The following is a 72,089-nucleotide window of genomic DNA, read 5'->3' as shown; positions in this document are numbered from 1 at the left end:
CCATGATAGGAACCCAAGGGTTTAGGAAGCTTAGAACCCAAGTTAACTATGTTACCATGTTTCTTATGATAGTATAATCACATGATACACCCTTACGCTTAACCATGTATGCTTGTGATTTATACCTTTTTATGATATGATATGTGGATAGAGATATGCATGTTTTATGATATGATATGTGTTTAGAAATATGCATGCTTTGATGATATGTTATGTGCTTAGAATATGCATGCTTGATGATATGCTATATGCTTAGAATATGCATGCTTTTTATGATATGCTATGTGGAAGGAAATATGCATATTTTGATGATATGCTATGTGCTTAAAATATATATGCTTTTATGATATGCATGTTAATATGATGTATGCCTAAGTGATGCATACTTTTATATGATGTATGCCTAAGTGATGCATACTTTTATGACATGATGTATGCTTAAGTGATGCATACTTTTATATGATGTATGCCTAAGTGATGCATACCTTTATGACATGATGTATGCCTAAGTGATGCATACTTTTATATGATGTATGCCTAAGTTATGCATGCTTGTATGATGTATGATATGTATAAGTATGACATGTATTTTACTTTGAATGGCTTGTACCAAAAGGGTGGGCTCCTTATGCGCCCCTAGGTTGAATTACGGGCCTAGTAAAGGATGGGCTCCTTACGTGCCCCTAGGTCGAGCTACGGGCCTAGTTTCCTAGTAGGATCAAGACTAGCTACCTTGGATCTACTTAGGATACGCGCATTATGTATGTATGTGGTACTAAGCCGGGATCCCCAATATGTTGATATTATGTTCAAGTATATATGTAAGAAGAAATGGTTTTAAAGATCATGAGACATACACATGTTTTTCGGATACATGTTTTCAAAATCATATTGCATATACTTTATGATCATGTTGTGATAATGCTATGATTTATGATATGCCATGATTAGATATGACTATGATATGTTCCATGCTATGCTTTAAGGGATGAGATGCCATGATTAGATATGATTATGTTATATTTCATGCTATGCTTTAAGAGATGATATGCCATGACTAATTATGATTTTGTTATGTTGCATGATATGATTAAAGAGTATGATATGTTATGCCATGACTAGTTGAGATCATGTTATGTTGATATATTCTTTGATTATGTAATGATTTTTGGTTTTAGTGAGTAGGAAAGGAACTTACTGAGCCATGAGTGCTCACAGCTTACTTTCCTTGTACCACAGATAAAGGAAAAAGTGGATGAGCTAAAGGAGCAGCAGGAGAGGCAAAGAGATGTGTGTGGCGGTGGCTAGGCAACCAAATAAGAACAGCTTTAAGAATTTTTAGGAATTACACTTTGGTTTCATAAATTGTAGTACTACATGGTTGACTTGATGTTATGTTTTTATTTATCTTGTTTTCATGTTATGGAAACCATATTAGTGTAGTTCGGATATGCAAACAAAAGAAAAGTTTTTATTAATCTAAGAAAAATTATTTTAAGTCTTCCGTTGTAATATGTACGTAGAGTATCGTAGCCCCGTCCCTTAGGGTTAGCAGGGAGGGCGGGCGTTTTACAGTAAATGTCTCCCAAGGGAAGCTACAGCATATGACAGTTTCATATTCCCGCATCTCTTCGCGATCTTTCACGAAGACTGGTATAGTGGCTGGACCGGATGGCATCAGATGGATTGACGGATGTGCCCTTGGTGAGGGACCACGAGCTCGACCTCGGAGGGCAGGACAGGCGTCGGATCTAGAGGCTGCTGATCCTCAGGCGGATATTGAGGCACCTGCTTCTCAAGATCCTGCTGTCGCTACCCAGATTCAGATGCCTGTCGCTACCCAGATTCAAATGCTTGAGGAGACTATGGACACTCGTCTTGAGGAGCTGTCCATAGCTGTTGCTGAGATGCGCCCTGAGATTTCCACTCTGCGGACGAGTGTTGAGTCTTTGACCGAGCTGGTGCGCTCGTGGATATCAGGTCATTTTCCTCAGCTCCCTCCTCCGGCAGAGGATGTGCAGAGGATGTGCCCCCTGGTCCTGCTACTTCTTCCAGGAGTCTTGTTGCTCCTACTGATGTTGCTGCTCCTTCTGCTCCTTCTGAGGGCGACATGATTAAGTTTTATGTTCCATTATGACATCTAGTGTCGCTTTTTTGTAAGGATGTTTGGTTGTGTGTCTTTTAGTTTGCAATGTGTGTCTACGACACCATTTTGTATTTTGTGTCCATGGTATGACTTGTCGGTTAAACATATGTGTTTTGGCACAACTATTTTTGTCTATGGTATGCATAATTCCTCTTTGATGTTTTGGTTTAAAGGAGGTGTCTCTTTCTAGTATATTGTTTTTTCTTTTTGCACCCATTTAGGGGGAGTACCACTCGGATTTATCGTAGTTTCTTAGTGCCCGTATTAAGGGGGAGCTTTGTTTTTTTTTATTTTTGACAAAGGGGGAGATATGTTGACGTTTATGCTTAATTTAATTACAATTGAAGTTCATGTAATTACAATTGAAGTTCATGCTTACTGCTTATGCTAAATTCAGATAAATTTCAGCGCAGTTGTAATCATTATTTATCATTGTATTATTATGGTATATTGGAAATTAGCCTAAACTTAAATAGATTGTCAAATATCAAAAAGGGGGAGATTGTTGGTGCAATCATGCCCTGGAAGTTTCAATATGTTGACAATTGTTTAAGTTTAGGTTAATACGGTGAATCTAACATCATTGTGAGTTTGCAGGAGAAGTTTCTTTCAGGTCGGAATACCGGATGCAAGAGAAGTCCAAGAAGGTCGAGGACCGGATTCTTGGCAAAGGAGCCCTTGCAGGTCAGAAAATCGGATGCAAGGCAAGAGAAGTCCAAGAAGGTCGAGGACCGGATTCTTGGCGAGAGAAGTTCCTGCAAGTCAAAAGGTTGGATGTGTGTTAAGCTCACTTAGCAAAAATCGATTTAGATATGGTTGTGAGGCAGAATGCTTTTGAATCGATCAGCCAATCGATTGGAAGGAAGCCAATCGATCCGGAAGTTTCTGCGCGAAGCACAGTGCTTCTGGATCGATCAGTCGATCGATTAGGGTAATCCAATCAATCGAGCGATCGATCCAGGAAGCTTCTGTGCTTCGCACAGAATGCTTCTGGATCGATCAGGGGATCGATTGGGGAACCAATCGATCGAGCGATCGATCCAGGAAGCTTCTATGCGAAGCACAGAAGCCTCCTGAATCGATCATCCGATCGATTGAAGTTACTCAATCGATCGGCCGATCGATTCACAGATGCACTGCGATTTTGGATTTCACGAGCGTGTGGTTGAATCGATTCAAGCACTACACTAATCGATTCAAGTTCAAGTGAAGTAATCTACGCCGTTGATCTTGACGCTATGACTTCCAACAGATACTTATGAATCGATTCAGATTTAATCCCAATCGATTCACGGTGACGGTTATGTGAGAAACGGCTAGTTTTCACATCATTTAAAAAAGCTGAAGAAAAGAAACGGATCATCTTTAACGAAAAATATAGTTGTATTGCTCTTGCATCATCAATCTTGGAAGTGCTGAACATCTCTCAAGAGTTTGAAGAAAAAGCTCTCCATCTCCTACGTTCTCCAGTTGCACGCCGCAAGGAAGAAGCATTTTCAAGTGTGTAATCCTTCCTTTCTTGTTCTTTGTGTTGGGTGTGATCTTTTCTCTTATAAAGGGAGAGTTGTAAGAGCTGTAAGAGTTGTAAGCTTTCTCCACCTTCGGTGTTATTCCGAGAATGAGAGGTTTGATAGTGAAAAGGTGACGGTGGTGTGGATCCTTGGACTAGTCACCTCCTTGAGGAGGTGGATACCAAGTAAATACAAGTGTTAGCATTGCCTTCAAGTATCTGCTGCGAAAAATCAAGTTGATCAAGAAAACGAATTTAGCCATTCACCCCCCCCCCTCTAGCTCAACCGATGCTAACAATCTCTTTAGATAAAGATACTTCATGCCTAAAAGCTAGAAAACCTTTCTTGGAGTCTTGCATGCTAAAACAAGTTAGGATCGTATCGATATATGAAGCTTGGGATAAGCACAACATTTTTTTCTTGCGATCCCTTATTACCTTGATCCCAAGAATATGTGCGCATTCTCCCAAGTCCTTCATATCGAATTACTTGGACAACCATACCCTTACTTCCGATAACACTTTGATATTGTTTCCAACTAACAAAATGTCATCTATGTATAGTACAAGAAATACCACCACGTTTCCATCACACTTCTTCTTTTACACAAGACTCATCCGGACACTGAATAAATCCATACGACTGGATTACTTCATTAAGCCAGATGTTCCAAGACCTTGAAGCTTGCTTTTGTCCATAAATAGATCGATTGAGCTTACATACTAGATGTTCTTTGCCCTTTGCAGTAAACCCCTCTGGTTGCTACATATGGATGTTTTCTTCAAGACTTTCATTAAGGAAAGTTGTCTTGACATCCATTTGTCAAACTCATAATCCATATGAGTAACAATAGATAAGAGTATCCGGATAGACTTAAGCATAGCTACTGGCGAAAAGGTTTCTTCATAATCAATTCCCTCTTTCTGAGTATACCCCTTCGCAATAAGCCTTACTTTGAAGGTTTCCACCTTTTCGTCTATCCCTCTTTTCCTTTTGTAGATCCATTTACATCTAATAGCTTTTACACTATTTGAAGGTTCTACTAGCTCCCAGATTTTGTTAGAATACATAGATTCTTTTTCTGAATTCATTGCTCTTTGTCAAGATGCTGTATCGTTATCTTGAGTGCTTCGTCATATGTACGGGGATCAAGTTCATGTTTACCTGGGATCAAGTCTGACAACTCTCCCAAAAACATGAATCTTTTAGGTTGCCTAACAACCCTCCCACTATGACGAGACACTGTCTGTAGTTGTGTATCATTTGTGACACGTGTTGCAGTTTCTTATGGTATCTCATCTTGTACTGTTGGTACTAGATTAGACGTGTCCTTTATTATTTCCTTAAGAACAAATTTACTTATGGGCTTGTGGTTCATTACATAGTCCTCTTCTAAAAATTAGGCATTGGTGCTAACAATGACCTTCTGATTTTTAGGACTATAAACCTCCTTTCGTTTCTCTAGGATAACCCACAAACAAGTGAACTCCTGTTCAGTGTCTCCCTTCAGCATATATGTTGGACTACCCCTAATCTGAATATGCTTCAGACTAGGTTTATGCCCATTCTACAATTCTATGTGAGTAGAGGGTTCTGACTTAGAAGGTACTATGTTCACTTCCATTTCTAGAGTATATCCTCAAAAAAAATTTGGTAATTATGAATAACTCATCATTGATCTAACTATTTCCATAAGAGTCATATTCCTTCGTTCTATCACACCATTCTGTTAGGGTGTACCAGGTGCAGTCAGTTGCGATTGAATTCTGACTTCTGATAAATGACTCCTGAACTCTCCTAAGAGGTACTTGCCACTATGATATCATCGTAGTGTCTTGATACTTTTACCATGATGTTTCTCTACATCAACCTTGTACTCTTTGAACTTATCAAAGCACTTAGATTTGCGGCACATCAAGTAAATGTACCCGTATCTTGAATAGTCGTCTCTAAAATAGACAAAATATTCGAAACTACCTCTTACCTGGATAGTCATAGGTCCACACAAATCAGAATAATTCCAACACATCTTTTGGCTCTATACCCCCTTAGTCTTAAAAGGCTTCTTGGTCATTTTTCCTTCCAAGTAAGACTCGTAAGTTAGAAAGTTTTCCACCACCAATGAACCAAAAAGTTCATTGGCTATTATCCTTTGAATCCTACTCAAGTTAATATAACCTAGCCTTATATGCCAAAGATATGATTGGTTTATTTCTGAAGGTTGCTTTCTCTTATTAGAGTTAGAAGATGTGTTATTAATTTTCATTTGTTGCATCATGGGAGTTATTGGATTTAGAATATATAAATTGTCAACCAACATACCAGAACAGATAACTTCCCTATTTTTCTTGATAACAACTTTGTTATCAAAAAAGACCGAATATCAAGTTCTTTAAATAGTTTAGAAACTGAAATCAAATTCTTTCTAAAACATGGTACATAAAGACAATTTCTCAAAATCCATGTTTTATTCCTTTCATAGGATAAACATCTCCCACTGTAACAGCTGCTACTATTGTAGCAGTGCCCATGTAGACGGTGATTTTCCCTTCATCTAGTTGTTGGGTATCCTGGAACCCCTGCAATGAATTTGTAGAAATGATCAGTGGTTCTCGTATCTACACACCAGGTACTGGTAGATAACACCACTAAATATGTTTCAACAACTAATGAATAAAATACACCTTTATTGTTCTCAGTTCTGAGAGGGCAGTCCACCTTAGTGTCCAAGTTTTTGTTTCCAATCATTAGGACTACTAAGTCTACTCTATAGTATAACAATTAGGGGATTTAAAAAACATTTGAAATCCTAAGAATCACAGAAATATTTGATCAAGACTAATACCTTAAAATCCTCGTGAATTTTATATGCCACGTTAGTGTGGACGTATACAAATTCAAACATTAAGAGGAGATATTATCTTGTCAACCTATCTTTATGACAAATAAAATTAATAGTTGGTCTGTATTCGATCAAATATTTAATCAAAACTTTAGAATTTAAAATAATAATGATTCCACAAAATAATATTATTTAAATTCACCAACACCTCAAACACCGTGAATTTTGTATGCCACGTTAGTGTGGACGTATACAAATTCAGACATTTGTAAGAGGAGGGTCTTACCCATTAATTATCTTGTCAACCTTAAATTAACTCAAACACCATAAATTTTATATGCCACATTAGTGTGGACGTATACAAATTTAATTATTTGTAAGAGGAGGTTTTACCCATTTTATTTTATCAACCTAACTTTATGACAAATAAAATTACCTCAAACACCATGAATTTTGTATGCCACGTTAGTATGGACGTATACAAATTCAATTATTTGTAAGAGGGGGTTTTATCTAGCTTTATGACAAATTAATAGTTGGTTTTCCTTTGGTCACACAAATAATAGCAGTGACTCCGTTGGGGAGGATACTATTAAATGTGCCTAAGTGTATACCATTACTTGATACTTAGCCCATTAAATAGGATTGTGTCCCTTCAGTTAGAGAAGATCACACGCCCCTAAATAATTTTCTATAATCATCCATAAAGGAAGTTTGATCTAGTGATCCGCAAACAAACTCATCCATTGTAGAGGGAGGCACTCAGAGCCAACACGTAAATTTGTTGCATAACTTACAAACCAATAATGGAGACAGTGGAATTTATTTACTAATCCCTCTCCCACTTAGTTTTTTAATATGAGGATTTTATCAAGCACACACACATCACAGTAAATAAAAGCAATAAATATGGAAAAATAATTTTCCAACTATTATGGCTTTTTCCATCACTGTCTTCTGTATGCCGCCAACCCTAGATGCTTCCATCTTTAGCCACCGCAATCGGGTCTCATCGTCGCATCTATCTTGCTTCTTTTTCCGCTGCGCGTCTAGTCCTCAAATAGCACCACGCCTCGCAAGGATTTGATCCGCGACAAAATAGAATTTTAAATATATCGATGCTATATTCCTCAAAGGAATGTACATAAAGTCAAGATCGAACAAAAGTATAAAATCCTAAAACTAATATAGCTCCTGCTATATTTAATAAGTACAATCATGCACACACATAAAATGTCTCGACATGTCCGAGGGTCCAATCACACACAATCACAATAAGCCATAATAGTTGGAGCCTACAACCACAGAGTTAATCTATTTACACATCCTACTATTATCCTACCTAAAATATGTATGACATGTGCATAATTAAACTAAAACCAAACACACAAAGGTTAAAACCTAACTCTGATACCAATTATTGGTTGCTACTCGGAATACCGTCCTAGTTCCCCTGTACAAAAATTTGTACAAGCATAGAACTATCCTAGCTACCCATGTGTTCTACTAAAGTTAAATTTGGATTACAAACCATGTTTAACATTATTAATCCAAATTTTTCCTTTAGAAGTTAAACTTGAATTGGGAATGAAACTTAACATTCTTACTTCAAGTTCAACCGATGTGATCTTCCTAAGTTAAACCATATTACAGAAGTTGATCAAATATCTATTTCAAGGATCAGCTTCCAGGTCAAACGTGGCGAGGCACTTGGCCTTCTTGGGTATGGGATCATCCACCATTTCCTAGACAAAGCATTTCAAAGAAATCGGATATTTAAACTTCTAACAGTAAACAAGGTTTAACAATAAAGACCTCAATAGAAACACATTATCGAAACATGAAATCAAAACAAAAATCGATAACAAAAAAGATAATTAAAATCGATAACCTCTTGTGTTTGGTTATTCAAGATCTATACAAAAGATGAACTAGTTATGATGCAGAAACTAATAACTAGTTACACCCCTTGTAACTTATAGACCTCTTGATCTTCTATTGTAATCCTCTTCTTATCTCGGACGTCGTGTGGGTGACGATCTACCAAGACAAGAATCCACCCAAGCCTTCTTCTTCCTTTCAAGTTTCGGCCACCAACTTTCTCCAAGAGATGATGAAGTTCGGCCACCAACTTTCCTCCAAGGGATGCTAGACAAGAGAACCTCCTTCTCTTCTTCTTCTCCTTCAAGCAACCGGCCATCAATGGATCTCCACACCAATATGTCACCGGCCACCAAGAGGGAAAACAAGGAAAAGAGAGAAAGAGTAAGGGTCGGCCACCACCAAGGAAGAGAGGAGAGGAATAGAAGATGTATTGTTGTGAGGTGAGGCACCTCTAACCTCTCTTTTATATTCCTTGGTCTTGGCAAATAAGGAAAGTTTTAAACATAATTAAAACTTCCATATATTCCTTGCCAATTACTAAAAAGGAAAGTTTTAAAATAAAAAATTAAAACTTCCTTTTCTTCTTGTCATGGTCGACCACATGCTTATTCTCCAAGCAAGGAAATATTTTAAACAAAAATTAAAATTTCACTTTTAAAAATTACTTTTGTGGATAGTTCTAAAAGGAATGTTTTATAAATTAAAATCTCTCTCTTTTAAATCCTTTTATGGATATCTATAAAAGATAAGATTTAAAATAAAACATGATTTCAAGAAAGGAAAGTTTTATCAAAAAATTAAAATCTTTCTTTCACATTATAGATAACTACAAATAAGGAAAGATTTCAAATCTCTCTTTTATTCCTTTGTATAAAGCTATAAAAGGAAAGATTTTAAAATTTTAAAACTCTCTTTTAAAACCAAAATAAAAGGAACGTTTTCAACAAAATAAAAACTTCCTTTTATTTCCTTTTATGACTGATCTAAAAAAGGAAAGTTTTATATTAAAATCATCCTTTTAATGAATCTCTATAAAAGGAAAGATTTTACAAAATAAAACTTCCTTTTGAATTCAATGTGGTTGGCCACCCTTGCTTGGGTTCCAAGCTAGACCCGGCCACAACTTGAACCCATCTAACCTTGGTTTAGCCGACCCTAGCTTGGGCTCCAAGCTTGGCTTGGCCGGCCACCTTAAGGTGGGTAAGAAGTTGGGTTTGGGTGGATATAAGACTTTATAAATAATAGGCTATAATAGGGACCGAGATTAGGAATTGGTTTTGGTCTCCCGATGAGCTTGAGCTTCCCGTGTTCGCCCTGAACACCCAACTCAAGTTCATCAAAATATCTCATTCCACTAAAGAGTTATTATTGCACTACTGCACCAATCCCATATTACTATATGGGCTTCTTCTTATCATGAGTGTGTTAGTCTCCCTGTGTTTAAGATATTGAATGTCCACTAATTAAATGAGTTACTGACAACTCACTTAATTAATATCTAGCTTCCAAGAGTAGTACCACTCAACCTTATCGTCATGTCGAACTAAGTCCACCTGCAGGGTTTACATGACAATCCTTATGAGCTCCTCAAGGGGACATCATCAACCTAGATTACTAGGACACAGTTTCATTCTATAATCAACAACACACCATATAAATAATAACATTTCCCAACTTATTGGGCCTATTGATTTAACGAGCTAAATCGCAACCTTTGATAAATTAAAGAAATAAATACTAAGTATATGTGCTTGTTATTATATTATAATTAAGAGTACACACTTCCATAATAACAGAGGTATTGTTCTTTTATATAGTCAATATAAAAAGATACTACCTCAATTGGTCCTGCTCAATACACTCATAGTGTACTAGTGTAATTTATTAGTCAAGATAAATTAATACCTAATTACACTACCCAATGGTTTGTCCCATTCCATCTTGGTTGTGAGCAACTGTTTATAATTTATAAGGATCTGATAACATGATCTTCTGTGTGTCTCCTCACACCATATATCTACAATATAAATTAAATGGACAAATACACTTAGCATAAATGTAGGCATTTGACCAATGTGATTCTTATATGTTTATACAAAAAGCTAGACTTTTATTATACACTCTAACAGACACAAGGTTTATCTTCATTCTTTATGAAACCAAACATTTTGATTACATTATCAAATCGAAGATTCCTGCTTCAAGAAGCTTGCTTTAATCCATAAATGGACTTTTGTAACTTATATACCTTTCCAGTATCCTTTAGATTTACATAACCTTTAGGTTGTGTAATGTACACATCTTTGAGTAGATTTCCATTCAGAAATATAGCTTTAACATCCATCTGCTAGATCTCATAATCATGGTAAGCATCAATAGTAAGCATGATCCTAATAGACTTAAGTATCATAACTTGTAAAAATGTTTCATCATAGTCTACACCATGAATCTTCTTGAATCCTTTAGCCACCAATCTACCTTTATAGGTATGCATAAGACCATCCATGTTAGTCTTCACTTTGAAGACCCACTTACACCCAATAGGTTTGATCCCTTTAGGTGGATCAACTAAAGTCTATACTTGGTTAGTCTACATAGATTTCATTTCAGATTTCATGGCCTCTAGACATTTCTTAGAATTTAGGTCTTGTACAGCTTCCTGATAATATGTAGGCTCATTGAGACCAACAAGAACTACATCAACATGATAAGACAAGAGAAAAGAATATCTATCAGGTTGACGACAGGTCCTATCAAATCTATGTAGATCTTGTTCTACTTGAACATGTTGTTATTCAACAACTTCTTGCAGTGTAATAAAATCATGATCCACAACATCTTATGGTACCTATTCAATTTCCATCAAGGTTTCGGTACTAGTTTGTGTATCTTAAATTTTTTCAAGATCGACTTTACTCCCACTAGTTTTTTTAAAAAATAAATTTCCTTTCTAGAAAGACACTATTTTGGGCAACAAATAATTTGCCTTGTGTGGGATTATAAAATTAATATCTCTTTGTTTCCTTGGAATATCCTATAAAATAGCATTTGCCCAATTTGGGTCCTAGTTTATCTGACATTTATTATCGAATGTAAGCATCACATCCCTAAATTTTCATGAACGTTATCTTGGGACTCTTCCTAGTCCATATCGTATATGGTGACTTTATGACTGGCTTAGACAGAACACTGTTAAGTATGAAAGTAGTTGTCTCTAGAGCATATACCTAGAAATAAGTAGGAAGATCTGTATAACTCATCATTGATCGTACCATATATAATAAATTATGATTTCTTCTTTTTTTATTACACCATTCCACTGTGGTGTTCTAGGTGGAGTGAGTTGAGATATGATCCCAAACTCAACGAGATGGTCACGAAACTCTTGGCAAAGGTATTCTCCACCTTGTTCTGATCGAACCATGTTAATACACTTTCCAAGTTGGTTTTGTACTTCATTCTTGAATTCTTTAAACTTTTCAAAGGATTTAGACTTGTGTTTCATGAGATACACATAGTCATATCTACTAAAATCATTAGTAAAAATAATGAAGTACTAATAGCCTCCTCTAGTTGCTATATTGAAAGGGTTGCATACATCAATATGTATGAGTCATAATAAATCCTTAGCTCTTTTGTTGTGTCCACTAAAAGGAGTTTGTTATCATCTTGCCTAGTAGACAAGATTCACATACCTCATATGCTTCAAAATCAAATGAGTCTAAAAGTCCATCCTTATGGAGTTGTGATATGCAATTCTCATTTATATGACCCAAGCAATAATGGCAAAGATATGTTTAATTTAAATCATTAGATTTGAACTATTTGGTATTTATGTTATAGATTAGGTTTTTAAATCTAGAGCATAGAGTTCATTCATAAGATGTGCACTGCAATAGAATATTTCATTAAAAAAATAGAATAACATTTGTCCTTTATTACAAATAAAAAACCTTTCTTGTCTAAATAAGAAATAGAGATAATGTTATTAGTTAAAGCATGCATATAACAACATTCTTCAAATTCTAAAATAAGCCCACTGGGCAAAGATAAGGAATATGTTCCTACAGCTATAGCAGCAACCATTGCGCTATTGCCTACTTATAAGTCCACTTCACCCTTCATCAATAATCTAATATTTCTCAATCCCTATACATTCATACAAATGTGAGATGCACAGTCGGTATCTAATACCCATGAAGAAAAATAGATAGATTGACTTCTATATCATATATACCTGAGGTAGAAGTCTCACTTCTCTTTCTTTTGGCTTCCTCTAGGTATAATTTGTAGTTCCTCTTCTAGTGTCTGATCTCACAACAATAGAAGCAGGCTCCTTCCTTAGCCACCCCACCTTTGGGTTTCAATGCATGAGACTTAGTTTTACCTTTGGCTTGGGTCTTACTCTTACCATTGAGTTGTCATTTACCTTAGCCTTTTGCACCATCAAAATGGTACTAGGCTTTGCCTTCTTAAGGTTGAGTTCAGTAGTTCTCAACATGTTTAACATCTCAGGTAATGACTTGTTAATTTTATTAATGTATACTTCATGATAAATTGACTATAACTCTTAGGTAACGACTGCAGAACAAGGTTAGTAGCCAATTCTTATTGGATCAAGACGCGCTAGAGGGGGGTGAATAGCGCTCGTGGCTTTCACTTTTCGTATTCAGAAAACTTAACGAGTAGGTGTGGCGGAAATTAAAACAGACACAGAAAGACCTAAGTATTTTTACTTAGTTCGGAGCCTTGGGCGACTCCTACTCCAAGGCCCACGCTCGTTGAGCGTTGACTTTGGGCAACAACTATAATCGCATAAAATTACAAGTATGAAATACAAATAAAGAACCTCCTGGTCGTCGGGGTGTTGCTACAACTGTTCTGGATCATCTCTTTAGCAGCATACGGAAGAAGGATCGCTTCGAATGTCTTGATACAAGCTGCTAGTCGAGACTGCCTTATAAAGGTTGTTGAGGGTGCCTTAAAGCCCCTTGAGGGCACCTCCAATCTCCGGGTCAGCCACGCATGGATAAGGCCTGACTTCTTCACCGCTTCTCCTCTTGAAGGCTCCTCCATACTCCTTGAGGGTGCCTTCAATGCTGTTTGAGGCGCCTCAAGCCTCCATGAGGGTGCCTCCAGCTCCGCTGCACAAACTTCTCAGCCTTGTACCCGAGGCACCTCCAAGCTCCATGGAGGGCGCCTTGGATATTGTTCATCTGAGGCAAACCTTGTTCTTTTGTCCCTACAAGATAAGTTAGTGTTAGGATCTTCGGATGGCTAGAGAGGGGGGTGTGAATAGCCTCCTCTAAAAGCTTAAGGAATTTCTTCCTATAAATCGTTAGCGCAGCGGAAATATGCAAACGAAAATATAATACAAGAAAAAGAAAGACAAGCACCACTAACACCAGTATGTACGAGGTTTGGGGATAACTTGCCCCTACTCCTCGGCGTGTCCGTAAGGTGGACGATTCCTTGATCTTTCGGTATATCACACCCCGGATAGATTCCGGCTAAAGATTTCCTCCTTCTCGGTGGAGTAACCTCTCCACAAAGTCTCCGGAGATATGTAAATGAAGCACAAGACTTACAATGATCAGTGGCTAGAAAGAATGAAGAATATGCTCACAGCCACACGAAGACGACAGTAAAAGCAGAGCACAAGAAGGAAAAACAGCTTCTCAGCCAAGAGCTCAAAAAACATTAGCACTTGCTTGATTGACCGACCGTTTTATCTCTTCATCCTTCTTCTTATGCCTCTGCTTTTCCACTGTGTTCAGCCTGTACCGAATCTTTGTCAACCTGCACCGAATCTCTGCTGCAAGCTAAGGCGTCGCCAATCACTCTTCCTTCTCATCTGGTTCTCTGAACTCACACCAATAGAACCCATGTTCTTCACAGGTGTCTCTGAGCTCAAACCAATAAGCAGGAGTCAAGCTGACTGCCAACTGATCGCAACCAGTAAATGTTGATGCTCCAATTACACCATTTGCAGCGAAACACAGTAGAAAGAACACTTCGTCTTATTCTCCTGATGGAGTTTAATTTGAATTTAAGCATTGGCATGATACCTGCAACCTTCAAATGAAAAAGTTCACAGTAGATGGTTAAATCAGACGAATCAGAAGTTGCAGAGAAACAGCAGAAACTACAGACATTATTGTGGATCGGTCAGCAGATCGATCCATAACCTTTTTGACCGATCAGGCTACAGCCTGATCGGTCCAGGAGGGCTCTGATCGGTCTGTGGACTGATCAGGCTATAGGTGGATCGGTCCACAGACCGATCTCCCTATCCTTTCTCCCGAACTCCGTTGCCTCCTGATCGATCTACAGACCGATCAGTAATTCTCGGTGAGTTCACAGAGAGTTACTGATCGGTCTGGTGACCGATCAGATAACCATAATATCACTGGATCGGTCAACAGACCGATCCAATGCCTATGTAGGTTTAGAGCTTCCCAGCCCTAAACCCTAAAGCCTTCCTGGTCTAGAGAACGAGCTACCGAGCCCTCTCTGACCTAGTCCGGAGAACGAGCTACCGAGCCATCTCCGACTTCGTCCGGTCCAGAGAACGAGCTACCAAGCCCTCTCTGACCTAGTCCGGAGAACGAGCTACCACTCCGACTTCGTCCGGTCCAGAGAACGAGCTACCGAGCCCTCTCTGACCTAGTCCTGAGAACGAGCTACCGAGCCCTCTCTGACCTAGTCCGGAGAATGAGCTACCGAGCTCTCTCTGACTTCGTGTGGTCCAGAGAACGAGCTACCGAGCCCTCTCTGACCTAGTCCGGAGAACGAGCTTCCGAGCCCTCTCCGACTTCGTGTGTCAAGTTTCCATACTTGGACTTTTCCCTCCCACCTGATCAACCTTGATCAGAAATCAATCTGAGTTTAATTAATATCTGATACAAACTTAAATCAGTGTCAACATCAAAACAACAGTCAGGTCGGACTGTATCAACAATCTCTCCCTTTTTGTTGTTTGATAACACGATTTAAGTTTAAATCAGAAATGCTCATATTTCCATAATTTTAGGGGAATCAAGATCCTCCCCCTAAGATGGATACAACACTATGTAAGGAAGTCAATAATCCTCAAGGTTATCCTCTCCCCTAAAATCAAAACTTCATTCAACTCTAAACTTAGTTATCTTCTCCCCCTTTGTCAAACACCGAAAAGGGCTCCCCCTTTACCCATACTGTCTCTTTCTTAATCCACATAGAATTCTCTCTAAGTGTATTATCAGACAGTAAATAAGAGACAATCAAGTATGGCATATGAAAAGCATATAAATAGTCAATAAGAACTGAAACATAAAGAGAAGCAAGTAATAGAAACACGAGTAGCATAAATATATGAAAACAGCTAATATCCAGGTTAGACACATGTATCTATCAAATAGTATCCGAAACATAGACAATCAAAATGACCAACATAAAACAAGGTGTATCAATCAACATCCTCAATATGAGGAGCATCATCATCATCAGCTGGAGGAATGAGTCCCTGAGGCGGCATGTCGCTGCTCGAGGGTGGATAGCATGAGAAATACTGCGGAGGTGGGTAGCTGGCCATCCATCCCAGAAGCACCTGCTGCGTCGCCAAATGTTGACTGCGTAGATCATCGTAACGCTGGTCAATCCGAACGCGCAGCTCATGGAGCTCAGCAGCCAACAACTCATCGTGTTGATTGATGCAGCTCTCCAGCTCAGCGATCTGCCAACGCAGATCAGGATCTGCCTCTCCATACTCAGCAGCAGCAGCAGGAGGAGCAGCATCAACCTGTCGTGGAGGTGCCCGTGGTAACTCACCCAGTGCTCTCCCGTCCTTCCAACGAACCTCCCCATACTGTCCTATGATGCCAGACTTGGAAAATGCATGTTTTCCAAGTCTGTAGTCCTGCCTCACCATCTTGACTATCCTTCCCTTGGAGACATCAATCTGTAGGGTCTCGAGCCAATCCGTAATTATATGCCCATAAGGCATATAAACGGTGAAGCTGTTAGGCTCACTATAGGAGATGATAGACGAATAAATGCTCGACATGATGTCAAAATCAAGACGCCAACACAATCCATAAAGCATCAAGCAGTGATATGGTCGGATCTCTGACAAGGGTTTAGATGTGATTGGCAGAAGGCAATTTGTGACAATCTTAAAGAGAATGTAATCTGGGGCAGATAGTCTCAGAGCTGCAAAGGTAGGAAAATCAACATCTAACTCATCTTGTCCACCCGGTCTAGGATGTCCGAAGAAATACTCATAAATGGAGTCAGATGAGACATCAAAGGGAGAAGGTAAGAGGTCTGGTAAATCAGGATATATGAAAAAGACATTTCCTGAACACCTCCGGCAAACTAGATAATCAAAGAAGGTCGAGAAATTGAAATCAATAGTCTGCTTAGCAACTCTAGTTTTATAATTAACATCATTAGTTTGATGAAGATTATTATAAAACTCAGATACTAAGTCATAATTGATGTCCCATTTTAAATAGACTAGAGAATCAAGTTTGTAATAGGCAAGTATTTCCGACACAGATGGACAAAATTCATCCATGAATTTTTGATCCACAGACCTACAAGGAAGCAGTTTGAAGGTTCTTTGTTGAAAGGCTTGTTCAAAGTGATAGTTTGGAAATCTTCCAGATGTAACGCCCGCCCTCCCTGATACCCTAAGGGACGGGGCTACGATACTCTACGTATAAATTTTTCTTTTAAAAACAGCGGAAGACTTAAAATAATTTTCATAGTTTTAATAAAACTTTTCTTTTAAATTTCTTTTGAACTATACTATCACATGGCATCAAAATCATAACATCAAATCCAGTGGAACCATAATGTCAAGCCACACATGTTTAGGTATCACAAGTCATAAAATACCAATGCATAGTTCTTTAAAGAAACTTTAAGCAGGTTCTTATTTATTTGGTTGCCTAGCCACTGCCACACACATCTTCGTTGCCCCTCCTGCTGCTCCTCTAACTCATCCAGCTTTTTCCTTTATCTGTGGTACAAGGAAAGTAAGCTATGAGCACTCATGGCTCAGTAAGTTCCTTTCCTACTCACTAAAACCAACAATCAGCACATAATCAAGAATGCATCAACAAGTCATAATCTCAACTAATCATGGCATAACATAGCATTCTATTCAAGCATATCATGCATCATAATATAATCACAACTAGACATAGCATATCAAGCATCACCATGGCCGAAACATATACATAGTGCATTGCATAAAACATAGCTAGACATGGCATAACAAACAAGTATTATGGTATATCAAAGCATGGCCGAAACATGTATATCAAAGCATCATACTATGGCCGAAACATGTACATCAAGGCATCATCATATCTATGGCCGAAATCTATATATCAAGCATCAACAAATCCATGGCCGAAACATGTCTTTAAGGTATAGCATGAACATAACATAATCATACCTTATCATGGCATATCATAATCAAGAGCATAACATGAAACATAGCATAATCATAAGGTGTATGCAATATGATTTTGGAAAACATGTATCCGAAAAACATGTGTATGTCTCATGATCTTTAAAACCATTTTCTTTTATATATATACTTGAAAGTAATCTCAACATAAGGGGGATCCCGGCTATGTACCACTTACATATTGCGCGCAACATTGTAGGTCCAAGGTAGCAAGTCTTGAACCCTACGAGGCAAACATACTAGGCCCTTAGTCCTAGGGGCACTTAGAAGCCCATCCCTAACGAGGTCCTTAGTCCCCGGGGCGCTTATGGAGCCCACCCTTGGTACAAGCCACTCACATATAAAGTAAAGTACATGTCATACATATCATGTATCATAAAAGCATGCATCACTTAGGCATACATCATATCATAAAAGTATGCATCACTTAGGCATACATCATGTCATATAAGTATGCATCACTTAGGCATACATCATATCATAAAGGTATGCATCACTTAGGCATACATCATGTCATAAAGGTATGCATCACTTAGGCATACATCATATCATAAAGGTATGCATCACTTAGGCATGCATCATGTCATAACAATATGCATCACTTAGGCATAGATCATAAAAACATGCATATCTTAAGCATAAAGCATATCATCAAGCATGCATGATTTAACCACATAGCATATCATGAAAGCATGCATATTTTAAGCACTAAACATAGCATCAAAGCATGCATAATTTAACCACATATCATAACATAAGCATGCATATTTTAAGCACAAAGCATATCATATCATAAAAGCATGCATATCATATCATAAGTCATAAATCACAAGCATACATATTAAGCATAAAGGTGTATCTTGTGATTATCCTATCATAGGAAACATGGTATCATATTTATCTTGGTTTTAAGCTTCCTAAACCCTTGTGGCCGAAATCCTTTAGAGCTCAATTTAGGTTAAACACAACATTCAAGCATGTGGCACCTAAATTATCATCATAACATTTTCATAGGAAGCATTATAAACATGATTAACTTAGTTTCTAAGTTCCTCAAGTCCCTAATTTCATATGGATGAAACCTTAAGGTGTGAAACAAGGTTCCATATGACATAAAAGCATGGACAACTTTAAATCATATTTATAACATTTTTACCAAGGAACAAGGTAAACACATTTGACACATTTGAATTAGTTCCTAAGTTCTTTAAGCCCTTAACATATGTCATGGCCGAAATTTAACAAGTTCTCATTAGGGCTACAAACAAGCATACAAGCATGTGAACTTGGTCTAACATTATGTATAAATTCATACAAGGCATCATCCAATAGTTATGGCCGAAACATACCCTAGCATCATTTTAGGACATAAAGCAACATATAGCAATTGAACCTTGGCTTTCTACTTATCATATTTCATGTAGAGTGACATGAGAATATTTAATTTAAGTCCTAGGGTTTCTAGGGCATCTAAACCTTCATGGCCGAGGCTCACAATGGTCCATTTAGATCATGGAAAAATTATACAAGTATGTGACAAAATCAATACATTATCCTATTTCCATAAGAAGTACTTTTAACACATTTGGTTTCATTTCTAAGGCCTCTAGGTCTTTTAAACCGTACTTGGCCGAAACTCACAGAATATAAACTTGCTTCAAATAGCCTAAAAGAATGAGAATTTATACAAGTTTCATAGCATGTATAAAGACAAGCATAATGAGTATACATATGAATTGTGTCTTAGGCTTTCTAGGTTTCTTTTTCTCTTTTTCTTTTATTTTTTTCTCATGGCCGAAACCTACCATTCTTTAGCTAGGTTTTTAAGTGGCCTAAAGCATGAAAAACCTAAGTTTCATGGCAAAAGTTACTAAGAAACATATATACAAATTGGTTCATGAATAAGCTAGGACCCCCTTGTGGTCATACATGTTATATGTCATGCCACTAATTTTTCTACACCCTAATTAAGCATGAGGGCATTGAACAACTTTCATATCTAAACAGCACAGAGGTCTTGAGCATATTAAAATTTTGTTTAAGCTTTTCTAAGCTATCCATCTCATCATGGCCGAAAAACCCTAAGAAGGAGTTCATGAAATTCTAGCAATATTCAAGCATACAAATCCTTTAAGATCTTTGTATTCTATCACATGAGCATGGTTATTTAAATTTAAAGGTCTTCCTAACCCTAAACCCTTTCTTGACCGAATCATATGAGTGGGTTTTCTTTTAGTTTCAAAATATCTTCTAAGGAAGAAAAACTAATACATGATCCTTAATATTTCATAGGGAGACCCTTGTACTAGTTGGGTAAAACAATAAATTTCCCTAGCCTCTTAAGAATATTTTTGGCCGAAATTCTAGGGTTCAGTACTCCTCTGATCAAGAATCATATAGGTATAAAAACATGAAGAAGAACCCCTCTACATAGCATAGAAAATCTATCATGTAGTGAAGACTAGTTTAAACATCATTAGATTTTTGAAAGCTCTTCTTGGCCGAATTTTCTCAAACTTGTTTCTAGGTTTTAAAATCCTCATAAAATCCGAAAAGCACATAAAAGCCTTGTACCACAGGTGAGGGGAAGCTTACATCCTTTTTCGCTTGTGGATCTAAGGTATGGTGAAGAAGAAGTAGCCTCTTCTTCTAGTTCCTTTCCCTTGATTCCTTTGCTAAGTCCTCCTTGTATCTTAGGCTTTCTTAGGGAAAAAATTTGTCTTTGGGGCTGAAGATGGAGGAGAGGGGACTGTGGTGTTCTCGGTGAGGGAGAGGATGAATGAGAGAAAATGAGAGAAAAATAATTTTCTCTTTTCTTGCTCTCTTTTATGTTAAGGGGGAAGAGGTAGCAAACTTAGTTTTTGCTTTCCTTCTCCCTTAGCCTTTTTTTTCAATTTTATTTTTATTTTTATTTATTTATTTATCCTCATCATTCATGGTGAAATAAGGGGGAATGAATCCCCTTAATTAACCTCTTTTATTTTCGGCAAAAATCAAAGAGGAAGAGGGAGAGGAAGGGAGGAAGGCAAGTTGTCTTTCTCTTGCTCTTTACTTGTTTCCTTTTGGCTAGCTTTTACTCTTACCTTTATTATGAGTTTCCCTCCTTTGCTATCAACATATTATTCCTATCCCAACTGGTTATTACCCATTAATTCTATGAAATATAATATAAGAGGTTCAAGGTTCAATCCTTGACCTCTCCTTATTTTTATTTCTTTTTATTTCCTTTTTGGTTCAACTCACTTCCTATTATTTTTCTAAGGCAAAATCCCACATTCATATATTTATCTTACAAGCTTAGTGGGTATTACACCAGAAACGGATGGTTGAGGTCGGGAGGGAGCCTTAGATTTATATTTCTTAGTTGACGACTTAGAAGTTCCCTCACAAACTTGTTTCTTCCTAAAGGTTAAAAATGTGATACGGACGGGGCAAACAGGTGAGCACGGAAGCCATCAACAACCGAGAACCAAGTCAAATTACAAAGATACGGTGAGAAATGAAAATGAAGTGCCAAAATGAGTAGAGCTCGGGGAGAATGGAGTTACCTTGGTGCCATTTATGTATCTTTCGGAGAACGGAGAGAAGAGTTGATGTGTAGGGGAGGTGTCGGCTGGGGCTTCGGCGTGCAATGGGAAGGGAAGGGATCGGGAAGAGTTAAGATAGATGGGTGATCGATCCAGGTGTTGATATGATCGGACGGCTGTCCGATCAGGAGAGATCCTGACCGATCAGGGAACCTCCTGATCGATCAGGGAATACCCTGATCGGTCGGTGGATCGATCAGGGAACCTCCTGATCAGTCCCTGGACCGATCAGGAAGCCTCCTTGCGTACCAGAATGACCTGATCGGTCCCTGGACCGATCAGTAAACAAATAGAGAGTTCTGGATCGGTCGACAGACCGATCCAGACTCTCCTGATCGGGCTGTAGACCGATCAGTGTCTGACAAATTGAAAATTCTCCAGGAATTTCAGTAACTGAAATTCCTAGAAATTTTCTATCGAAAAATTCTGAAGATTCAGAACTCAAGAAGTTCAGAAACTTCCAAATTCAGAACCTAGAACCTGAAGAATCTACAAACATAAATATTTCTGAAAGATGAGCTCTTACGGTCTGAAATTGTTCAGAACCGGAAAGTTCCAAACATTTAAAAACTCAGACCAACTCCAAACGCATAGAGTTCAGACGTTTTGAACCTTAAGGATTCAAAACCAGAAAAACTTCTGAAACTATGATCTATAGTGAACCAAGGTTTCATGCTACCTGGTTCAAAACACATCCTTGCTATGATCAGTTTCGAGTTTGTCATATCCAAATTGCTATCATTACCTCAACAACTTGTCCTATTTTCAATCAAAATCATGAAAGGTATCGATCAAAAATATCAATCAACACATCAACCAAAGTTAGATAATTTCTAGGTAAAGGTCCAACCAAGTTTCCTTGGTTGGAATATATGAGTAAGATCTAGGAACCAAATACACATGAATTATGTAATGGTCTTCCCCATACTCAATTTATGTCTCTTCAACCTAATTATTCAAGGGATGCATGATACATTTTGAATAATTTGGCTGATCCTAGCATCTCACCCCATTTCTAGCAAACAAAAATAATTTGTTAAACCTTATAGTTTGTGTGAGATGTCCCCAAGTTGTCCAAATTAATTTCCCAATTTTTCTTGTCGTTTTAATTGTTCTTATTGATCATGATGAAGTCCTAATGGCCTATTGAGCCAAACACATTCCCAATTCTCTCCTTAAATGACTAAATTCATTTTCCGGAAGGGGTTTGGTGAAAATATCGGCTTGGTTTGATTTTGACTCAACATATGTGAGCGCAATGTCTCCCCTAGCTACGTTATCTCTAATGAAGTGATGATGCACTTCAATGTGTTTGGTCCTTGAATGATGGACTGGATTTTTCGTTAGGTTTATTGTGCTGATGTTGTCACACAACACTTGCACTCCCTTATACGAAAGCCCATAATCTTCTAGGGTATGGATCATCCACAACAATTGTGATACACTCTCTCCCATGGCAATGTATTCAGCCTCGGTCTAGGAGAGAGCAACGCAATGTTGCTTCCGACTTGACCAACTAACCAATGATGAACCTAAAAATTGGCAACCCCCACTAGTGCTTTTCTGATCCAATTTGCACCCAGCATAATTGGAGTCGGTATAACCTATCAAATCAAAAGACTCAGTACGAGGGTACCAGAGACCTACTCTAATTGTTCCCTTAAGGTATCTCAGGATTCTCTTAACTGCAATTAAATGAGATTCCTTGGCACAGATTTGATATCTAGCGCACATGCCCACAGCAAAAAGTATGTCCGGTCGACTAGCTGTGAGATATAGAAGACTACCGATCATGCTTCTATATTGCGTTAGATCAACTGGTTTTCCATTCTCATCATTGTCAAGGCGAGTGTTTGTCGCCACTGGAGTGGATACTTCCTTAGAGTCACTCATTTTGAATTTCTTGAGCATCTCTTGAGTGTATTTTGTCTGATGGACATAAATGCCATCTCGAGTTTGTTTGATTTCAAGTCCAAGCAAGAATGTCAATTCTCCCACCAGACTCATCTCAAACTCACTTTCCATGTGAGTGATAAATTCATTCAAATAGCCCTTGTTATTTGAGCCATAAATTATGTCATCAACATACACCTGGGCTACAAATATGTTTTCACCATCTCTACGCAGAAATAGTGTTGGATTTATTTGACCTCTTACAAAACCCTTTTCTAGTAAGTAAGTTGACAACCTTTCGTACCAAGCTCGAGGTGCTTGTTTAAGCCCATAAAGAGCTTTCTTGAGCTTGTACACGTGGTTTGGAGCTTCGGTATTCACAAACCCCGGTGGTTGTTCAACAAAGACCTCTTCTTTAATGAAACCGTTTAAGAAGGCCGATTTAACGTCCATTTGATAGAGCTTGAAGCCTCTATGTGCAGCAAAAACTAGCATTAAACGAATGGACTTTAATCGGGCCACGGGAGCATAAGTCTCATCATAATCGAGGCCTTCGACTTGACTATAGCCCTTGGCTACAAGTCTTGCCTTGTTTCTTACGACTTCTCCCTTTTGGTTTAACTTATTTTTGAAGACCCATTTGGTTCCAATAATGGTGGTCTTCTTAGGTCTAGGAACTAAGTCCCACACTTGGCTCCTTTCAAATTGACCTAACTCATTTGCATAGCTATGATCCAGTCAGGATCGTGCAATGCCTCACCAACTAATTTTGGTTCGATTTCTGAGATCAAGGCGACCTCATTAGACTCATTTCTAAAGAATGATCTAGTCCTAACCTCTTGTTGGATGTCTCCAACAATCTGGTCTTGGGGATGACTAGACGCTATCCTAGATTGCCTTGGTGTTGGCGGTGTCTCATGAGTGGTCTCACTAGGCACAGGCAAGGACTCAATATCAGACAAGAGATCAGCCTGAGCCCTTTGTTGCCTTTGCTCATCATTATCGGAGTCAACTTTGACTCTTTCTATGTTTTGATCATTCGAATTTAGACTTCTAAGTTCAAATTGAATTTCTCCTACATCCCTCGATTGATCATTTGATTTATGGATTTCTTCAAATGCTACATCCGAGGACTCTTCAATCAATTTAGTCCTATTGTTGTAGACTCGGTAGGCTTGCTGATGAGGGAGTACCCGACAAGTATCCCTTTATCAGCCTTAGCCGTGAACTTTCCAAGATGATCTTTGGTGTTCAAGATAAACACCTTACAACCAAACACCCTAAGATGTTTAATTGTAGGGGGTTTCCCAAACCAAAGTTCATGGGGAGTCTTTCCTAAAAACCTATGTATCAAGACTCGGTTTTGCACATAGCAAGCTGTATTTACAGCTTCAGCCCATAAGTAGCTCGGTAGTGAGTACTCATTGAGCATGCTTCGTGCAGCCTCTTGCAAGACTCGGTTCTTTCTCTCCATAACCCCATTTTGTTGTGGGGTCCTTGGAGTAGAGAACTCATGCCTATATCCTTTTTCTTGACAAAATTCTAAAAATCTATGGTTTTGAAATTCTCCACCATGATCACTTCTAATTGTTTTAATTGTTGTTGATTTTTCATTTTCAGTTCTTCTACAAAAAGAAATAAAAATATCTATGGTTTGATCCTTATTTTTCAAAAAGAAAGTCCATGTATATCTAGTAAAATCATCAATGATCACTAAGCAGTATCTACTTCCATTCAATGAAATGACATTACTGCAATCAAATAAATCCATATGCAATAAATCTAAAGCAGTAGATGTACTTACATCGCTTTTACCTTTATGAGACGCTTTGTTTGCTTACCCTTTTGACATGCATCACATAATTTTGTCTTTTGGTACTTGATGCTTGGTAGGCCTTGCACTAATCCTTTGTTGGCTAGCTTTCGAATATTCTTCATGTTCACATGGGCCAACCTCCTATGCCAAAGCCATGATTCTTCTTCTTTTGACATGAAACACTTAGCAGAGGCATTAGTAGCACTTTTAAAAGATACTTGATAAATGTTATCTACCCTTGTGCCTACTAGTACCGTGTCAAGTGTGTCAATATGTTTGACCAGACATTGACTTGAATGAAACTCAATTGTGTAACCCATATCACACAATTGGCTGACACTTAGGAGATTAAAGGTCATCCCCTTGACTAGAAGGGCATTCTTGATTTGGAGACATTCGGATATATGAATGTCTCCAACTCCTATAACCTTAAGACTACCATTATTACCAAACGACACATTACCTCTATTTTTGTTTTGAAGGGTAGTAAAGAGTGACTTGTCCCCGGTCATGTGCTTGGAGCATCCGCTATCAACAAACCAAGTTGATAGATGCTCCCCCTTGACCAATGCCTACAAGACACGAAAGATAGACGTTTTAGGTACCCAAATCTTGGGACCTAATGCATCTACGATGAAAGACCTAGGAACTCATGCCTTGGTCACAACCTTCCTAGTCTCATGAACCCTAGAAGTATGTGATCTATGAAATTGAGTTCTAGACACTAGCGAAATGAAACTAGACTCCTTAGGTTGATATCCTAACCCAGCCTTGTTGTAGACCGCCCTTTGGGCATTTAGAATCATATCTAAGGTCTTAGAGCTAGTTGAGATTTTTTCAAGCATTTTCTTGAGTTTCTCAACTTCACCCTTTAAGGCTTTGTTTTCATCCTCAAGGGCCTCTTGATATAGGTCATCAACCTCATCTTCCCTAAAAGCCCTCAAGTGCTCTACTTCATCTTTTAATGATTTAATTTGAGTTTTTGATTTCTTAAGTAAAGTAGATAAATGTGCAATGGTTTTATAACATTTTTCTAAATGAGGAGAAGTTACCTCGTCATCATCCAAAGATGATGAACCCGCGGCTGAGGTATCACTCGTGTCACCATCACTCCCGGAATCCGGTTCCTCCCTTGCCATGAACGCTAATTGACGTGTGCTTTTCTCCTTCTTCTCTTCCTCCGATGAGCTTGAGGAGGATTCATCCCAAGTAGCTTTGAGAGCTTTCTTCTTCTTGGCCCTTTCCTCCTTCTTCTTGAGTTTTGGACACTCGCTCCGATAGTGTCCTTTCTTGCTACACTCGAAACAAGTGACATTAGTTTTATCAACATTTTGATCGATAAATTTACCTTTCCCTTTGTATCTCCGGTTCCTTCTCATGATTCTCCTTACAAAGTTGGTCATCTCGCTTGATGATGATCCACCTTCATCATCGGACTCGGAGGAGGATGAGGATGAAGGAATCTCTTTTTCCTTCTTATTTTCTTTCTTCCTTCTTCCATCTTTGCTCTTTTCTCCTGCAACTAAGGCAATACCTTTCTCTTTTTGACCCTTGTTAGCAAATTCATGGAGTTCCATTTCACAAAAAAATTCATCTAATTTAACAATTGAAAGGTCCTTGGAGACCTTGTAGGCATCTACCATAGATGACCACAAGGCATTCCTCGGAAAGGCTTTAAGAACATACCTTATAAGATCGCGATTCTCTACGCGTTCATCTACGGAATGAAGACCATTGAGAATTTCTTTGAACCTTCCGTGTAGTTCACTTACCATCTCGTACTCCTTCATGGTGAGGTTTTGTAATTGATTTAAGAATAAATCTCTCTTGGCGATCCGAGAGTCTCGAGTTCCTTCTTGGAGCTCGATGAGCTTGTTCCACAAGTCTTTTGCGCTCATGAATAGACCTACCTTGACGAGTTGGTCCTTGGCTATCCCATATTGTAGAGTGCTTGTCCTTTGCGAGTTTGCTCGGCGAACCACCTTGATGAGTCTAGTTCCTTACCTTCTTCGTCCTTCGGAGGTGTAAACCCTTCCTTGAAGGAGAACCACATTGAGATGTCGGTCTTGAGATAATATTCCATGCGGGTCTTCCAATATTGAAAGTCCGCTCCGTCGAAGTAGGGTGGACGATTGGTGCTAAACCCTTCCTTCATAGCCATCTTCTTGCTCATTAGGGTGTTAATCCGGATGAAGAGAACCTCGCTCTGATACCACTTTTTAGGATCTTCGGATGGCTAGAGAGGGGGGGTGTGAATAGCCTCCTCTAAAAGCTTAAGGAATTTCTTCCTACAAATCGTTAGCGCAGCGGAAATATACAAACGAAAATATAATACAAGAAAAAGAAAGACAAGCACCACTAACACCAGTATGTACGAGGTTCGGGGATAACTTGCCCCTACTCCTCGGCGTGTCCGTAAGGTGGACGATTCCTTGATCTTTCGGTAGATCACACCCCGGATAGATTCCGGCTAAAGATTTCCTCCTTCTCGGCGGAGTAACCTCTCCACAAAGTCTCCGGAGATATGTAAATGAAGCATAAGACTTACAATGATCAGTGGCTAGAAAGAATGAAGAATATGCTCACAGCCACACGAAGATGACAGTAAAAGCAGAGCGCAAGAAGGAAAAACAGCTTCTCAGCCAAGAGCTCAAAAAACATTAGCACTTGCTTGATCGACCGACCGTTTTATCTCTTCATCCTTCTTCTTATGCCTCTGCTTTTCCACTGTGTTCAGCCTGCACCGAATCGCTGTCAACCTGCACCGAATCGCTGCTGCAAGCTAAGGCGTCGCCAATCACTCTTCCTTCTCATCTGGTTCTCTGAACTCACACCAATAGAACCCATGTTCTTCGCAGTTGTCTCTGAGCTCGAACCAATAAGCAGGAGTCAAGCTGGCTGCCAACTGATCGCAGCCAGTAAACGTTGATGCTCCAATTGTACCATTTGCAACGAAACACATTAGAAAGAACACTTTGTCTTATTCTCCTGATGGAGTTTAATTTGAATTTAAGCATTGGCATGATACCTGCAACCTGCAAATTAAAAAGCTCACAGCAGATGGTTAAATCAGACGAATCAGAAGTTGCAGAGAAATAGCAGAAATTACAGACATTATCGTGGATCGGTCAGCAGACCGATCCACATCCTTTTTGACCGATCAGGCCATAGCCTGATCAGTCCAGGAAGGCTCTGATCAGTCTGTGGACCGATCAGGCTATAGGTGGATCGGTCCACAGACCGATCCCCCTATCCTTTCTCCCGAACTCCGTTGCCTCCGATCGGTCTACAGATCGATCAGTAATTCTCGGTGAGTTCACAGAGAGTTACTGATCGGTCTGGTGACCGATCAGATAATCATAGTATCACTGGATCGGTCAACAGACCGATCCAATGCCTATGTAGGTTTAGAGCTTCCCAGCCCTAAACCCTAAAGCCTTCCTGGTCTAGAGAACGAGCTATCGAGCCCTCTCTGACCTAGTCCGGAGAGCGAGCTACCGATCCCTCTCTGACTTCCACGTCCAGTCCAGAGAACGAGGTACCGAGCCCTCTCTGACCTAGTCCGGAGAACGAGCTACCGCTCCGACTTCGTCCGGTCTAGAGAACGAGCTACCGAGCCCTCTCTGACCTAGTCCTGAGAACGAGCTACCGTGCCCTCTCTGACCTAGTCTGGAGAACGAGCTACCGAGCCCTCTCCGACTTCGTGTGGTCTAGAGAACGAGCTACCGAGCCCTCTCTGAACTAGTCTGGAGAACAAGCTTCCGAGCCCTCTCCTACTTCGTGTGCCAAGTTTCTATACTTGGACTTTTCCCTCCCACCTGATCAACCTTAATCAGAAATCAATCTGAGTTTAATTAATATCTGAGATAAACTTAAATCAGTGTCAACATCAAAACAACAGCCAGGTCAGACTGTATCAACAGTTAGTCCACAACACAATGACATATCCTGCAAAATAAAGTTAGCACATAATCATAACATAAAAATACAAGTCTGACAATCACTAGACTGTCTGATTCTGACTTCCGATTTCTAACCGGAAACCCTAGGTTAAATCGACGCCTACTATTCCCTCCACGGGGAACACGTCCTCACCTACACCACTCAAGAGAAGTTACCTTGTGCTAGTTCGGTCCTCCAGACCGACTGGACTTTGCTCGGCGCTCGAGTCTTCCAGTCTTCATGCTGGACTCCTGCTCCAGGACCCGTCTAGACTTCCACCTAGTTCGCGACACCAGGATTTCCACCTAGGGTTACCGCCCCCTAGGACTTTTACCCGAAGCTTCGACCCGCCAAGAATTTCCACCTAGGGTTACCAACCCCTGGGACCTAAGGTTACCGCCCCCTAGGGTTTTTCACCTGCCTAACCGCAGCTAGGACTTTGCCTAAGAAACCTTAAGGCTTTTCCTGCAATCTCATTCAACCATATTATATAACAAATAACCTTAACTTTGAATCCTTTGTCATTATCAAAACTCAGGTTCAATCGTCAGATGCTTCCCGCACCAATAGTCTCCCCCTTTTTTATTATGGCAATAAAAATTCAAAGTTAAGTAAAATAATGCTATAAACAATTTTCAAGGATAGTGCAAGTACAACTGAAAATTATTGTAAGAGCATAAATTTAAAAAAAAAAAAACTCCCCCTTAATAAGAGCTCCTCTAAATTTTCTCTATACTTCACTTATTTTTATTTGACAATTTAGATTTGATAATTTTTGAATTTTATTATACTCTCTCCCTTTACCATATATCAAAAGAAACATCAAGAATAAGGCAAAGAAAATAGGAACAGAGAAGTGGATGTTGGGTTTTTTGGGCCGCGAAAACCGCTTTTTCGCGTCGCGAAAACCCCGAAAGCCCCTAGCCATGGATCCGTGCGAAGAAAATTTACGAAAAACTTACGAGTACGAGTTTACTATCTAGATCTACACTTAGATCTACATGTTTAGAAATTTACCCTTGTAGCGAAGCCCTTCGCGTTCCCGCTCGTCCAAACGGTGCCGGATCTCGAGAGTGTCAAAATAGACACTCCTCTAGAAGTATCCACACGAACTAATTAGGTGGAGATGACCAAAAACCAAGGTGTGCTAGCACCTATATGGTTCGGCCAAGGAAGGAGGAGAGGGAGAGCTTGAGAGGAAGAAGGAAGAAAATGCACACTTGAATGAAAAATTGAATTCTCATTCAAAACCATAGTGGCCGGCCACTCTCCATTGAAACCCCAAATTAATTGCATTAATTGCAATTAATGTGAAGCCATTAAAGAGAATGGCTTTGTAACTTCCATGAGGTGGCACCCATGATGATGTGGAGTAACATCATTGGTCCACATCAATGCCAACTCACCAATGAGGTGGCATAAAGTCAAGTCAAACTTGACTTTTAATCTTCCTCTCAAGTCAAGTCAAACTTGACCAAATCTCTTCTATGGTTGATCGAATCCAACCATTTGATTCAAGCCAACTTAATATAATGAATCTAATTCATTTAATTAAATTGATTCAATGAGTCAAAATCTAAATTAGACTCATTGAACACATGAATCAACTTGAGTCGAACTCAAGTTAGCCCAATTAGGATTACTCTTAATCCATTTTGATTCATCAAATGAATCTAATCCTCTTGGTTCATCATATGAATCTAATCTCCATCTAATTGTCCTAAGTGTGTGACCCTTTAGGTTCTTGTAACGTTGGCAATGCCCTAAACCCATTTAGGAGCATAAGTAATGAGCGGTATCTAGCAACACATCATTACTACCCAAGTTACAAGAATGTCGAGATCCGACATCACCTTGTGACTACTAATTGTGACTCCTCACAAAATATGACAAGTGTCCTTCTATCCTAGACATCTAGATTGATCAATATGAGGCATAGACCATGTCAACCTCTGACCAATCTAAATCTTGAACTCCAAGTAGACTCACTAAATCAAATGAGCTCAATATCCTATATTGACTCATTTGGGCATGGCCATGCACTTCGTGGTCTCACTCTATCAAGAATACCGATGTCTCTCCTGTCATATAGGAGGGATAGATCCCATCTACATCACTCACATCCCTCTGCATAATTTGTTATATACCCAGTAATCGCCTTTATAGTCCACCTAGTTACGGGTGACGTTTGACGAAACCAAAGTACATAACTCCTTATGTAGGGATCTATGGTGACTTCAGGTCTAAGGACTAGTAGTCATACTAATAGCCACATGAGAAAGTATATGACACTCATATAACGATCCATGATACTTTCTCATGGCGGGTCATTCAGTATACATTCTCTAATGTATACCCATGTGTCAACTTGATATCTCTATATCCATGACTTGTGAGATCAAGTCATCGAGTTGACCTACATGCTAGTCTTATTGCATTAACATTGTCCCTGAATGTTAATACTCGACTAGGAATAATTAAGAGTAGTGTTCCCTATATCATCTCACTATCGGTTCAACTAACCGATTGATATAGGTGAGAACCGTCTACTCAAGGACATTGTTATACTTAGTTTATTTGGCACCAATACAAGTAAGTATAATAACCAAAATCAAAATGCCTTTTATTTATATAGAATATGATACAATAAGTCCAAAATACAATCATCAAATGATTGGCTCTAGAGCTCTAGCTAACAGTGGAGAAGTTAAGCATAGGTTTAGTTAAGAATTTAGCTTTAAAAGGACATAGCTAAGTGTTAGGATCGATGATCGCGGCTAGAGAGGGGGGGTGTGAATAGACGCCCCAAATTCTTCGTTTCTTCCTACGATTAGGGTTAGCGCAGCGGAAATAACTAAATAGAAACGTAAAGGAAAAAGACAAACCTCAAACTCGATGGATGTAACGAGGTTCGGAGATGAAACTCCTACTCCTCGGCGTGTCCGTAAGGTGGACGAAGCCTATCAATCCGTCGGTGGATTAGTCCCCGGAAACCCGGCTAATAATCACTCATTCTGGGTGGAGAAACCTCGCCACAATGTCTTGCAACAGCAAGATAAACAGGAGTACAAGAATACAGCAAGAAACTAAGTACAATACAAAAATGTAATAACCCTAGCTTGCCTTCTTGTCGATTAGATGAAGCAGCAACTTCACGGGAATCCAACCACAGCACCAACTGTCCAGTTGAAGTCCCAGTCGAGGGAAGCTCACGCGAAGCTGCAGCGAAGAAGAGCTCAACAAAGCTCAAGCAGAAATACTTCAGCAGTCAGTAGGAAGAAGAAGAAGAAGAGCACAGAAGAAACTAGCCGTTGCTACGCAACGGCTAGGATGTGGACCGATCAGGCTTCATCCTGATCGGTCCACAAGGGTCCTGATCGGTCACAGGACCGATCAGGCGCTTCCCTGATCGGTCATGGTGACCGATCAGGTCCTTCCCTCCTTCTGATCGTCTCCTTCTGATCGTTTCCTGATCGGTCTGCAGACCGATCAGGAACTTCACTGTATGCTACTGATCGATCACTGATCGGTCTCCAGTCAGATCAGATAACACACAGAAGCTCACTGTGTGGTTACTGATCGGTCACCAGACCGATCCAGATACCCAGTGTATCACTGGATCGATCCACTGATCGATCCAGAGCTTGGTTTTCGCCCAAACCAAGTCCCAAGCCTTCCAAACTAACATCCGGTCAACCTTGACCTATTGGTACATCATGCTTAGCATCCGGTCACTCCCTTGACCTGCTAAGACTCCCCACCAAGTGTCCGGTCAATCCCTTTGACCCACTTGGACTTTTCCCTTGCCCGGCTTTACTCACCAGGACTTTCACCTAGCTTCACTCACTAGGGTTTTCACCTGGCTTCACTCACCAGGATTTCCAATCTGCCCGGCTTCACTCACCAGGACTTTCCAACTGCCGGGCTTCACTTACCAGGACTTTCCCACTGCCTGGCTTCACTCACCAGGACTTTCACCTAGCTTCACTCACTAGGGTTTTCACAACTGCCTGGCTTCACTCACCAGGACTTTCTCACTTCTGGTCCAGAGAACGAGCTACCGAGCCCTCTCTGACCACAGTTCGGAGAATGAGCTACCGAGCCCTCTCCGACTTCCACTTGCCAAGTTCCCATACTTGGACTTCTCCGTGCCAAGTCTCCATACTTGGACTTTCTCCTGTGCCAAGCTCCCAGCTTGGACTTTTCCCGTGCCAAACCCCCTGCTTGGACTTTTCCGAGTCAGGTCAACTCACCTTGGGTCAACCAGGTCAACTTTGACCAAAGGTTGCACCCACAATCTCCCATCAAAATACAACTCTTTTGTTCTTGTCAAACATCAAAATACAACTCGAGTCAGGTCAACTCGAGTTGGATCAACCAGGTCAACCTTGACCTAAGATTGCACCAACAATCTCCCCCTTTTTGATGTTTGACAATACCTTTAAGTTAGGCTAATCCAATAGCCTCAACTTTCCTCATGCCACTAGGTAATGAAACATACATTACAACTTTACATTCTCCTTCTAAGAAGGCAACCTCCTTCTTAGATAATGAAGGCCTAACTTAAACCCTTCATTCTCCCCCTATTGGCACACATCAACAAACTCTCCCCCTGAAGAGTAAGTTATCATTGTTCACAACTTCACTCATCGTGATCAACAAACTCTCCCACTAACTCCAATGTTCTTCCTTGAACATTCTCTAGACATTCTTCCCCTTTTTGACACACATCAAAAAGGAGTGAATCAAGGTCAAGAGTTTCTTCCTAATGAAAGTCTCATACCTTTCATTGAAACCCTTAATTTCCCCCTTGATACTAAATTCAACAATCAACTCAGTGATAATCCCATATCACTCATCCTCAAAAATTTCGACGAGTAAAAACTCCCCCTAAAAGTCAACTCCTCCTTGACTAATAGGTAAAACTCCCCCTAAAGGTCAACTCCCCCTTGACCATTGCACCAACAATGTCTTGGAGAGTTTCAAACCTTTAGAAATCCAAAACACCAACTCCCAGCTGAAATTTCAGACAAAACAGTCGAAAATCAGCAAGTTGGCACGCGCTGATCGGTCACCAGACCGATCAGCCTTCACTAGATCGGTCACCAGACCGATCCACACTCTCCTGGATTGGTCCTAGTGACCGATCCACACTGACCTGGACCGATCAGGGAACCTCCTGATCGGTCCACGACCTCTGATTTCTGATTTTCTGAATTTTTCTTCTCCCGAAATTCAGAAACCTCTAGAAAATTATAGAAAATTCCAAAAATTGTGAAATTTTGATGATACATTCCTCATAACATATACTATCATGGAAAAATAATTTTCTATGAAAATAACTTCCATTTTTCAATCTTGATACAAAGTTCAAAAGTCTTTGAAATAGCTCAAAGTTAACTTATCTTTGTATCAACTTGTTCAATGATGAATGCTATCACTAGAAAAGCTTCATCAAGGTTTTTCAAATCAATTTTGAAATGATTTTAAACCATTTAATTTAGGACCACAATCTTTGGGCTAAATGTACATGACTTGTACATAAGCTTTCCCTATGATCCCCAATTAGAATTAGGCTCATCTAGGTACAAGAACTATGCACCTTGATCCTAACTCACAATCCTAATATCTCACACACATCTAAGGTGTATCAAACACATCCAAGTCAATTTTGATGTGAGATATGGGCTTAGGTTATCTTAGACTAAGGTCTCATGCATTTTCTAAACATCAATTTGATCTCCATATCAAATTGTGTTTTTAACCTTAAATCAATTTCATTGATTATAAATGCAAGAAATGATGACATGGCATAAAATGATATCATACATAATAACATGTGCCAATGTCATGATGTCATGGCATAAAGTATGAAACTTAACTAGAGCATGACATATAAATAACCTAAGCATTGTCATGACATTTCAAATGATCATAGATTAAATATGATGTCATGACATGGCATATGGCAACCAATATATGGCAAATAGCACATAAAGGTATAGAAAATACCTAATTCTAGCCTTAGTTGTCATTTTTGATAATTTTGATCATTTTGCCATAAATTCTATATTCCTAAGTGTAATAGACCTAAAATCATATCCTCAAGACTTTTAGGTCACTATGTGCCAACTAGATTGACTCTAGAAAATTCCTCAAATGTGGTTGGCACATCCTAATTATCTTAGAGATAATTTTCACTTTCATTTTCAAGGCTTGATTGCACCTTGAAAATTCCTAAAGTGCCACCTTTTGCCATGATTAGGTTAACTACCTATTCAAGTAAGGTTGGCACACCCTAACTCATCTAGCGTGATGAGATCACGCTCCTAGGAACCCAATACCTATTGGAGCTCATTGGGTTCACTAAATATTCACTAGGGATGACTTCCCTAGCAACCCTTCTAATGACCCTCCTAGGCTTTGAAGCATTGGTCATTTGGGACTCATCAAGATCAACTCTAGGGGTGACTCCCCTTGTGACCTTGGTAATGGTCTTCCTAGCCCTAGATTTTGTTCCATAATCGAATGGAACATTGTGATAAGTGGGCTTGACCATTTGAGACTTAGGTTTGTGACCCAAACCTTTCTTGTCCTTGGACTTGGGTTTTTGACCCCTAGACCCTAGAGTCAAATCCTTAAGAGCCTTTTCTAGAGAGTCAAGTCTTGACCTCAAGACTTGATTTTCTTTCTCTAATACCTCAAGCTTTAATTTATCATTTTTCTTTGAAGTATTCCTAGGCATATGTCTAGTTATTTTAGGATTTCTACCTAGGTTCTCCTTAGCCTTAGATGAGTTAGTCCTAGGGTTGGCATTTCTAATATTGTCCTTACCTAGGCTAACATGTTTAGCACCTAAGCACGTATATTGGTTCCTAAAATTAACATGCTTATCATTATTAGCAATTGCAATAAAACTACTAGCATGTGTCTTATTAGAATTGCAATAATGAGCCTTAAAGGTTACCTTAGGGTTTGCCTTAGCTCCCCCTATCGATGTGCTTGGTTTCTTGTCCTTGTGAGGTTGCCTCCCCCTCGGACATTGGCTCCTATAGTGTCCTCTTCGCTTGCATTGGAAGCACACCACGTGCTCCTTGCCCTTGCGTGTTGGGACTCCGGCTTCCTTGACCTTTGGCGCCGGTAGAGTCTTTCTAATCCTCTTTAGACACTTACTCTTGTAGTGTCCATACTCCCTACACTCAAAGCACATTATGTGTAATTTATTTGAAATTGAAATGCTTGAGTTACCTAGGGTTGAGGATGGATGAAGACTTTCTTCTTCATCCCTTCCGGAGGTAGAAGCTTCTTCCTCTTGCTCCATTCTTGAAGAAGAACTCTCCTCCTCTTCTTCTTTAGATGTTGAGTGGCCCTCAACTTCTAAATTCATTCCTTCATGAAGTGAACTCCTTGGCTCACTTGACTCCTCTTCATGGCTTGAAGTGGAGTTCCCCTCATGGAACTTTGCCAAATTGTTCCACAACTCCTTGGCATTGTTATATCCACCTATCCTACACAAAACATCATTAGGTAAAGACAATTCAAAAATTTTTAATACCTCATCGTTGACTAGGGAATGGTGGACTTGTTCCTTGGTCCACTCCTTCTTCTCTAGGGTTTCTCCTTTCTTGTCCATCGGAGGCTTGAAACCTAATTGAACACAACTCCAATTTTCAAGGTTAGTCATAAGAAAATACCTCATTCTTACCTTCCAAAACGCGAAGTCGTCGCGATCGTAAAAGGGTGGAATGGTGATGTCTTCTCCAAGCCGATCCATCTCTAGCTTGTGCTCCCTCGGGTGTTAATCCGGCGAAGAGCGACCTTGCTCTGATACCACTTGTTAGGATCGATGATCGCGGCTAGAGAGGGGGGGTGTGAATAGACGCCCCAAATTCTTCGTTTCTTCCAATGATTAGGGTTAGCGCAGCGGAAATAACTAAATAGAAACGTAAAGGAAAAAGACAAACCTCAAACTCGATGGATGTAACGAGGTTCGGAGATGAAACTCCTACTCCTCGGCGTGTCCGTAAGGTGGACGAAGCCTATCAATCCGTCGGTGGATGAGTCCCCGGAAACCCGGCTAATAATCACTCCTTCTGGGTGGAGAAACCTCGCCACAATGTCTTGCAACAGCAAGATAAACAGGAGTACAAGAATACAGCAAGAAACTAAGTACAATACAAAAATGTAATAACCCTAGCTTGCCTTCTTGTCGACTGGATGAAGCAACAGCTTCAAATGACGCCTACAACAGTAGGAACCCAGCCGATGAAGCTCACACGAAGCTTCAAGCAGAAGCGAGCTCAGCAAAGCTCAGATCACAGCAGTGAAGAAGAACAACAGCTCGAGAAGGAAGAAGAAGAAGAAAGAATAGTAACTCCTCAACCCCTTTTATAACCTACGAAGAAGACACAACAGAAACTAGCCGTTGCTACGCAACGGCTAGGATGTGGACCGATCAGGCTTCATCCTGATCGGTCCACAAGGGTCCTGATCGGTCACAGGACCGATCAGGCGCTTCCCTGATCGGTCATGGTGACCGTTCAGGTCCTTCCCTCCTTCTGATCGTCTCCTTCTGATCGTTTCCTGATCGGTCTGCAGACCGATCAGGAACTTCACTGTATGCTACTGATCGATCACTGATCGGTCTCCAGTCCGATCAGATAGCACACAGAAGCTCACTGTGTGGTTACTGATCGGTCACCAGACCGATCCAGATACCCAGTGTATCACTGGATCGATCACTGATCGATCCAGAGCTTGGTTTTCGCCCAAACCAAGTCCCAAGCCTTCCAAACCAACATCCGGTCAACCTTGACCTGTTGGTACATCATGCTTAGCATCGGTCACTCCCTTGACCTGCTAAAACTCCCCACCAAGTGTCCGGTCAATCCCTTTGACCCACTTGGACTTTTCCCTTACCCGGCTTTACTCACCAGGACTTTCACCTAGCTTCACTCACTAGGGTTTTCACCTGGCTTCACTCACCAGGATTTCCAATCGGCCCGGCTTCACTCACCAGGACTTTCCAACTGCCTGGCTTCACTTACCAGGACTTTCCCACTGCCTGGCTTCACTCACCAGGACTTTCACCTAACTTCATTCACTAGGCTTTTCACAACTGCCTGGCTTCACTCACCAGGACTTTCTTACTTCCGGTCCAGAGAACGAGCTACCGAGCCCTCTCTGACCACAGTTCGGAGAACGAGCTACCGAGCCCTCTCCGACTTCCACTTGCCAAGTTCCCATACTTGGACTTCTCCGTGCCAAGTCTCCATACTTGGACTTTCTCCTGTGTCAAGCTCCCCGCTTGGACTTTTCCCGTGCCAAACCCCCTGCTTGGACTTGTTTGAGAAGAAAGTGAAATGCATTTTCAACGGTTAAAGAAATTGTGAATGTAAAAAATATAAGTGTAAATTCAAACTTTTTTTATTTTTATCTTTATTAGTATTTGGTTAAACTAAGATTTAAAATTAGTTTAAGATTAATTAAGTTATGCCTGATAGATTAAATTAAGTAATTAAGTTTTAATTTGTGTTAATTTTAATTAAGTTATTAACTTAGTTTAATTAAGTTAGGTTTAATAAGATTTTGATTAAGTTAATTAATCTAATTATATAGTTAAGTTAAGTTGATCAAATGGTTAAGTTAATTAATTTGATTAGTTAATTAAATAGTTAAGTTAATTAAATAGTTAATCGAATTGATTAAATTAATTAATTAGATAAAGATAAATTAGGTTGATTAAATTGAATTAAGATTTGAATCGAATTAGGTTTAATTAAATTCAACTAAGTTCAACCTAGATCCATCTCACCCGATTCTAAGTTATCAATCAGGGAACCTTATGTATTTTTGTGAGATGGTTAATTTTAATTTAGATTATGTCTATGGATTAATTTACATTTGAGTTAAACTTAGGTTTTCTAATTATTCAATTAAATACATATTTCAAAGATTGGCTCCCAGACTGTGGCGAGGCACTAAGCCTTCTTAGGTATGGGATCATCCACCACTTCTAAACAGAGCCTTTCAAAGAAATTAAATATTTAATTTTTTTTTTGAAATCCCTACGTTTAACTAATCAAGTGTAAATTATGCCTAGGTCCTTAATCTAACCTAATCTATGCATGCATAAAAGTAAAGCAGAAAATAACAATCATCAAGCAATTCTATTTATTTATAAAGATAGTTTTTCTATTGGCTCCCCCTGGATCATAGCCTCAATATGGTCTATCTAAGAAATGTACTTGATCCTTGGGGATCCAATACTGACCAAGTCCAACTTGATTGAACAAGTTAGACTTAGGTACCCATGCTTAGACTATCTTTCTATTTGGTCTGTTAACAAGTGACAGATATGAATGGTATTTTCTTTTAGTCTTAAATCCTAGTCCGGATCGATTGTATACTGCCTTCTATTTTCCAAGAATCAAGTCAAGATTCTTGGAGCCTAGTGTAAACCATTCTAATGCAATCTTCAAATCCTTGACTTGAGTTTTCAGGCTGGAATTCTCTTCCTCATGCTTTTGGACTTGAGTTGAGGTTTCAGTCTGAATCGGGTCAGTCAAGGATTCAGAGATAGTCACTTCTTTAAGGGTTGTTACCCCTTTAGAAGTGATTTGATCCGAATGTTAGATTTAGCTAATTTATACATCAGATAGTTAATTAAGTTATATAACCGAGAAGTACTTACAGAGGGGTTAGGCCCTTCAGAAATGGATACGGATCCGTGGCTTCTCTAGACTCAGCTTCCAATTCATCCTCGCTTCCAGATTCGTTGACTTGGTCCCAGGCCGTCATTGCAAGGAAACTCATATGTTCAAGTTCTTCATCGTCGGACTCTTCTAAAGAAGACTCGTCCCAAGTCGCCTTCAAAGTTTTCTTCTTTCTCTGTTTCTTCGTATCCTTCTGATTTGAAAATTTTGCTTTGATATGTGCCTTTTGATTGCAACTGTAGTAGATTACTTCGAACTTCATCTTTGAGCTTTGTTGGGCCTCCTTAGACTGGATCACCTTCTTGATTTCCTTGTTCAAGCCCTTCTTCTTTTTGTAGAGTCTTCTCACCAAGTTGACGAGTTTGGTCGTGAGCTCGTCGTCGTCATCTTCTGAATCTGGTTCTTCTTCTGACTCTGATTCGGTTCTGCGTCTTACATTTGGTTCATGCGCTCTGCTTATACCTGCAATCAAAGTTATACCCTTCTCGATCGATCGAGCGTTAACTTGTTCATGTAATTCAAATTCAGTAAATAGTTCATCTAATTTAATTGAAGAGAGATCCTTAGATACCTTGTAAGCATCTACGATGGATGCCCACAAGGTAGTCCTCGGAAATGCATTAAGTGAATACCTGATTATGTCTCTATTTTCTACCTTTTGTCCGATTGTGTGGAGATCGTTGAGGAGGTCTTGGATGCGCGCATGCAACTGGCTCGTCGTTTCACCTTCCTGTAATTTTATATTATATAATTTGTTAAGAATGAGATCCCTTTTACTTACCTTGGTGTCGGATGTTCCTTCATGTAATTCAATCAGCTTCTCCCACAGTTCTTTAGCACTCAAGAACGGGTCGACGCGGTTCAATTCCTCCTTCGTCAGTCCACATTGGAGGGTGCAGGTTGCCTTGGCATTGGCATCAACTTTCTTTATAAGAGTTGCGTCCCAATTCTCGTATGATATTGGCTTACCGGTGTCGTCAGTTGGGAGTTCCAGGCCGATTTTGACGATCATCTAGACTTTAAAGTGTGTTTCAAGGTATGACTCTATTCATCCCTTTCAGTAGCCGAAGTCCTCTTCGGTGAAGAGCGGAGGTCGAGCTGTACTATAGCCTTCTTGAAGAGCCATAGAAACTTGCACAAGGAAAAACAAAAAGAACTTATCCCAGGACTTGATCCTGGATTAGAAGTGCGGGAAACAAGAAAACTAATACTCGATCTAAAGTGGTGTTGCACCAACTTCGAGAAAAAAAATCGATTACAAAAAACTAGATTGAAAGATGGCAAGAATATTGATTCCGATCGACTCTGAAAAATTGAAAATTATCACGAAAAATATGCTTGATTGGTGGTTTCACCAAATCTAAGCGATTCCGCTCTGATACCAATTGTTGGATCAAAACGCGCTAGAGGGGGGTGAATAGCGTTCGTGGCTTTCACTTTTCGTATTCGAAAAATTTAACGAGTAGGTGCAGCGAAAATTAAAACAGACACAGAAAGACCTAAGTATTTTTACTTGGTTCAGAGCCTTGGGCGACTCCTAGTCCAAGGCCCACGCTCGTTGAGCGTTTACTTTGGGCAACAACTATAATCGCACAAAATTACAAGTATAAAATACAAATAAAGTAATAATTATATTATACCGACAACAGAAATAATAAATTTGAAGCTCCTGGTCGTCAAAGTATTGCTACAGCTATTCTGGATCGTCTCTTTAGCAACACACGGAAGAAGGATAACTTGGAATGTTTTGATTCAAGTTGCTAGTCGAGACTGCCTTATAAAAGCTATTGAGGGTGCCTTTAAGACCTTTGAGGGTGCCTCCAATCTCCGGGTCAGCTGTGCGTGGATAAGGTCTGACTTCTTTGCTTCTTATCCTCTTGAAGGTGCCTCCATACTCCTTGAGGGCGCCTTCAAGGCTATCCGAGGTGCCTCAAGCCTCCATTAGGGTGCCTCCAGCTCCGCTGCACAGACTCCCCAGCCTAGTACCTGAGGTGCGTCCAAGCTCCATAGAGGGTGCCTTAGGTACTGTTCATCCGAGGCAAACCTTGTTCTTTTGTCCCTGCAAGATATGTTAGTCCATAACACAACGACATATCCTTCAAAACAAAGTTAACACATAATCATAACATAAAAATACAAGTCTGACAATCACTAGACTGTCTGATTCTGACTTCGGATTTCCAACCGGAAACCCTAGGTCGAACCGACGCCTATTGTTCCCTCAGCGAGGAACACGTTCTCACCTACTCCACTCAGGAGAAGTTACCTTGTGCCAGTTCGGTCCTCCAGACCGACTGGACTTTTGCTCAGCGCTCGAGTCTTCTGGTCTTCATGTTGGGCGCCCGCTCCACGACCTGTCTAGACTTCCACCTGGTTCGCAACACCAAGATTTCCACCTAGGGTTACCGCCCCCCAGGATTTTTGCTCAAAGCTTCGACCCGCCAAGACTTTCCACCTAGGGTTACCACCCCCTAGGACCTAGGGTTACCACCCCCTAGGACCTATGGTTACCACCCCCTAGGGTTTTCCACCTGCCTAACCGTAGCTAGGACTTTGCCTAAGAAACCTTAGGGCTTTCCCTGCAATCTCATTCAACCATATTAGATAACAAATAACCTTAACTTTGAATCCTTTGCCATTATCAAGACTTGGGTTCGATCGTTGGATGCTTCCCGCACCAACAATTCTTGGCCCAAAGGATATCCCAATCTTTCAAGGTTCTCAACATACCCAATCATTTTAAGTACATGAGTTCCTATAAGACTTCCCTCTTGCATCTTGTATTGTAAGAAGGCTTTGGATATCTTAAACCTCTCATGCCTTCCTTGCCCTTGATACAGTTGTCTAATATGTTCAACCATATCGTGAGTATCCATGTTCTCATGTTGCTTCTGAAGCTTAGAGTTCATAGTTGCAAGTATAAGGCATGACACATCTAATGCATCATCTTAATGCTTCTTATAAGCATCCTTATCAACACAAGAGAGAGTAATTAGCTAATAATGCACTAATTTCCTACCGTAAAACAAGAAGGATCTAGGGAGGCGGGTATGATCTGAAGTCAAAAATTGGAAAGGAAGAAGAGTCAGAATCTTATAGGGAACTAAAATAGGAAAGAAATCAAAGAAGGGAAGGTCGGAGGAAGACGGCCATCGGCCAAAAGATGCATCACGTGTCCACATCAACACTGTTTGTGGCTCGGCCAACTTAAATGCTATTTTGGCGGCAATCGAAACTCTTTTGTGGCCCCGTAGCGAGGGTGTGGAAATCGAGCTCAAATTTATTTAGTAAAGGAAGTAAGACAGCCAAACCGACTACATTAATTTAAAATTTGTTATTATTATTTTTTTTAGTTTGAGTTTGGTTGGATCTTATTTTTATGTTTGGCAAATTACCTAATCGTGTTGATGAAGTTTTGAAATATTTGACTCGGGTACCTAAGTTTTAAATTACTAAATTATGTTAGTTAGAGCCCTAGAGCCAATCATATGATGATTGTTGTATGAACTTGATGTATCATATTATAAAGGCATTTCTTTATGGTTATTATACTTACTTGTATTGGTGCCAAATAACTAAGTATAATAGCGTCCTTGAGTAGAAGGTTCTTATCTATATCAATCGATTGGTTGAATTGATAGTGAGATGATATAGAGAACACTACTCTTAATCATTCCTAGTCAAGTATTAACATTCAAGGACAATGTTAATGTGATGAGACTAGCATGTAGGTCAACTCAATGACTTGATCTCACAAGTCATGGATATAGAGATATCAAGTTGACACATGGGTATGTATTGGAGAATGTATACTGAATGACCCGCCATGAGAAAGTATCATGGATCGTTATATGAGTGTCATATACTTTCTCTTGTGACTATTAATATGACTATCAGTCCTTGGACCTGAAGTCACCATGGTTCCCTACATAAGGAGTTGCATACTTTGACTTCGTCAAACGTCATCCGTAACTGGGTGGACTATAAAGGCGAATACTGGATATGTAACAAATTATGCGGAGGGATGTGAGTGATGTAGATGGGATCTATCCCTCCTATATGACGGGAGTGACATCGTGATTCTTGATAGAGTGAGACCACTAAGTGCATGGTCATGCCCAAATGAGTCAATATGAGACATTGAGCTCATTTGATTATAGTGAGTCCACTTGGAGTTCAAGATATAGATTGATTAGAGGATGGCACGGTCTATGCCTCAATTGATCAATTTAGATGTCTAGGATAGAAGGACATTATCATATATTGTGAGAGTCACAATTAGTAGTCATAAAGGTGATGTTGGATCTCAACATTCTTGTAACTTGGGTAGTAATGATGTGTTGCTAGATACTGCTCATTACTTATGTTTCTAAATGAGTTTAGGAGCATTGCCAATGTTACAAGAACCTATAGGGTCACACACAAAGGGAAATTAGATGGAGATTGGGTTCATATGATGGACCAAGAGGATTAGGTTCATATGATGAACCAAATTGGGTTAAGAGTAATCCAAATTAGACTAATTGAGTTTGACTCAATTTGATTCATGTGTCCAATGAGTTTAATTTAGATTATGATTCATTGAGTCAATTTAAATCAATGAATAGAGATTCATTAAATTAAGTTGACTTGAATCAAATGTTGGATTTGATCAACTATGGGAGATAAGAGGTCAAGTTTGACTTTACTTGAGAGGGAAGATGAAGGGTCAAGTTTGACTTGACCAAATGCCACATCATTTGTGACTTGGCATGGGGCCGACCAATGATGATGGTCCACATTATCAAGGCTACATCAAGTGTGTGCCACCTCATGAGGGAGACCAAGAGTCATGACTCTTGGTATTACATGGAGGTTTAAAACCTCTCAAGAGTGGCCAGCCACATATTGATTGGAATTCAAGTCTTCTTCTTCCTCCTCTCTTCTTCCCTCTCCCTCATCCTCCATTGCCGAACCCCCTTGAGAGTGCTAGCACACTCTAAGTGGTTTTTCTCCATCTCTTGTCCGTGTGGATACGTATAGAGGAGTGTTCACTTGACACTCTACGAGATCCGACAACTTTTGGACGAGCAGGATAAGCGAAGGGCTTCGCTACAAAGGTATAATCTCTACCATGTAGATCTAGGAGAAAACTAAGTATATGTAAATTTTTATCTTCGCACGGATCCGTGGCAAGAACTTCGAGGTTTTTCGCAACGTAAAAAATGGTTTTTGTGGCTCGAAAGTTCCTACAAATTATGTATCCTATTTTTATTTTATCTTTTTATATTTATCTCAATATTGCTATAGATTCGAAATATTATTTATTAGCATAGTAAGATCTTGAATTGATTACTGTCATGCAATTGATTTAATATTATTATTATTATTTTAAAATTAATTAACTTACTCTAGGACATACAGTTTTCGTTCTTGCTTAAGGATAATTCTCAAGTTTCTATATCAAGTCAAGAAATTAGCTCTATTGAGCTTGTCCTTATCAAGGACATATCACATAGAGAGAGAGTATTTGATATACTAGATGATATGATTATCTACAATAATAAAATACAGAAATAAGTATCATATTCAGATCATTTAATTAGGCCTTTAATTAATTGATTCTCCTAATGAATTAGAAAGCTTACTAGGAGAAAGCAATGATCTTCAATTGGGATAAGATTCATATTATATCTCATCTTGAGTTAGCTTTAGCTAATCACCCAAGACTTAGTACAACTTGGTAGGTAATGCTTACCAATTATATCATATGTAGCTCTTATATAGTTAGGTGAACAAGACTATTTGTTCATTTGCCCATCTTATGAAATATATATTATAACTCATCTTGAGTTAGCTTTGGCTAATCGTCCAAGACTAGTATAATTTGAATTACATCATGTGGGATATGCCTCTAAGTTCTCAATCCAATTGAGGTAACTTAGTTAAGTCACACCCAAAGTTCAATAGTCGAATATTACAATTGTCCTGTCGCACTCTACCAAAATAAATCAAGTCACTTTGCTTTGGCAAAACCTAACTATAATTGATCGAGCTAGTAGTGAGTACCAAACTTTGGTAGGCATATGAAAAGGACCTAATTAAAATTAAACTACTACACATGTATCACATACAATCATGACATACATCAACATATATAGTAAATAGAACATGAAATGGTTATGACTCTATCTACTATGATCTTCTCAAGCCAATGAGAAGATTGAAAGGTTAACCTAGGTAAAAGCATCTTCTCCCTTGGTCATCGTGTGATGTTGTCCTTTCTCCCTTTTTCACCATCGTCCAGTAGGCTAGTTCTTTTTTGATTTGTACATTACAAAATCTAAAGAAACATTAAGTTACATTTGAGAGTTGTCTAATTTTACAACTAGAAGTATAAAGGGAAAGGCATGACCGTAGGTCGGATTATGAATTACAATATTTATACACACACAATCATCCAATCATATTGGAGCAAAGAACCATAACCACACACCATGTCACATAACATCACAATAGATCTATGACATATAATTTACTATGATTTTAATAATAAATTATGAGTCACAATGCCATGGTGGTCCCGTTATAGGGCAGCACCCCTTGCAGGGGTTTCAAGGGGGCAGCGCCCCTTGTGGGGTATTCAGGGGACAACACTCCAAAAGTAAAATTATTTTACAAACTCATTTAAATGAGTTACTGCCATACCTGAGAACACCCACATACCCAAGACCAACAAAATTGTTCAAAATAGTTTGTGTGTTTCATACAATATGTTCTTAACAGATGCTAACCCAAGACCACCTATAGCCATGTATGTTTCTGTCAAACGAAATCAAATTATACACTCGTTTATAATGCATATGAAGATATTATATCCTTTAGTTTGTTCAACACAAAATAAATACTCATAACATAATGCGAATCATAATAAAAGCCTCATGCAATTTCTATATCACATATTGAAACATTACTATAACTTAGTATACACCTTTGCAATTGGCTCTGATACCACTATAAGGATCTTGATCACAAAACAACACAAGTGCAACGGAATAAATAACAAGATACTTTTCAGAAGATCCATGCGAAGAAAATCATATACTAGTTGTGATGAGAGTTATACCTTTGTTGCGTAAACATGAACTCCCAATAGCAACTTTGTCCTCAGTAGATCTCAGTACGATCAAGTGGTCATGTATAAAATACGGCTCCCAAATAATAATTTAATAATAAGGTTATTTGATGAAATAATCTTATTGGAATTTTTATAAATTTTTAAAAAATTTCTGGGATTTAATCGGAGCTCGTATGACGTATCTTAAGGGAATAAATTATTAGGCCAGGGGAAAGCCTATTTAAGCAACCCTATTTGAACGAGGAAATGTTTAATTTTTTTTAATATTTCTTTTTCTTTTTTTTTCTTTTCTTTTCTCTCCTATGCCCTAACCTCACCTGCGCCTTCCTCCCTCACCCACCACTGTCTCCTCCTCTCCTCTACGCGGCGCCGAGCTCTTCGGCTTCCCCAACCGACGTCGCCTCACGACGTTTCTTCTCCCTGCATACAAAGCCCTATCACCGAGGTCGTGCCCTAGCCGAATCCCTTCCACCGCACGCCGACTCTCCTCTTCGACTCCACTACCGACGCCACGCCGCCCGATGGATGCCGCACCACCGCCGATGACCTCGCCATCCTAGAAGAGGCTACGTGGGGTTGCTGTTGCCGACCTTCTCCTTCGGGCCGTGGATAGAGGTCGAGCATCCACTGTCAAATTTTTCACCGGAGCCCTAGCTCAGCACCGACCAGTTTCCTCTTCGCCCGAGCCCTAGTTTTGATTCACCGATCCTCCCTTCCCTCTGTGCGGCCACTGATCACCATGGTCGATGCCTGATCATAGCTGAGCATCATCTGAGGGACAACTCGTTAGCACCCCTTATTCTAATCCAGTCGACTGTTGCCAATCTACCGACGCTAGCATTTTCAGGCATAAGCAAGGAGTATCTGTGCTCTATCCAGTTTGGTGAGGAGGATCACTACCGAAGCAGTGTTTTCTTTATGGGATCAAAGAGGAGAACACAAAACTCCTCATAGCTACGGATCTATTTCAGGGTAAGGTTGCTGAATTTAGTTTTCCTTTGGAGTACAAAGTTAATTAATGGATTCATAGGTTGGATTGTTAGGTTAGTAGTGAAGGGAGTGGGAGGGGTAGCAGTAGCTCTCTATTGCCAGCTATGAAATACCCTCAACCATCTCCGAATTTGGGTAAGTGGTATAAATTGATTTGTGTTAGCGTAATCTAATGTGAAAGAATCATGAATTGAGTTAAACCTAATTAGATTAATTGTGATTGGGGTTTTTTCCTAAATGGTTTGGGACTGAATTTAGCTAAATATTGTATATGTACTTAGTTAAATTATGCATATTGTTACAGGACTTTGATTCGAGACGACGTCTTGACGTGGGATCTATTTCGGATATGATCTCCACTTTTGAGGTGGGCACCTTGACTTATCTTTTGATATTGTCATCTGATATGCTTAGTAGGTTATAACTTGCAGTAATAGTTATGTTTGTTTCTGTTTGGTATGTCACTGCTTGATACCTGTAGTATGCCTTATTTGTTGCTTTCTATACATCCATGCTTATACCCTCTTGATTATTTTCATGTGTATTATGTTCATAGAGGTAGTGGCGTACCATGCCTTATTGTGTGCAAGACTAGTTATTTGTCATACCTGTCAGGTGTACCTAGATCATTTTATTGGATCCATTTACTTTTTGGTATATACTTTATGGATATGGACATGGTCAGGATTTTCATGCTTAGTGGCATGCACCATCTTGCATGATTGCGTGCTGAGCGATTGTTGGCTCCATTATTGTTGAGCACATCGCCAGTTACATAGATTTGCACACACAACCACTCATGGGTTAGTGCACTACAACAAAAACCTTCATAGACATCGGTTTTCCACCGATGTCTATTTCATTTTCGACCGATGTCTATGAAGCCGATGTTAAAAGTCTGCCATTTTAGACATCGGGTTAAAACCGGTGTAGTATCACTTAACGACACCGGTCTTCGAATCGGTTATTAACCGGTGTAGTATCACTTAACGACACTGTTTCATCAACGGTGTAAAACCGATGTAATATTGTATGTTAATAACACCAGTTTTGGCAGCGGTAAATGACCGATGTAATATTAGTTAATAACACCGGTTTTGCAGCGGTGGAAAACCAATGTAATATGTATATTTTTTAACAGCACAAATTTGATTTTAAAACCGACAATAATAAAAAAAAATACACAAATATTTACAAATTATACAAATATTCTTCATTCAATAATATCCATAAAATACACAAATATTCACAAATTATATAAATAATCTTCTTACAACAGTATCCATAAAATACCCAAACATTCTTTTTACATCAAAAGCTAGCTAATAGATATCAAAATCAAGATAGTGTTGGAGCAATCCCAATGGTTCGTGGGACCATGTGTTTTGGTGTTTGGGCAAAAGGTTTAAGTTAGGTTTACCCTTGTTATTTGATATGTGTACTTGAGTTGTGCAGGACTGCAGGTGACACATGTGACTCAGGTTGATGGCTTCGGGTCCGGTGAAGGATGGAGCATCCAAGGGACCGTGGACAAGGCAGCAAGGACAAGGGCCGAGGGAAGCGACTTCGAGGCATACGCGAAGGATGGCATTGGGACGAGCCGCGGGCTTGGATGCATCCGAGGGACGAGAGCCAAAGGAAGTAGGCTTGAAGGCAAGAGGTCAAGGCTGCAAAGAAGAGTCAAGTGAGTCGTGAGGGTCCGAGTGCGAGTGAAATGTACTCGGGATGGGAAACCCTAAGTTTAGGATTGTACCAGTCGACTGGTACTGGAACCAGTCGACTGGTGGTGAGCACAGAAGCTCTCTGTGCCTAAAATGGCTGGGACCAGTCGACTGATAGATAGCCGTTGAGAGAGACGTTGAGTTGGCACCAGTCGACTGGTGCAAGGACCAGTCGACTGGTAACGGGCAAATCAGCAAGGCTGATTTCCCCAAGCTCTATAAGAAGGAGCTTGGGATGGCCGGTCAACCCGACGAAATTAGACTTGGTTAAAGCCTAATTAGTAGTCACCAAAGTGCTCAAAGGTTCCCTTGTGTCCAAGTGTTTTTGGTGAGTGTTGTGGTGAGGTTTCTCCACCCACAAGGAGGTTGAGCTAGCTGGAGTTTGCCGGGGACTAATCCACCGACGGATTGAGGGATCGTCCACCTTACGGACACGCCGTGGAGTAGGAGCAAGTTATCTCCGAACCACGTAAACGAATGTGTTAGCGGTTTGCATTTCCATTCTTGTATTTGGTGTTTAGCTTTCTATTTGTGTTCGTTTGTATTCCACTGCGCTAACATCGTAGGAAGCAAGGATTTGGGGGCACCGTCCATTCAACCCCCCCTTCTAGCCGGCCGCAAGATCCTCTAATAGATAGAACATTCTTTTAACAACACATCAAGGTAGAACCGCACTTCAAATGTAATCTAGCATGCATTCCGCCCAATCGAACCGCACTTCATTAATTTCAACTCTAGAGTAGTTGAGATTTGTAAACTGTAAAAACACATAAATAATATATTAGTAAAGATGTAATTTTGAAAGCTGGAAATGGTAAAGATGCAATAATGTAACCTCACTCCAAGTGCCTTCTCCACTGCCGACCCCAAGCGTCCTCATAGGATTCAAATTTTACTCTGATGATACAATTCTACCGCTTTCTGCCTCCCTCTCTCTCTCTCGAGCCCTCACCACGCTGGCAGAGGGCGGGAGGTGTGGCAGAAAAATTTCTTGATTCAGAGCCACAAGGAACAGGTGGTGGAGGTGGGTCACACAAAATCATATTAATATTTACTCATTAATTATGTGTAATAAACAATGCATCATCAACATACAAGCCACTCGAGAGAAACTTAGCAGTGAAATAAGATTGATTACCTGAAAGATCATTTAAGTGCTTTAGATTAGCAACAAACTTATAGAACGATGGACTCAATCAGCTCCTGCAGCGGGGTGATTTCCTTCTTGTCGATCAACCCAAACTCCTGCGTCACAATAACACGAACATGTCGATTCTCAAATGGGTATGAAAGGTTGACGAAAGCAATGAAATTTTAAGTGGAGGTAGGCACTTACATAAGTGAAAAGAATGAAATGCTTGAAGCAGGTGTTGAGATGTGCTTCTTCCTTGAGGCTCACAATCTTCTGGAAATGAGAGTGATAAATGTGTGTGTAAACACGGAACAACCGCTTGAATATTGTCTTCACGACGTCTTTGAAGTTTGCAGGAAAAGGTGTTCCTACAAAAAAAACATCAGATAATGAAGATCAGCAATTTAAGCTCCCTTAGTTGTTGTTGTATTATAAGAATGATTAATTAAACACTTGGATCGACAGGCTCTACCGAGCTTTTGAGGGAAAATAGATTCATTGTCGAGCTGAACTTCAATCCACTCCATCAGGTACTCAACATACTTTGGCGCTGAGACTTCAATAGGTTTCTTTATTTGCACACCATCCACCCATCTATATTCGTACCTACAAGTACAAATCTGCAAATAAACATATGATACAAATACAACTCATTGCGGAATCACAGAAGTAAATTATCTGCAAAATTTGATATTTTGCTTCCCTATGATGATATTGGATGAAATATCGTGCAATTCTTCTAAGAAATATGTATGGATCATGACCCATAAAGGTAACTCTGCTAATGATGATTCCTAAGGGAGGTAAAGTATCAGCAAATTTCAATCTGGTTATGACAAAATGGAAAAATTATAACAAGTTAGATTCACTGAAACTAGTATCTTGAAATAAGGAGGCATTAATGGAATTTACTCAAGAGTATTAGAAATATTCACTGAAAATTTATGAATCAAGAAATATATGCAACAAAAGTTTCAATACAAGGTAAACCTCTTGATGCTAAAGAACCATAAAAGAAGCTTTAATAAAATAATAGTTGAATTTAAGTAAAAACTCGACCAACAAACCATATCCGAACTAATTGAGACCAACTGCATACTGAATTTTTACCATTTCCAGCTTTCAAAATTGCATCTTTACCATTTCCAGCTTTCAAAATTGCATATAACTATCTAAAACAACACCCTTGAACAAGTTTAAGTAAGCATATGACAATTCCTACTGCCAGTGACTATATATTTATGTATGAGCACTGATGAGCTTACATTGCACTAGACGTGCAATTTTGAGATACAAGATCATGCACTGTAGCCATGGATAAAGGGACTCCACTTAGCTGAGTTGTAGCTTCCACAGACATTACCACAAGCTTCTTCCATCCCATCCTTCGAGACACCCTCGTTACATATGTTTGCGAAAGCTCGCATATACTTCATGCCATATTGAGTGAGCGATCCACAATGCAACTCGAATGCTTGGACCTAAGGTTTTTTGTTAACACATGGTCATGTTTAATAAAATAGATTGTGAAGATGAATACGCTAGAGCACAATATTTACCACTGTTTTCAAGCAAACCCAATCATCAACCAGAGCCTGACCAGATGGCCTCACGGTTTTGAGGACTAAAGGTGCAACATCCGATCCAAAAATTAGATTGCCGATGAGTTCGATCCTTTAGATTGTGATTCTCACTGCCATAAATATAATTAGAAGGTTAGCAATGCCATCATATTGAAAAGGCTCCTATGTTTGGAGGATTTCTACCCTTAAAAATAGGAATACCATTACAAATGAAAGTTCTGGCTCCTTTTTATCTTTTAAATGAGTTAGCACACCAGGCTGTGTCAAAATTAAGAACCAAGATATGACTTTTGCAGCAGTAAATTTACATTCTGTTATTGTGACAACAGTAACCACACGCTAATTTCTTGACAAAGTTTTTCAAGAAAGACCAAGTTATGGCTTTGAGAAGAGTAAAAGGTAAAAAGCATTTAATGTCCGAAGCAAAGTTTTCTTGGGGAAATTTTAAACAAATAAAGCTATGTCATTAGCAAGACTTAAAAGTGTAGCTATTCTGTAATGCACTAACATCTTGTAATTAAAACTAAGTTACTAATCAGAAAATTCAACAATTGAACTTGGATTCGATGATCTAATCCAATTTGTTGTACTTCAGTGCCTCTTTGTTGTTTCATCTCAAAAGAAAAAAAATCACTGAAGAAGGAAATACATTTAAAAAAAAAATTCCTTAGCGGAACCAAACAATCTAATGTCAGCCCATTAACATGAAAAAAAATAAATAAAATGCAATAAAATGTTTAGACCTTTTGAACTTGACAACAGATATGACTTGTTTAGGTATAAAACTCAAACCTGTCTTCCATCCATGCAACGTTGTACAAGTCACCAAGGCAAGTCATATATTCCGGTGGTGGTGGTGGAGGATCCATCCCAGGACAGTAAGTTCCCTAGCTGCTTTCAACAGCATTGGATGTTGTTGTCACATATACATTAAGGTCTTCTGGCATTAAACCTTCAAAGATACTGCCACTCTCACATGCTTCCACATAAATAATCTAATGATCGATATATTAACATTTGCATTCAGCTAAACAAACCAAACATTTTATTATGGAATGAGCACTCTCTGTCGATAACATATATAGTGCATATTGAGGAACAATTAGAGAATAATAACAACAATAGAGAATAACACTGGCTGCCAAACTCATAATGTTTCAATAGCTTCCAAGTTATCAGAAGGTTACTGCAACCAATACATAGCTTGACTAAGGCCCAATTTCACCAGAAAAAACAGTAGCGCAATGGTTTTTGGACAAGCATTTTGATGCTTTTTTCAAGATTTACAAATTAGCATCTAGATTTGAAAGTCATGCTTCTCAAGGTTAATGCAAGCAAGTGTAACGCATATGAAGTAATGAAATCCAATTATCATGCTTGCGAAATAATTTGATAGGAAAATAATCTCTATAAGTAGAGAAAAGAATCCATCTAGCAGATGGATAAACTACCAGGTGATATAAGTATTAATATAGAAAAAAGGATAAAAGCACAAAAGATAAATGCCACCATGAGACGCGCAGACTTATCTTGCCAGTGAAAAATCCTATTACCGACCAATCCAAGCCACATCGGTGCTCTGTCAGCTGACTATTCTGTATTTGGTGGCAGATCCTTGAGTATCTGAGATCCTACAAACCGTCTTCGTAATCCAGATTATGATAATCCAACGCTTTCTAAGTAGCGCCAGTTGCATCCGTTTCTAACGGAATAATGCCGCCTCAAGCATATGTGGTTCAGAACTTTCAACAAACACAACCTGTTCAAGACCAGGCTGAGGACACGGATGACCTTGTCTTCTTTCTTCAGATACTTGTACCTGTTGCATTACTTTAGAATGGCACTTATAGTTTCTCAATAACTGCATTAATTGTGGATTTAAGAGTGTTCGAACGAATATAAAAATAGGAAAAAGGATGCATGGGCAATTTAGAAATCTGGATATGGCGTTCAGCTTCAGAGATCATGTGAAAATACTCCTTGACCTCTAGATTCCATGTAACTATAGCGGCGAAAGAAGAGGTGCGATTGGCACCCAACGACAACGTTAGTCCATCCTCCCACGGATCTTCGGGACGCTTCAGGGCGTCACATAACTGACTCGTCCTCCCACATGAAAAGATGTTTATTGGGCAAGCGACTGAATCTTCACCGGCGCTTGAGGGAGGGAGGCAACGCGAGTTGGAAGAGGTTTAGTGCCTCCATGAACTCCTTGGTGCCAGACCGTGCGACAAGGTGCGGCGTTCAGCTTGCTCTTGTCAGTGAGACCCTCGAACCGGATCTTATCGAGTGCCTGCAGTCACACGATTTGCTTCAGCAACGACAACACAGGGGAAAAAAACGGGAGCAGCAACATGAAAGCAGCGATGTCTCACATCCGAGGCGTTGCTAATCAGCTCACGCAGGAAGATCTCCTTGTAGGAGTAGAAGGTGTTGATGATGAGACTCAACAACTGGTTGATCTCCGCCTGGAACACGAAGGTCTCCGTCTCCCCATCTGCACGTCCGCCATCACCTCGATCGAAAGAAATTGGTTTCGCGAACGGGAACCGGAATCGAATGAATCAAGTGCTTCGATGTGATCTCGTCGGCCCCTACCTTAGCCGGGAAGAGCGAAGAGAGGAAGGAGGAGGAGGAAGAGAGGATTGGACGAGGAGGCAGGAACGATTTATGCTGCGATTTTGTTTAGGACCGAAGCAGGTGATTTTGATCCTAATCGAGAGAGGAAGGGAGAGGAAGGGGTATCGATCCAGGAAGGGGAAGAGATCCAAGTAGGGGAAGAGGGAGATGAGGCCGAGAGATGGTCGGAGGTTTAGGTTTAGATTTAGGGTGAGAGAAGGGGCGCGATATTGGTTTAAGTTTGGAGGGAATTTTGCGAAATATTGTAAATTTTGGCTGGTGGAAAAATTAAATTATTTTTTTTTGGTTCATTAACACCGGGTTTTAAAAACTACTGTTAAAACCGGTGTCTATTAACAAAAAAAAGCGCTCATAGACATCGGCTAAAAAATCGATGTCTATGAGCGAAAATTTGTGCTCATAGACACCGGTTTTTGAAAAAATCGGTGTAAAATACTCAAAGACATCGGTTTTTGCTTAAAACTGTTGTTGTTCCACCGATGTCTATGAGGGTTTTTCTTGTAGTGGTGGTATATCAAGTAGGGTGTGTGATAGTTTTTCTCTGTCAGGCTCCGCTGGCCCGCTCATGAGTAGTGGTGATGCAGCGTGGTAGTAGACCGGGATCCCTCCTCTGGATTGTGTCAGGGAGATGAGAGCATTGAGCTCCCCCACTTATGAATTTGGGTAGAAGGATAGGTGTACTCTAACAGTATCCTGTCCACTCGGTCACTCAGGAGTAGTGATGACAAAGTGCACAGTTGTCATAACCCTACCCACTCGGTCTCACCATCGTGTGTGAGATGGCTGATTAGCGTCAAGGGTGACCATGTCATTTACATCATATGCATAGATTGCATTATTGCTTGTGATTGTTGCATTTTGGATGCTGCATTTGTTTGGGTTGCATATGATTGGCATGCATATAGGAGACATGAGGTATCTGGTCTGACGACCCTTATGTCAGGAAAGGAGGCCCTAGTGAGTACAGTTCTTCTTTGCTTGTTCATTTTTTGCATTCCCTGTTATTGATTAGGAGATTGTACTCCATGATTATTACTATTAATATATCTTAGTATACATATCAGTTTGATACCCGCTGAGTTGTTGAACTCACCTCGTTGCTTTATTTTTCTATTTCAGGTTAAAGCTATCAAGAGGTTCCAGTTTCTAGTCCCCCACTAGGGTCGAGATGGCCTTCTGATTTTGGACTTTTGTTGTTTACTTATTTTGTTAACCTCGTCAAGGAAAGGTCATAATTAGGGACTTGGCAGCGACAAAACATCTCCAGACGGCAAATAGGTATGATGATTAATTTCATAATTTAGTACTTGTATTAATACTTGGGTAACATAGATATCATTATTGGTCATAAAGAGATATGTAGTACATAAAATGAAGCTAAAGACATTTAAAGGCTATAAACAGAGGACCATGGGAACCATACAAAGACTTACATTAATGTGTATTATTCTGATGTAATTAGATCTTGTTTTGGCCTTACAAATGATAAACGTATTGAACCTCCCACAGTATGATATAAATCTACAATATCAAACTACTTATAATATAGCTCTACAACTTTCTTTGATATCAACCAACAATATGAAAAATGTAACCATAGATAATTGATAATGTAGTCATGCTGAGGTATCATGACTCATGAAAATATGTGCATTTGGTGCATCATAATTAGCAATAGTAAAGTGTCTATCAAGGTCTCATGGGCAAATTGGGAGACATTGATGCCTGTGGTCTCCTACATGCGGACAGCAGCAAAGTGGTCGTAGTCGATCGGGTCAGGGTACTTCTGGGGCATCTGGTCAGCCTCAGAAGTCAGGGCGATCTTCATCAAGGCATTTCCAGCCTCTTCAGCAGAACCGGAAACAGCCCGCCAGCGACATTCACTGCACTCGATGTGGGTTCAGGGATCACATCACATCAGCTTGCACCTTGGGACAGTCAGTTTGCTACTATTGTAAATTGCCTAAGCACAAGAGCCAAGATTGTTCGTTAAAAGCTTAGCACGTGGCTTTCGAAGTCTCTGTCACGCCCCAGAGGAGTCCCTGTCCGAGAAAATTTCGGCAGCATCTCCCCGGTACGGTGGACAATCTGAAACTTTTCTACATCTCACAAATACCTCAGCCACAGGCGGCTGGAATAATAACAACAAAATAAAACATCACCACGCAGTTATATATAATCTATTCAGCCTCTGGCTGTCACAACCACGCAGTTAAGATAATTAAACAGTAAAATAATACTCTGACTCGAAATCCACCCTACTCCACTACACTCGTAAAGCTCAAATCCGACGAACTCACCTCTTCTGCCGTCCAGGCAGGCATGTAGTAGAATAAAAACCAAATCCAAATCCATCGATATAATAAAATCTAATACCATGTCCATAAGTAAATAAATCCAGAACATAACAAGTCCAAATAGTCTAAAACAGAAAAGGAAACCAAATGAAAAACCAATCACATCCTCGAGGTCTGCAGGGACCAGCAACTGGAACTCTCTCCTGACAGCATCAACCTGAAAATATCAACAATGGAGGCGGGGTGAGTCCAACACTCAGCAGGTACAGTTGATATGCAAAGTAAAGAAATAACACCTAGCATAAATCATGCGTACAGTCTCCTGATAAAGATAAAGGTAACTACAAACTGAAGAAGACAGGAGAGAATCTGTACTAACCAGGACCCGGTAAAAGGACAAACAGTCCGAAAGGCATAGAAGACCTGTATGCATGTCAATCAAGGTATCCAAGCAATGTGCAGCATATAAGTGCAACAAACACAAACACAAACAATAAATGCATCATGCATATGATGCCAATGTCATGGTCACCCCTACGCCAGTCAGCCGACTCACAACAACAGTGGGACCGAGTGGGTAGGGCTGTGACAACCGTGCACTCAGCAACACTACTCCTGATGAGTGATCGAGTGGACGGGATGCTGTCGGAGTACATACGTACTCCTACCCCAAATCATAAATGGGGGAGCGCAATGCTCTCAACTCCCGGTACGCTGTGACGGGGAGGGATCTCTAACGTGCTATGTTAGGAACAAAAGTAGCTAGAGGGGGGGTGAATAGCTCGTCGCGTTCGCTCGTTGCTCGGCGTTGCTTGTTTCTTCAAAGATGTGCAGCGGAAATACAAAGAAACAATCACACAACGCTAACACGGTTGGTTTACTCGGTATCCACCTCACAAGAGGTGACTAATCCAAGGATCCACACCAACACACACACCCTCCACTAAATAAAACTCTCCTTTATGGTAACTACCAAGGGCGGAGAAGCCCTACAAGACTCAATACAAGAAGAGAGGGAAAGGATACAAGAAATACAAGCTTACAAGCTTACAATGAGTATAAACCCTAACCCTAGCTTCTCTTTTTGGCTTTGATCCGCCTCTTGAGTTGGAGAACTTCCAAGATCCTTCAAGAACTGGCGATCTGAGCTTTGTGAGTGCTGTGGAGGAGCTGGCGAGAGATCTGGAGTGAATCGGAGAAGAGATGCCGAAGGAATCGTGCGCCTGCGGCCTTTATCGACGCCAACGGTCGGATCCCGATCGATTCGAATGTTCCCAATCGATCGGGGAGGCTTTGGATCGATCCACGGATCGATCCGGCGCCTATCGCTCGAAACGCCCGGATCGATCCATGGATCGATCCGGCGCCACACTCGCCCCAATCGATCCACCGATCGATTGACATCTGGATCGATCCACGGATCGATCCGACTCTGTTTGCTAGGAAAGGCTTGGATCGATCCACCGATCGATCCAGCTCTCGATCTATCCAGACTTGGTTTTGCCCAAAACCAAGTCCCAAGCCTACCAAACCAACACCGGTCAACCTTGACCTGTTGGTACACCATGCCCAGCATCCGGTCACCCTTAACCCGCTAGGACTTCCCACCAAGTGTCCGGTCAATCCTTTGACCCACTTGGACTTTTCTATTCATGCCAAGTATCCGTCACTCCTTTGACCTACTTGGACTTCCATCGATGTCCGGTCAATCCTTTGACCTATCTGTTCTTTCGTGCCAAGTATCCAGTCAATCATTTGACCTACTTGGACTTCCCAACACCAGATGTCCGATCATCCTTGATCAATCTGGATTTTCCCTTGCCTGGTTTCACTCACTAGGGCTTTCACCTAGCTTCACTCACTAGGGTTTTCCATCTGCCTAGCTTCACTCACTAGGGCTTTCACCTAGCTTCACTCACTAGGATTTTCCATCTGCCTAGCTTCACTCACTAGGGCTTTCACCTGGCTTCACTCACCAGGACTTTCATTCTACCTAACATCCCAGTTAGGACTTCCCAGTCAAGTATCCGGTCAACCTTGACCTACTTGACTCTTCTTCAATCAATTTCTTATTGTCAAACATCTAAACTCAAACCAAGACTCAGCTTGGTCAACCAGGTCAACCTTGACCTGAGGGATGTTGCACCAACAATATGGTATCAGAGCAAGGTTGCTCTTCACCGGAATCATCGCCGGAAGGGTCAAGCATAACTAGAAAAGCTAGAGGGTGAAGAAGTTGGAGCAAATTCTTCAAGTTCAAGACTTTATCAAGCTCAACTTCAAGATGCAATTCCAAGATGGACTTGGATTTGACACAAGGGTGGCTCCACCGTACACATCCACAAGCTTCGATTCTTGGAAATCAAGAATCGAAAATTTTCTTATGATGGAGATAGAGCAATCGTTTGCTCTAATGGAAGGCTTCAAGGCTCCAAGAAATTCAAAGGGCAAAGTTCTCAAGAAAAGCAAATGGAGCTCGGAGCAAGTCCAAAGGTGCGATGCAAATGACAAAGTGACCAAGCTTTTGGTCAATCTATTGCCAAGCACCATCCTTTGCAAAATTGGAGAATTTGAAGATGCAAAGGAATTATGGAGCAAGTTGGCCAAGCTTCATGAAGAGATCTCCTCCACTGTACAAGAGCAAGAAGTATCCAGAGAGGGTGACTCTTTGGAGCAAGACCAAGAGGAGGACTCTGAGGTTGAGAGATGCTCAACCTCCGAAGAAGAGGAAATCCAAGAAGCTTCATCCTCAAGAGAATACAACGAAGGGAACAAGGAGGGAGCATACTCCTTGTTTCATATTCAAGAAGATGAAGCCTCCACCTCTAGGATTGAGGGGGAGCAATCCTTGGTAACGCCGGATCAAGAAGAAGGAGAAGCTTCTACATCCGGGTCAAGAGACAAAGAGGAGGAAGAAGATTCTACCTCCACAAGTCAAGAAAAATCAAATGGAGGAGAATCAAGGTCCGATCAAGAGGAAGCTTCTACCTCCGGATCCAAAGGAAAAGATGCCACCCCTACAAGCAAAGGTATAAATATTTCAATTAATAATAAAAATCATATTATATTCTTTGAGTGTAGGGAACATGGGCACTACAAGAGCAAGTGCCCTAAGTTGGCCAAGAAGAAGGGCCAAGTGGCACAAAAAGGCAAGGTGAAGCCCAAGGACATCATCCCCAACACAAAGAAGAGCAAGGAGCATATTATATGCTTTTCTTGCAATCAAAAGGGGCATTACCGAAGTCAATGCCCCAAGGGGAAGAAGGTGGTCAAGGCTCAAGGAGGCACTAGTCAAGGGGGAGCCTTCAAGGTAAAGAAGAAGGTATCTTTTATTGAGCCTACCCCTTTACATTATGGTAAAAAGCATGATAGTTCTAATTTTTATCATTTTAATGCGATTTACCATAAGAATAGGAAGCATGAGGGCTTTAAGGAAAAGCATGTGGCCCTACATGCCAAAACTACACCTAAGGTTAGGAATGTAGGTAAAAATCTAGGCAATAATTCTAAGGATTTTAGATACAAGCCTAGAAACAAAAATGCTCATGGATCAAAATTTAAGGATTTAATGATAGAAAATCAAGTCTTGAGATCAAGACTTGACAAAATGGAAAAGACCCTAAAAAGGATGGAAAATATCCTATTAGGGCAAAATGAGCATAGCCTAGGTTTAGGGGTGCAAAAGTCATCCAATGGCCATAGAGGTTTGGGATACAAACCCAAAGCTAAAAAGGATGTGCCGAGTTATCATAGGGTTTCATATAGCTATGGAACAAACCCTAAGTCTAGAGGTCAAGTCAAAAATACAAGGGAAGATATCCCTAGAAGTATTTTTGCAACCAAAGTGACTAAGACTTCTAAGAAGTCTAAGAAAGTCACTAACAAGGTCACAAGGGAGGCTATCCCTAGGTTTGACCTAGAAAATGTGACCAAGGCTTCTAAGAAGCCCAACAAGGTCACTAGGAAGGCATCTAGGGAAGTTATCCCTAGTGAGTACCTAGAGCATCCAAGGAGCACCAATAGGTGTTGGGTTCCTAGGAGCATTTTCTCTACCCCATAAATGGGTTAGAGAGTGTCAACTCCGATTAGAAGGGTAGTTAACCCAACTTTGAGGAAATTGACACTCAAGGAGCATTTTCAAGGTTTTGTTAACCTTTGAAAATGAAATGAAATTATTATTTACTCCTTGAACGAGTAAAATATGCCTAATGGTGGAAGAATTGATTTTAATCTTAAATGGCACATATTGGGAAATTCATAAGAACTACCAAGTTGGGATTTTGGCATGTTCTTAGGAAATTTAAGGCAATCCGGGCCTTAATTTAAAAGTGCTACTCTTGTGAAAAATGAAATATGCCAACATTTGAGGATATGCTTAATTTCGACTGGCATAAATTAATCAAGGGAATTAGAAATGCAAATTTAGGCGTTGGCATTTTCATGAAGCACTTTAGGGCAATCTAGGTTTAAGTTGTAAGTTTAGCTAAGATTTTAAGGATACTTAGATAGTTAATCTAGGTATATTTTAATTATGCTAAATCTTGCCATGATTGTTTGCCCATCATATGCCATGACATCATGCCTATTTTTGCATTCATGTTTTATTATGCAAAATCCAAAAATACCATGTCATGACATTCATACATCATGTAGTAATAGGATATTTTCTTTTGAAAATTATTTTCTTTTGATGTATGCCATAACATATTCATGCATTAAGTTTAATTTCTTGTAATTAAGGATGAATGGCATTTAACAACAATTATTGACAAGTGATATCCTAGGTGGATGTCTAATCTCTCTAGAATGCCTAGATAGATATGCATGATCCCTAGATTAGGGCAAAACCAAAATCTCACATCTCACAAGGACTATAAGGTGACTTGTACGTGTTTTAGTGTACATTAGATACAAGTGAGATGTTAGGAAGATGAACAAAACTCAAGATGTTAATTTAGTGCATTCTTTTGAGTTTTAGGTTCATCAAAACACATAGTTATGTGTTTTCCCATCATTGGGAAAGCTAATGTACAAGTCATGTGCATTATGCCCAAGGAACATGATGGGATATTGGTTTTGAAAATGTTTTCAAAGTGATTTTGGAAAACCTTGGTGAAGGCTATCTTTTGATAGTAATCACCATTAAATAGTTAGACACAAACTTGAAGAAAACGCTAAAGTTTTAGCAAGTTTTCAAATTTGTGTCAATCCTTGAAAATATGATGTATTTTCATAGAAAACTATTTTTCCATGATTAAGTATGCCCTAAATAATGTCTACACGAAATTTCACGATTTTTGGATTTTTGTAGAATTTTCTAGGGGTTTCTGAAGTTGACTGAAATGGAATTTCAGCAACTATCAGAGCTCCGATCGATCCATGGATCGATTGGAGTGCCTGAATCGATCCATCCTGCGAGCAGAAGCTCGCTGGATCGATCAGCCGATCGATCCAGGTAGTCTGAATCGATCAGTGGATCGATTCAGAAAGGTTCAATCGATTGGAACCCAACTCCAATCGATCCAAGTTGCTGATTTTGGCTGGGAAGGCCTGATTTCAGCATCTTTGAACCTCTTTGAGTTTAGGTAACCATTCCAAACTCCTAAAATACATTTGTATACATACAAATGTATGTATTTGAACCTCAAGGATGTTTTCATGTGAAAACAAGGATGGATTGGTTAAGGAAGGCTTCATTGAAGTTTAGGTTGAGGTTTGTTTCAAATTTTGAGTATTTGAACCTCAAAACTTCTAAATTTGGGTTTCCTAAAGGTTTAGGGATTCCAAGTTATTGTTGGTGCAATGACAGAAGTTACCACCATGTCTTTAAGGGGAGGGACTCTTTAAAGACATGAAAAATTATTTTTCATGAATCTTGGAAGGTGGTTAACCTTCTTTAAAGAAAATGCTCATGTATGAGCTTTTGAACTTGAAATGGGGAGTGGATATCCTCATTATTTCAAGTGGGAACTCAAGTGGTTAGAAAATGCTCAAGGTTGGGTATTTGTCTACATTGAGAGAGAAGTTAAGGATGAATGAAGGGTATGGGACCGTCATTATCGTGTTGATCACAACGAGTGATGTTGTGAACAACGATGAGCAACTCTTCAGGGGGAGAGTCGTCAACAAATGGATTTGTTGATGTGTACCCAAAATTGGGGCATGGGTTGATGTGTGCCCAAAGATGGGTTGATGTGTGCCAATAGGGGGAGAATGAAAGGACCTGTGAATGGGTGTAAGTTAGGCTTTCATTACCTAGAGGGAGTGTGCCCTCTTAGGGGGAGAATGAAGAGCTTAATTTATGTGTTCATTACCTAGTGGCATGAAGATTGAGGCTATAGGATTAGCCTAACTTACATGTGGTATTGTAAGTGTTATTGTGGTATTGTCAAACATCAAAAAGGGGGAGATTGTTGGTGCAACATCCCTCAGGTCAAGGTTGACCTGGTTGACCAAGCTGAGTCTTGGTTTGAGTTTAGATGTTTGACAATAAGAAATTGATTAAAGAAGAGTCAAGTAGGTCAAGGTTGACCGGATACTTGACTGGGAAGTCCTAACTGGGATGTTAGGTAGAATGAAAGTCCTGGTGAGTGAAGCCAGGTGAAATCCCTAGTGAGTGAAGCTAGGCAGATGGAAAACCCTAGTGAGTGAAGCTAGGTGAAAGCCCTAGTGAGTGAAGCTAGGCAGATGGAAAACCCTAGTGAGTGAAGCTAGGTGAAAGCCCTAGTGAGTGAAGCTAGGCAGATGGAAAACCCTAGTGAGTGAAGCTAGGTGAAAGTCTTGGTGAGTAAAACCAGGCAAGGAAAAATCCAGATTGATCAAGGATGATCGGACATCTGGTGTTGGGAAGTCCAAGTAGGTCAAAGGATTGACTGGATACTTGGCACGAGGAAATACAGATAGGTCAAAGGGATTGACCAGACATCTGATGGAAATCCAAGTAGGTCAAAGGGAGTGACCAGATACTTAGCATGAATAGAAAAGTCCAAGTGGGTCAAAGGAATTGACCAGACACTTGGTGGGAAGTCCTAGCAGGTCAAAGGAGTGACCAGATGCTAGGCATGGTGTACCAACAGGTCAAGGTTGACCGGGTGTTGGTTTGGTAGGCTTGGGACTTGGTTTTGGGCAAAAACCAAGTACTGGATCGATCAGTGGATCGATCCAAGCCTTTCCGATCGATCCGTGGATCGATCCAGATGTCCCAATCGATCAGTGGATCGATTGGGACGCGGCTGCTTCGCGCGATAAGCGCTGGATCGATCCATGGATCGATCCAGGCGTTTTTCCCAGAGCACAGAGGCGCTCTGAATCGATCCGTGGATCGATCCAAAGCCTCCCCGATCGATTGGGAACATTCGAATCGATCGGGATCCGACCGTTGGCGTCGATAAAGGCCGCAAGCGCACGATTCCTTCGGCATCTCTTCTCCGATTCACTCCAGATCTCTCGCCAGCTCCTCCACAGCACTCACAAAGCTCAGATCGCCAGTTCTTGAAGGATCTTGGAAGTTCTTCAAGTCAAGAGGCGGATCAAAGCCAAGAAGAGAAGCTAGGGTTAGGGTTTATACTCATTGTAAGCTTGTAAGCTTGTATTTCTTGTATCCTTTCCCTCTCTTCTTGTATTGAGTCTTGTAGGGCTTCTCCGCCCTTGGTAGTTACCATAAAGGAGAGTTTTATTTAGTGGAGGGTGTGTGTGTTGGTGTGGATCCTTGGATTAGTCACCTCTTGTGAGGTGGATACCAAGTAAACCAACCGTGTTAGCGTTGTGTGATTGTTTCTTTGTATTTCCGCTGCACATCTTTGAAGAAACAAGCAACGCCGAGCAACGAGCGAACGCGACGAGCTATTCACCCCCCCTCTAGCTACTTTTGGTCCTAACATGCTACACGCTGCGTCACACTACCCATGAGCGGACCAACGGAGCACCGGAAGAGCCAAACTGACGTGCTACCACGCTATGTCCCGCTACCCATGAGCGTCACAACGGAGCACCGAACAATGATGAAACTGGCAAAGTGCTCGACAATAAAGGAGCAATCAATCACTCAGCATGCAATCATGCGAATTGTGCATGTCACTAAACATGGTAATATACTAAACCAATCTCTGGACATATCATAATGTGCACCAAAGCGAATGAATCATATCAAGGTATCTGATCATATAAGGTATCAAACCTAGGTCCTGACATGGTAAAATATGGTTATATCACTACCCATGAGCATGTGGAATCAGGTATATATATCCATACAAGATGTAAACAAACAATCAATCAACAGGTAGCATGTATTGGGCAGTGATTAACCGGAACAAGTAAGAAACACAATTAATGCATCTTGTTAATTTAATTACTAAGCATATCAAAGACAATAAGTCAAAAGTACCCGCCTCCAATAGGAATGTCCAAATCCGACATCGAGATACTCGTCTCGCGTCAAAGTCCTGTAATACCAATAGATATACTTTTATTTAGCTAAAATTCAAATGAATTGCTAAATAAATCCTTAAAACTATTTAGGGCAAAAACCCTAATTAATAATCACCAATATACCTAATTCAATTAGGAAAACCCTAATTATTGATCAACCTTAACTGGTCATCGATTAATTTCTCCACAGCAAGACCTAAATCCACAACGTTAAACAATAACCTTACCTTTCACTGATCGGATCAAAGTTGGATATCAAGGAAACAACCAAGGCATTCAATGTTGTGGTAGCCGGAATCCAATAGCTTCACACCACTGTCACTGCCAATTGGAAAACAAATTCCATATCTAACTAATTGGAAATCCCTACAATAGCATACCAAAAATCTACATCACTGTTGAAATTAACAATACCATTACCCGACCTTCTTTTCCGGCGATGGTAGCAACCAGCAGTGGCTGGAATAATCATGTATCAGCCCACTGCCGGAAACCCTAGGTCAGGCGCTGCTCCGTTCAGCCTCAGGTGGTGGCGGCGCCTGGTGCGGCTCGGAAAGGAGGAGAAGGAGAGACGGACCGGCAGAGGGGAGAAGATATCAAGCGGCAGCAGATGCAAACCCAATACTAGGGCACGACATAGTAAGGGAATAAGAGAAGATATGGCCGGCGGTGGTCGGCGCTGAAAACTTAGAGCTCGGCGTGGAGAGGCCGGCTCTTACTCCTGTGGCCGGAGCGTCGCGGGAGGGTGAGGTGGCAGTGGTGACACAGAGGAGAAGAAGAGAGAACGACAGCGATGTCTTGTAAGGCGACGGTGCTGCTCTCGTCGCCGGCGGCAGAGGATCGAAGAAGAAGAAGAGGAGGAAGAGGAAACCGCCGAGTGGCCGGCGGTTAGGGCTCGGAGGAGTCGGTTGAGAGGGAAATCGGCGTCGGGGGGGAAAAGAAGAAGAGGTGCGGGAACGGCTCGGTTTCGGCGACAAATGCAAAGGAAATAAAGAAAAATAAAAGGAAAAAGATATATAAATATAAACTTATCCTCGCTTAATTCGGGTAGCTTAAACAAGCTTTTCCGGACCCCGTTTTTTATCCCCGTCAACTCGTCCGTACGAGCTCCGAAAAATTCCCGAAAAATCTCCAAAAATTCTGGAAAATTCCCTTATTAATATTCGCCTACTTCCGGTATTTTACAGTCTCTGTTCAGGGAGGACAGTTCGGTCAGACAGGGACTTAGCGAGGGGGGCAGAAGCCCCAATCTTCGCATCATCAGTAGCAGACAGGTCCCCCTGCAATTGCTGCATATGGCATGCACGGACAAGAGCACTCCAGTGCTTTTATGGTATCACAGAGTCTTATCTCGGGACCTCAGTATCTGACATAGGGCCAGTACCAATTGCAGCCTTAGCCACTAGTGCAGTATCAGCTACAGCCCCAGTCACTGGTTTGGTATCAGCAGCCTCAGCCACTGGTTTAGTACCAGTCGCAGCCCCAACTATCGGTTCAGTATCAGTCACAACCCTTATATCCATCTCTGGCTCAGTATCTGGCACCGCCTCAATGACAGGCTCAGACTCAGGCGCAACAGCCTCTGACATTGCTACCACGTCCACCCCTGCCAGAGATTGGGTGTATACATGCGGTTACCAGAGAGGATGCGCAGCGGGATGATGGATCAGTTTTTCGCGGTACGATTTTACTTTATGCATTTACCGCTGATATGTTAATTGATATTGGTAGTTCACATTCCTTTATTTCTCGTGCATTTATGAGGGAGATTGGTAGACTACCTATCCTTAGATTGCGGCGACTGACCATTGAGTTGGGTTTTTCGGGCCGCGAAAATCGCTTTTCGTGTCGCGGAAACCCCGAATCACCCAAGGCCAACGGATCCGTGCAAGGAAAACCAAACGATAAATATGAGTATGAGTTTGAAAAAACCTTCTTTAGATCTACTCCTAGATCTACATGTTAAGAGCTTTACCCTTGTTGCGTGCCCTTTCGCGTTCCCGCTCGTCCAAGGAGTTGCCGGATCTCTAGACCGTCAAGCGTCGGTCCTCTAGAAGTATCCACACGGACACGTAGGTGGAGAAAAACCTCACACAAAGGTGTGCTAGCACCTTAGTGAGATTCGGCCAAGCAAGGAGGAGAGGGAGAGGGAGAGCTTGAGAGGAAGAAGGAAGAAGAAGCACACTTGAATGGAAAAATGAATTCACCAGTCAAACCAAAGTGGTCGGCCACTCTTCTTGTGTAACTCCCCATTAAATGCAATTAATGTGAAGTTATTAAGAAAATGGCTTTGTAACTTCCATGAGGTGGCACCCATGATGATGTGGAGTAACATCATTGGTCCACTTCAATGCCAACTCACCAATGAGGTGGCATAAAGTCAAGTCAAACTTGACTTTTAATCTTCCTCTCAAGTCAAGTCAAACTTGACCAAATCTCTTCCATAGTTGATCGAATCCAACCATTTGATTCAAGCCAATTTAATATAATGAATCTAATTCATTTAATTAAATTGATTCAATGAGTCAAAATCTAAATTAGACTCATTGAACACATGAATCAACTTGAGTTAAACTCAAGTAGCCCAATTTGGATTACTCTTAATCCAATTTGATTCATCAAATGAATCTAATCCTCTTGGTTCATCATATGAACCAAATCTCCATCTAAATGTCCTAAGTGTGTGACCCTATAGGTTCTTGTAACGTTGGCAATGCCATAAACCCATTTAGGAGCATAAGTAATGAGCAGTATCTAGCAACACATCATTACTACCTAAGTTACAAGAAATGTCGAGATCCAACATCACCTTGTGACTACTAATTGTGACTCCTCACAATATGTGACATTGTCCTTCTATCCTTGACATCTAGATTGATCAATGTGAGGCATAGACCATGTCATCCTCTAATCAATCTAAATCTTGAACTCCAAGTAGACTCACTCGATCAAATGAGTTCAACATCTAATGTTGACTCATTTGGGCATGGCCATGCACTTCGTGGTCTAACTCTATCAAGAATATTGATGTCGCTCCCGTCATATGGGAGGGATAGATCCCATCTACATCACTCACATCCCTCTGCATAATTTGTTACATACCCAGTAATCGCCTTTATAATCCACCCTGTTACGGGTGACGTTTGACGAAACCAAAGTACATAACTCCTTATGTAGGGATCCATGGTGACTTCAGGTCAAAGGACTAATAGTCATACTAATAGTCACATGAGAAAGTATATGACACTCATATAACGATCCATGATACTTTCTCATAGCGGGTCATTCAGTATACATTCTCCAATGTATACCCATGTGTCAGCTTGATATCTCTATATCCATGACTTGTGAGATCAAGTCATCAAGCTGACCTACATGCTAGTCTTATTGCATTAACATTGTCCCTGAATGTTAATACTCGACTAGGAATGATTTAGAGTAGTCTTCCCTATATCATCTCACTATCGATTCAACTAATCGATTGATATAGGTGTGAACCCTCTACTCAAGGACGCTATTATACTTAGTCTATTTGGCACTAATACAAATAAGTATAATAACCAAACAAATGTCTTTATTAATAATATACAAGAATATGATACAATGAGTCCATACAATCATCAAATGATTTGCTCTAGGGCTCTAACTAACAATCTCCCACTAGCACTAGTGTCAATCAGTATAGGCTCTAAGGCCTAATGACCTAGTGTGACCATCATGCTTCCTCTGTGCCAAAGCCTTGGTCAAGGGATCTACGATGTTAGCCTCTGTAGGTACTCTACAAATCTTCACATCTCCTCTATCGATAATCTCTCGAATGAGATGGAAGCGCCGTAGTATGTGCTTGGTCCGCTGGTGTGAGCGAGGTTCCTTCGCCTGTGCTATAGCTCCATTGTTGTCACAATAGAGCTCAACTGGATCAGCGATGCTAGGAACCACCCCAAGTTCAGTGATGAACTTGCGGATCCAAACTGCCTCCTTTGCTGCCTCTGATGCAGCAATATACTCGGCCTCTGTTGTAGAATCAGCTACTGTGTCCTGCTTCGAACTCTTCTAGCTCACAACACCACCATTTAAGCAAAACACGAATCCTGACTGCGATTGGTAATCATCCTGATCGGTCTGGAAGCTGGCATCACTGTACCCCTTTACAGTTAGCTCATCATTGCCTCCATATATCAAGAAATATTCTTTAGTCCTTCGTAAGTACTTAAGAATATTCTTGACCGCTATCCAGTGACTTTCACCAGGATCTAACTGGTATCTGCTCGTCATGCTCAAAGCATACGAGACATCAGGTCGAGTACATAGCATGGCGTACATGATCGATCCTATGGCTGAGGCATAAGGGATCTGATCCATGCAGTCTCTCTCCTCTCTAGAAGAGGGACCTTGAGTCTTCGAAAGACTCACGCCATGTGACATCGGCAGAAATCCCTTCTTGGAATTCTGCATGGCAAACCGAAGGAGTACCTTGTCAATGTATGTACTCTGACTTAGGCCAAGCAATCTCTTATATCTATCTCTATAGATCTGTATCCCTAGAATGTGGGATGCCTCACCTAAGTCCTTCATTGAGAAGCAACTCCCTAGCCAGGTCTTGACAGACTGAAGCATAGGGATGTCCTTCCCAATGAGTAGTATGTCATCCATATACAATATGAGGAAGACAACTATGTCCCCTACAACCTTCTTGTAGACACAAGGCTCATCTTCGTTCTTGATGAAACCAAACTGTTTGATCGCATCATTGAATCGAAGATTCCAGCTCCGAGAAACTTGCTTTAGTCCATAAATGGACCTATGTAGCTTGCATACTCTGCTAGTTTGTTGTGGATCTACAAAACCCTCAAGTTGTATGATGTACACATCCTCGAGCAGGTTTCCATTCAGAAACGTAGTTTTGACATCCATCTGCCATATCTCATAGTCATGGTATGCTGCAATAGCAAGCATGATCCGAATGAACTTAAACATCGCTACTGGAGAAAAGGTTTCATCATAGTCAATACCATGAATCTACTTGAAACCTTTAGCTACCAAGCGACCCTTGTAGATAAGTCCATCCATGTCAGTCTTTCTCTTAAAGACCCACTTGCACCCAATGGATTTTACCCCTTCAGGTGGATCAACCAAAGTCCATACTTGGTTGGTGTACATGGATTCCATCTCGGATCTCATGGCTTCTAGCCATTTCTCGGAATCTGGTCTCATCACAGCTTCTTTATAGGTGGTAGGCTCATCCTCTATGAGCACAATATCATCATGGTCAGACAAGAGAAATGAGTATCTCTCAGGCTGACGACGTACCCTATCAGACCTGCGAAGAGGTATGTCTACTTGAACCGGTTGTTGTTCCTCAACTCCTTGTGGAACAACATCATCCACAACACTTTGTGGTTCCAGTTCAATTTCCATCGAGGCATTAGTGCTATTGTTCGCATCTTGAACTTCTTCAAGATCGAACGCGCTCCCACTAGTCTTTCTAGAAACAAAGTCCCTTTCTAGAAAGACCCTAGTCTTTGCCACAACTACCTTGTGCTGACTGGGAATGTAGAAATAATATCCCTTAGTTTCCTTGGGATATCCGATGAAATAGCACTTGTCGAATTTGGGTCCTAATTTGTCTGAGACTTGACGTCGTACGTAAGCCTCACAGCCCCAAATCCTCATGAAAGACACCTGGGCATCTCTCCCAGTCCATATCCTATATGGTGTCTTTATCACGACCTTTGATGGAACTCGGTTGAGTATGAAAGCTGCCGTGTCTAGAGCATATCCCCATAGATATGTCGGAAGATCTGTGTGACTCATCATAGATCGTACCATATCTAATAAGGTATGATTCCTCCTTTCGGATACACCATTCCACTGTGGTGTTCTAGGAGGAGTGAGTTGAGATAAAATCCCACACTCAGCTAAGTAGTCACGATACTCATGGCTTAAGTATTCACCACCTCAATCTGATCGAAGTACCTTAATACTCTTGCCAAGCTGGTTCTGTACTTCATTCTTGAATTCTTTGAACTTTTCAAAGGATTCAAATTTATGTGTCATCAAATACACATAACTATATCTACTGAAGTCATCAGTAAATGTGATGAAGTACCTATAACCGCCTCTAGCAGCGACATTGAAAGGGCCACATACATCACTATGTATGAGTCCTAACAAATCAGTCGCTCTCTCGCTGTGCCCACTAAAGGGAGTCTTGGTCATCTTGCCTCGTAGGCATGACTTGCATATCTCATATGATTCAAAATCAAATGAGTCCAGCAAACCATCCTTATGGAGCTGGGATAAGCGCTTGTCATTTATATGACCTAAGCGACAGTGCCAGAGATAAGTTTGGTTCATGTCATTTGACTTGAACCTCTTGGTATTAA

General features: G+C 40.4%; 2 long non-coding RNA genes across 2 annotated transcripts; both read right to left on the bottom strand.

The window, feature by feature from the left end:
* Positions 1-50,665: 50,665 nt before the first annotated feature.
* Positions 50,666-51,112, bottom strand: LOC121987399. The gene is made up of 2 exons (XR_006113557.1): positions 50,961-51,112; positions 50,666-50,869 (listed from the first exon to the last, which is right to left on the bottom strand). It is a non-coding gene; the product is annotated as an uncharacterized LOC121987399 (long non-coding RNA).
* A 14,546-nt stretch (positions 51,113-65,658) lies between these two features.
* LOC121987398 lies at positions 65,659-66,345 on the bottom strand. Its single transcript, XR_006113556.1, has 3 exons — positions 66,129-66,345; positions 65,931-66,024; positions 65,659-65,717 (listed from the first exon to the last, which is right to left on the bottom strand). It is a non-coding gene; the product is annotated as an uncharacterized LOC121987398 (long non-coding RNA).
* Between the last annotated feature and the right edge of the window lie 5,744 nt (positions 66,346-72,089).

This window comes from Zingiber officinale, chromosome 5B, assembly GCF_018446385.1.
Source record: "Zingiber officinale cultivar Zhangliang chromosome 5B, Zo_v1.1, whole genome shotgun sequence".
Lineage (NCBI taxonomy): Eukaryota > Viridiplantae > Streptophyta > Magnoliopsida > Zingiberales > Zingiberaceae > Zingiber > Zingiber officinale.
This window is presented reverse-complemented; position numbering and strand designations above follow the sequence as displayed.